This window comes from Podarcis bocagei, assembly GCF_964188305.1.
Source record: "Podarcis bocagei genome assembly, chromosome: 18".
Taxonomy (NCBI): Eukaryota; Metazoa; Chordata; class Lepidosauria; order Squamata; family Lacertidae; genus Podarcis; species Podarcis bocagei.
In genome coordinates, this window is record NC_138144.1 from 11,251,080 (window position 1) to 11,315,873 (window position 64,794).

General features: G+C 48.9%; 1 protein-coding gene and 1 long non-coding RNA gene across 2 annotated transcripts; one reads left to right on the plus strand and one right to left on the minus strand.

The window, feature by feature from the left end:
- Positions 1-11,577: 11,577 nt before the first annotated feature.
- Positions 11,578-13,926, minus strand: LOC308577765. The gene is made up of 3 exons (XR_014003665.1): positions 13,821-13,926; positions 12,323-12,482; positions 11,578-12,193 (listed from the first exon to the last, which is right to left on the minus strand). It is a non-coding gene; the product is annotated as an uncharacterized lncRNA (long non-coding RNA).
- A 263-nt stretch (positions 13,927-14,189) lies between these two features.
- Positions 14,190-60,384, plus strand: LOC308577400 (SURP and G-patch domain-containing protein 2-like). Its single transcript, XM_081177515.1, has 18 exons — positions 14,190-14,326; positions 16,344-16,470; positions 16,603-16,685; positions 17,554-18,124; positions 19,144-19,289; positions 20,604-20,735; positions 23,569-23,706; positions 25,314-25,523; positions 28,539-28,681; positions 40,682-40,803; positions 42,767-44,236; positions 45,648-45,765; positions 46,885-47,333; positions 54,988-55,099; positions 56,044-56,447; positions 56,556-56,617; positions 57,467-57,609; positions 60,179-60,384. The coding sequence occupies exons 2-18, from the start codon at positions 16,350-16,352 to the stop codon at positions 60,300-60,302; spliced, it is 4,548 nt and encodes a 1,515-aa protein (XP_081033641.1). The 5' UTR covers positions 14,190-14,326; positions 16,344-16,349; the 3' UTR covers positions 60,303-60,384.
- Positions 60,385-64,794: the final 4,410 nt, after the last annotated feature.

The following is a 64,794-nucleotide window of genomic DNA, read 5'->3' on the forward strand; positions in this document are numbered from 1 at the left end:
CCCAGTTCGTCGGACTAAGTCCGCGGGTCCTAGCGGAGAAAATAAGTTCAGCCGGACGCAGGAGCAAAATGCGGAGACCCAAAGTTTATTGCGCAACAGGTTCAAGATGGGATTGAACCCCGAGAATGGGGTGACACAGGCTTTTAAAAGTTCCCTCCATAACCCAGAATACAGTGCAGGAAACGTCATGAATACATTATGGGAAGGTCACATTTCACGAATTACATCATGAATATATTTCACACGTCATGAATAGATTAAGGAAGGGTGGGATTACATTCATTAACATTTCGGATGAGGGAGGGGAAAATATGCAGAGCAAGAAATATACATAGATAAACATTTATTGAGTACCGGTGGTGGCAAGACAATGGGTCAGAGATATGCATCGTCTGCCACCTAATATTGCCTAGAGGAAAGGTTTAGCGAAACGATCTGACAGGATTTGGAAGTTCCTGCGTAAGTGACCTGCCGCTTCGGGGATTATGGAAGTAGGGACAGCATCATGGAGTCCAAGGGGAACTGAGTTGAATGACACCGAGAGCGAAGAAATCGGAGTTACGGTTGATTTTATATCAATTTCTAATGATTTCTAACCCATTCTGTACTATAGAGAAAAGCAGAAACAGAATGGATACATTATAACAAGATTTTGACAAGCGGAAACAGAATGGATACATTGTAACAGGATTTTGACAGTTTTACGAGGTCCTTGGTTTCAGATCCATTGTTCTCGCAGTGGGGGGCCGTCAGCAGCTTGTCAGGAGTGAAATGAGGCGTGCAGGAGCTCCCTGAGCTAGCTTCTGCAGAGCGAATGCATGACTCTGATTGGCTAAAGCACGGCCATAGGAATAAGCAGAGATACAGCAACACACGGTCTACTCGTTATAAGTATGGAGCGCGAACAGGCATAGCAAGAGATAGGGATATATACATGAGCTTATTTCGCTCGTAGAAAGAGGGGGAAAAGGGGGTTCCACTGGGGTCTGGGAGAAGTGTGGTGCTTATGCAACGGTGAGGGGGCTGAGGGTGAGTGTGTGGTGGGCACCCTCGAGGTCATTGCCTCGGATGTTCCTAGAAAGAGGGGAGGAAAGGAGCCCCCCCTTCCATTCCGTATCAACAGCTTTGCTGCTAAATATATATTTTAACACAGTGTGCTCTGAGTTTCTGCTCAGTGACTGTTGTGAAAACGTAAGTGCTGAGCCACCCATCCCTCTCACACTTGGCCACCTAAGCACAGGCCTGGCACGCTCGGATTCAGAAAAGGTGAACGTGGGACTTCCGGGTTAGCGCCATCGGCCAATGGCGGAGTTCCTCCGATCAGAGGAACGGGCTCCGTGGAAACCGGGGTCTCCCATCGCGGCGAAGGCGGGGGCCCGTTAGAAATCCCAGGCGGAGGAAGCCTGGGACCGTGGGGTTCAGCAGAGCACCAAGAGCGCCTCCCCTACTCACGAGGAAACCCTTTTTGGGGGGCTCCAAAGTGAAGCGGGATGAGCAGCGCGGTGCATCGAACCAATCGCTATTTCCATGGAGGGAAGCCGCGCAGCCATTGCCGGAGAGCGCTGACTTTTTCCTGATGACATCTGGACTCTAAATTAAGTACCCGTGAGTAAAAACGGAGAATTGGATTAAGAATCTGCAAATTTTATGAATTAGGCACGAAGCGGGAAGGCGTAAACAGGAAGTCCGTCTCCCGTTTTTGTATACAGATTAAAGCAAAGACCCTGCAACCTAACAGCCGAAAAAGCCTTTTTAAAGTTGGAAATTTCCTGCACCCATAACTAACAAAACCCCCCTTGGAAGCAGGAGAAAAGGGGGGGGGATCTGACTGTTTAATCCTGCAGGAAGTGAGGGAAGGAACTTAAGTTTCTAACGTCCCAAACCTGGGGACAGGGTACCAGGACAGAATTTGCTTGAGATGTCCATCGATTGAAAGTGGAGCACTTTGACAGATAGAAAAAATAAAAGAAAGAGAAACAAACTAACTTCAATGCCATCTTCTGCATTTCTGCTTTTAAAGAAACAAAGTATTTGAAATTGAAAGGACTTTGAAAACTGAAAGTAACTTTCTTTGTTTGATATTTCTCTGAAAAATGGATACAAATAGAAATTGTGTCCCCTAGAGGGAGCTTGTTAATTTGCAGCCTCAGCTCACGTACGTGAGATTTGAACCGTGGGAACTGTTGTTTGACCTTGCTTTGGAACAGAAATGTCTTGGCAGGAAGGTTTGGCGTTTGCCCTTGACAGGGTTAATGTTACGCTGGAACAGCTGTCTGTGAAAATGAGTTTGCTGAATGAAAAACTAAACATTATGAGTGCTGTAGCCAGTGGACATGAGTTAACGGAACAAAGATAAAGAAGTTACACTGCGATCAACACAGGAATCTGGCTTGACAAGGCAAGTTCAAGGGCAGATGGAGAAGGAAGAGGCAGTAGTTATTCCCTGCATAACACAAATGGTAAGATTCAAAGATCTTCAGGAACAAAACCCATCGCTTTGGAAGATGGAATTTGGAGGGAGCTTGGAAGCTTTTGAAGTTAAGGAAGTCTTCTACTCTAGTGGGACTGTGAAAGAGGTGAACAACAATCTGGACAAATACTTTTTGAACTATAAAGAAGACTGGGAGTGGAACTGGGGAGAAGGGAACAATTTGAAGAAAAATGGAAATTACTACTGGATGGAACCCTATGGAGACCCACTCCCCCAGAAACTAACAATAGACAAGGAACTGCGTAAATACAAACAAGAACAAAAAAATTTGCAGAAGGGGCCTAGAAGAGACTTAAGAGCCTCGGACATTAGGACACCGGATTGATGGACTAAGTAATGGACAGAAAGGACGGATATGACCCAAAACCAGGAAGAAGGGACGTTGGATGAAAATTAGAATTTATGAAGGGAATTTTTTATGTTAAATTTGGATTTAGAGCAATATTATTGAAATTTGAGGGATTTTGTTGGAAAGGATCTAAATTGGCTTTAGTAGAAATGTTTTCAAGGAGAAATGTAAAAATGTGATGTGTTTTTGAAATCTTAAGATTTTTAACATAAGATATAGTGAAATGGAGTAAGGCAAACTGAATAATAGACTATCTTAAAAGAGGGGAAATATATGTTGATTAATTAATAAGACAGAGAGTGGATTAATAATTTAAACTAAAATTGTGAAATATGGGAAGAATTTGCTGAAACAACGATCTAAACTGGAATACAAAAAGGAGGGGGTGAGGAGGTTCAAGAACCAAGCAAATTATGAAAAATGTTGGTCAGAAATTAAAAAGGAACTAGAAACTTGGTCAAGATTGAAACTTTCCTTGTTGGGTCAAATTGCAGCTATAAAGATGAATGTATTGCCAAAGATGTTGTTTTTGTTTCAAACCCTACAGATTGTGGACAGAGTGGAATGTTTTGGAAAGTGGCAGAAAGATATTTCTAAGTTTGTCTGGCAGGGCAAAAAGCCCAGAATAAAATTTAAAATTCTAACTGATGCAAAGGAAAGAGGGGGATTTGCCCTGCCGGACTTAAGGTTATATTATGAAGCTGCAGCTTTCTGTTGGATGAAGGATTGGTTACTTTTAGAGAACACTGATGTCCTAGATCTGGAAGGGTTTAATAATGCTTTTGGATGGCATGCATATTTGTGGTACGACAAGGTAAAGGTTCATAAAGTGTTAAAAAACCATATTGTCAGGAAAGCAATATTTATTGTCTGGAAAAAATACAAAGACTTATTAGAAAATAAGACCCCAAGATGGTTATCACCAATGGAGGCTAAGGCCCGGAAAAGACTCAATATGGAGGCCGGTTGGCCGAAATATTGGGAAATAATAGAAAAAATCGGAGACAATTGGAGGTTGCAGAGCTTGGAGAAACTAAAGAATAAGGTGCGAGATTGGTTACATTACGCTCAAATTAAAGAGGTTTTTAATTTGGACAAAAAGATAGGATTCCAGGTGGAAAAATCGAAATTAGAGACAGAATTGTTAGAACCAAAGACTAAGGTACTTTCAAGAATGTATAACTTGCTGCTTAAATGGAATACTCAGGATGAGACAGTTAAATCAGCCATGATAAAATGGGCTCAGGATATTGGGTATAACATCATGTTTGAGGACTGGGAAAGGTTATGGACCACCGGAATGAAATTTACGGCATGTAATGCCTTGAAGGAAAATATTATGAAAATGATATATAGGTGGTACATGACCCCAGTCAAGCTTGCAAAAATATATCACCTGTCTGATAATAAATGTTGGAAATGTAAAGAGGCTGAAGGGACATTCTTTCACCTCTGGTGGACTTGTCCAAGAGTGAAGGCCTTCTGGGAAATGATCTACAATGAATTAAAAAAGGTATTTAAATATACCTTTACTAAGAAACCAGAAGCCTTCCTCTTGGGCATTGTCGGCCAGAAAGTGTTAAAGAAGGACAGAACTTTTTTTATGTATGCGACTACAGCAGCAAGAATACTTATTGCAAAACATTGGAAGACACAAGATTTGCCCACACTGGAAGAATGGCAGACGCAATTGATGGACTATATGGAACTGGCCGAAATGACTGGCAGAATCCGAGATTTGGGAGAACAATGGAAGAGGACTGGAAAAAGTTTAAGGACTATCTACAAAAACAGTACAAGCTGTATGAATGTTAAAAAATAGCACGATCCAGAAAAATATGGTTCCAGTAACTTGACTGTGAGACATAGAAAATTAAGTGATATGTAAGAAAAGGTCGAAACTTAAAGCAATATTATGTTGAATTTAAGTTACAACTAATTGACAAAAATCACTTTAAGTCTAGAAATATAACATTTGAGAAGTACAAAATAAGGAATAAAACAAGGTAATAATTTGCTGGTATTTTTATTACAGAGAATGCAGGGTAAGGGAGATGTGAGGAAGTCCAGTTAGTTATATAAAAAATGTTATGAACAGTTGTGTTTTTCTTTTTCTTCTTTTCTATATTGTTTGTTGGTGTAATTGTATTTGTTTTTCTGTTTGTTATTTCTTTGGTGAAGGGATTCTGTGTGTTTGATATGTGATTTTCTATTTTATGTTTGAAAACCTAATAAAATATTTATATAAAAAAAACAAGAACCAAGCAAATGAAAAACTGTAATTTGAGATTTGTATTTTACTTTATTTTTTATTTTTATTTTTTGGGTTAGGGTTTTTTCTCTATGTATTCTCAAAACCTTGAATAAATATTACTTTAAAAAAAAAACAACAGAAAAGGTGAATGTGGAACCAAGGCGGTGGAAATAAGACACCCCCCCCCGACTTGTGGCAGGTTTTTATGGTTCTCCAGACCCAGCTAAAGAAGGGCAAGGAGTTGGGTGTTCAGGGCAGAGCCCAGCTCACATGAAGGCCTGCCCCCCTTTTGGGCCGGGACTGTCCCTTGCAGAGAATTGGCAGCTGTCTCTCCAACTTCCCTTTGGGGGGCAGTGGGAAAGCAGGAGGGACCGATGGGAAATGGGCATCTAAAGGTCAGATAGTTCTTTATGTCCTATCACCCTCTGACAGGAGGGGGTTCCACAGGGTGGGGGCCACAGCTGAGAAGGCCCCCTGCATAGCTCCCTGTAGCTTCACTTAATCGCAGTGAGGGGAGATAACCAGAGGATGGACCACTCTGGGTTCTGCCCCAGTAAGCTGGCCAGTTTAAAATAGGTGTTGGCCAGGAAGATGCTGTCAAAAAACCAAGAAACAGGGATGATGGACTCCTCCAGAATTTCTTCTCAGGAAAGCAGCAACTGTCCCATATGGACAGTGCTGCATCCTGCGCCACATGGCACAGCATTTCCCAGGGGGAGGGGTGCTGCCTGCAAAAGCTCCTTTGTGAGCAGGAAACCTGCCAACCTGCCTCTCAGGTGCCGCAGCATTTTATGGATCCTGCCCCCAAGAGGTTGCCTGTGTGTCTCTCTCTGTTCGGGGCCACCCACCCACCCACCCGCCGCTGCTGCAGCCCCTCGAAAGCCACCAACCCTCTGCACCACCCATGAAAGCTTGGCAGGAGAGCAGATGTTTCACTGGTGGAGAAATGCTTTGAGCCACTGCTGCTAAAGAAGAAAAAGGAGGAGAAGGAGGAGTGTGGAAAGGGAATGGTCCCAATGCTAAAAGAAGCTTGGGGGGAGCAGAGCAGGAGGCCGAAGAGGCTCTATTTTAGGCAACTGGCAAAGCAGGAGGACTCTAAAGGGCTGTTCCCTTACCCACAGTTGGCAGAGGTGGATTTTCAAATTTATTTATTTTTAAATCCACTGCCTCCATAATTGTGGTTTTGCATCCCTTGAAAATGAGCTGAACACACCACCGCGGCAACTGGGCAATGGCTTGGGGAAAGACGGTGGGCAGCGAAAAGCTTATACTGTAGATGTGTGTGTTTGTTTACTTTTTTAAAAGAAGAACTTCATTTATAAAACAAGTGACAAAAAGAAAAAGAAAGATAAAAGAGAACGAGAATGAAAAAGACAAAAGTGCTCCCGTCCGAGGTGGACCTCTGAGGGTCTCCCCAGAGTCAGAATCCGCTGGAGCAAACCAGCTCCTCTGCTCTTCCGCCAGCACTGGGAAGTTTGTGCAGAAATTGCTCCTGGATTTGCTCTTCTCAGTGCACAGAGGAGTCTGCACTGCTCCAGTCTGTGCTTCTCCCTCATTCGGGGCAAATTCAAATTCTAACCCCACCACCATTGAGTGGCAGCAGAGAGGTGGATCTCTAACCCTGTGCTTCAGGAACATTCCTGGGATAGCTCAGCCATTAGAGGAGGCGGCTCTTGAACTCAGGGTTGTGGGTTCGAGCCCCATGCTGCGCAAAATCCTCCTGTGTCGCAGGGGGTTGGGCTAGATGACCCTCAGGGTCCTTTCCAATGATTCTGTGACAAGCCTGCTGGATCCAGTCCAGCCTCCTCTTCTGACAGTGAGTGGCCAGGTCCCTCTGGCAGGAAACCCACAAGCAGCATCCAAGTGCAAGCGCAATTCGCCCCACCTGCAGGATCCAGAAGCCTCAGACCACGGAGGCAGAGCAGAGCACAAGGAAGCTTTGGGTGTTTTATTGTTTTCCTATTTCACTGGAAGCTGCCCAGAGTGTCTGGAGCAATCCAGGCAGGTGGGTGGCAAATACATAATCATCTTATTAATGCATGACGAAGAACTTTCTTTTGCTTGTCCTGAATCTCAGAACATTCAGCTGCCTTTGGCTTTTGCTGGCTCCCTGCCCCTTGCTCAAAGAACGGTGGCAAACCCCGTTTGCTCTGTACTCTAAAATGACCATTGTAAAGTAAAAAAAAAAAAGTCTGTTTCAGACCCCTAAAGTAGTAGAGCTGCCAGGACATTGCCCTGTTCGCCTCTACCTCGCTCCATTCATATTTCAGACACTGTGATCGGTCAGTATATTGCAATGTTTCTCTGGGGATAGAGCACAATGTTGAAAGCCAGGCGTCACCCAGTCCCAGGGCCCATCTTCAAACACAGCCTGGAAAGTCGCCCTGAGCCTGTGGCCGGAAGTTCTTCCCAGCCCCAAAGAGCCTTACAAAGATGTCTGCCAACGTGGCATGAAGGCTGGCAACATTGATCCCGCCATGTGGGAATCCCTTGCTGAAGACCATGGTGCCTGGAGACAGGCAGTCAGGTGACCAGAGGAGGAATGGCCACTGGGAGGAGCGCAGAGAGAAGAAACGCCCTGGCACTTCTGCAGCAGCAAAACCGGAGGCCTTCCTCTGCCCCGGCTGCAACAAAACACGTCTCTCCCACATCAGTCTCTGCAACCACAGCAGACACTGCAACCGTTCAAGGGCTTGACCTCAACCCCCTCAGGAACTCCTACATTGTCTCTCGAGACAGACGGAGATGCTAAGTGAGAGACCACCCATGTTTCTCCCTCTGCCGCAAGAAATTGGCTCAGGGACACAGGACGTTGCAGTACCTGTGCATGTGCAGAGTGCTTGCGAAGAGAAGGGAGGGTTTTGGGGCTCCCTGGGCACGGCTTTTAGGCGCTGCTCAGTCAAAGAAATGCACATGGTGGAGAATTAAATATTTATTGTCACATGAAACACTTGCAGTCACTTCTCCAGCTCCAGATACCTACGCCACTGTGATAGGAATTTTATGGTCTTGGATATATGGTAATGTTCATAAGTGTACCAACCAAGCACATACATAGATCAGCACAGGAAGACCAACCTGGAACCATTTTGATTCCTAAACTGACCAAATGTTTTCTCTGCAAGGTCAAAATGGAAAAGCCTCCCCATTGTCTTTTCCTTCACAAATCCTGTCTTATGGGGGGGTTGAATAGGGTGTGAGCCTGTGACCTGGCCCAGGAACTAAATATTTATCACTATTTATCACTACAAAAGACTGGCCAGGCTCCGCAGGCAATCCAATCAAGTAACCTGCCAGACAAGAGATAAACAAGGAGATATTCAAATTTCTGTTTAGACTGCCTTTTTCTGTGATGTATGTATGATGTTTCTGGGGGTGGTCTTCATCTACAGGGTGGAATTTCAAAAGTCTTTATAAGGGTATGCACACTATTTTTCTGGATCCTCCTCCTTTCCTGCGTGTGAGGGGAGCACCCTGTTGCAACAGATCAATAAAGATCAGGCTTACTAGCTGCTTTGCTTCTCAATATTCTCTGCTTGGCCTGTTATTTTCTCCTACCAATAGGGAACCTATGTAAGGACTCTATATGGGCTCTTGGATACCCCATAAGGGAAAAGGGCATATTTTTATTTACAACAAAAGGAAGCTTACTCGGGAGTAAATTTACCTGGCACAGAAGTAAGAAGGAGAAGGAAAAAACCTCTGAAAGAGACAGAGTGAAACAAGGGGGGGGGGCATTTTCTAAGAAAAGAGGCCAGGAAGTCTTATAGAGACTCATATCAGGAGCCTTACAATAACTTCTGTCCAAATCAAAGTTAAAACTGGACTCAGATATTTTTCTTAGAAGGAACACCATACTTTCATAGGCATATGCTTAATGAAATACATACACTGCATTTTAGCTTGAGAGAGCAGTTGGCTCAACTAGGCTTTTGCAGCAGAAACATTAGGTTAACTTCGCAGCACATTCCGAAATAGACTGGAACACGGGTGTAGACTCACAAACTCAAAAGTTGCAACAAGTATTTATCTTGTAAGTTATCTGTTTGCATGCGTTTCCCACTGAACAGGAGTACCCCTCCTGAGGGCCAGGGACCCCACAGCAGCCCTCCCTCGCCTCTGCAAGTCTGGTTTTATTTTTCTTCATTCAGCTGCCGGACAACCCAGCAGCCTGGCCCGTTTGCCAGCTGATGTCACAAAGTGCTGCTTTGCAAGCAAGCCTTATAATGCCCTGCAAGGGGGATGCCTGTCAGATGACAGTGAGAGTTGGTCGAGAAAGATGGGTTCTCCAGGTAGGAGGCCTAGAGGAGATGAGTGGCAATATTATTATTGTGAGGTGATGCTATTACAATTCCAAAGGGAATGTCAAGCAGGGAGGGAGGGGGGAAGAGAGAGAGTGGAATTCTGGCGGAGACGGAAGCTGGAAGGAGGCTTGGAAACGGAGTTTGAAGGGGGGCAGGTGAGAGTCGGTTGAGAGCGGTGGGTTCTAGAAGGGGGCACGAGGGGGGGGGCTGAAACTGAGCTGGACACAACCGCCATCACTCTGAGCATGTGCAACTTGGCAGCAGGAGGATTCCCTTTATTCAGGTGAGCCATGTAACCTCTTCCTTTTTTATTTTCCTTTCTGTCTCCTAGGACATAAAAGGCTGCTGAGACGGCAAACCATGAAGGAGGCTGGTGTGCCAATGAAAGAAACATTGGAGATTGTGGTAAGTTAATTCCATGGGGAAAGGGAGTTTGAAGGGGGGCAGGTGAGAGTCGGTTGAGAGCTGTGGGTTCTAGAAGGGGGCCTGGGGGGGGGGCTGAAGCTGAGCTGGACTTAGAAGCAGCAGCACAGCCGCCATCACTCTGAGCATGTGGCCGTTCAATGCCGAAAGAAAGGGGTCTCTCCCAACTTGGCGGCAAGAGGATTCCATTAATTCAGGTGAGCCATGGAGCCAGGGCTTGGCTTTGGAGTACTCAGGAAAGGCGCCTAGCAGGCTTCAGCGTGCACGGGGCAGGAGCCTGGTGAAATTACTTCCGAATTATTTCTTTGCGCCATCGCTGCACATGCCCCTTCATGGTAAGGGTCCTGCCCCGAGGGGCTTACAATCTTTAATAGGACACAGGGAGGGAACAGGGAAAGGTTGAGGTCCAGGCTGGATCCTGAGTCTAGGTCTCTGAGTTTAGACTTTGGGATTCCCGGACATTTCCCACCTGTAACCTCTTCCTCTGTTTTTTATTTTCCTTTCTGTCTCCTAGGACAAAAAAGGCTCCTGAGACGCCAAACCATGAAGGAGGCTGGAGTGAATCAACCATTGGAGTTTGTGGTAATTCCATGGGGAATCCATTCCCCACATGTGCAGGGAGGTCATGGCGCTGACCTGAGTGAAACAGGGCTGGGTTGGGGGGTTGCAGTCCCGTCTCGCCCCAGCCCCTTGCTCCCCTCCTTCCAAGCCAGGGGTCAGGTGCCCAGGCAGGAGCAGCCTGGCAGCCTGTGGTGACGTGGGCATGGGCAGCCTGGCAGGGGTGCTTGTTCTGCCCCCAGAGAGTACAATGTCCTTCTTCCTTTGCAGGCCGTGGTTTGGGGAACCAGCAGCAGCCCAGCGGTGCAGGGAAACCCAGCAAAATCCGGAGGTATGTTGTGACCTTGTGTGGCAGGGGAAGTGTTTCCCAGTGATCCTGGGGGTGGAGGAGGAAGGCCTGATTTAGAGATCCCTGTAGTTTTATGGAGAGGGTTTCTCTGTGGTCCAGGCAGGGCCCTAGCTAGGGGGTGATGAGATGGGCCCCCGCCAGGGGCGCAGGTGAGGGGTGGGGCACAAAATTGCCTCAAAAAGATGTCCAGAAATATGTCTAAGCATATAGATGATAATAATAAATATTACAATCTATATATTTATCTGGAACTCCTCCAAGCAATCAGTCAATTGAATGAGTGGTTTATCTGGTCATTAAAAAAAAAAAGATATTTCTCTTAGGTTGCTTTTGGTTCAGTATTTATCTTGTAAGTTATCTGTTTGCATGCGTTTCCCGCTGAACAGGAGTACCCCTCCTGAGGGCCAGGGACCGCACAGAAGCCCTCCCTCGCCTATCATGGCATGGAAGTGCAAAAAAAAAGAAGAAACATCTTTGAAGGTCAGATAAGCAGGACCAGCACTCTCTGCCCAGCCCAGAAAGGAGGCGGGAGTCATCAATGTTTTTCTGACAGCCTGGAGGCTGCTGGAGATGCGAAGCAGGTAGGGTGCGGGGTGAGTTCAGATTCTGAGAGGTGCCCAGCAGGGCTCGTAGCACAATGGTAGTGGCCTTTCTGCTCTAGAACCAGGCCTTTGGCTAATTAAAGAATGCATGGCCTTTTAAACATGCTTGTGGATTGGGAGGTTGGCTTATGAGTTTGTTTTTGTTTTTAATGTGTATGCTGTTTTTATTTTGTCTTTTTATGCTGCAAGCCTCCCTGAGAGCTTCAGATGAAGGACGGCATACAGATTAAATTAATCGATAGACTGATTAATGATCATGGCAGTTTCCCAGAATCTGGAGGTGAATTGTCAGGCTAGAAATGGAAAGCGGGAAAAGGAGTCCCAAGACCCCCTCGTGCCTTGGCCTGCGTTCCCTCATCGCCTGTGTCCAAAGGGCCTTTAAAAAAGTGCCACCACCTGCGCCACCACTGGAACCCAGAACCAGGACCAGCAGGGCGCAAGCAGAGAGGAGGCTGCTCCGCACACAGCTGAGGCGGTGGATTCGCCAACACAGCAGCTGCATGCACCCAGAGGCACTTTGAGGATGAGGAAACACCACTTCTTCCCCGGCCACTACCCAGCACCAGCAGCCACCAGGTTTTCCAAAAAGCACCGCCACCAGTGCAACCAAGCACCAGCACCAGCAGAGGGGCGCAAGCAGAACCGAGGCCGCTGGGCAGGCGGAGACGGGGGAACTGAGTGAGGCATGAGGGGGTCGTGCAGGGCTCTGATGGTCACCCCGGGGGCATGTCCTTGCTGCCGCCACACAAGTAAGTCTCGTGGGGCTCTGATGGGGTACCAGGAGTCTCCTTGACGGGGGTGCGGCTCCGAGCAGATGACCCCCGCTGGGGATTCTTCTTCCCACCTTCCTTCGCTGATCTGACCTGTGAGAAAAGAAAACAATTCACCATCAGTGCTGGGAAGAGGGGAGAGACTTCCCAGAATCCCCTGCAACCTGGCCTGACCCTGCAAGGCCGTCCTTTGTCTTCCCTCCTCCTCTGTCCGCCACACACCTCCTTGAGGTATCCAGAGTCTCCCAAGGTGTCGCTCTTGTAGGTTTCATGGTCTAAGCTCAGGGACGGTCCGAGTCAGCGTCTCTCTGGGGGTCAAGGCGTTTCTTCCCATTTGGGCTCCTCCTGCACACATCCTTGGTGTTGCCGATATCCATTGAAACTTCAATAACAAAACATAAAAGCCACCAAATTAAAATTATTCTAAAAACAGGTAACAAATCCTAAAAGCAATCAGCGGCTCTCCACACAACTTCAGAATTGCCAGGGACAGGGCTTTCAACTCCCAAATACCTTGTTTAAACAGGGACACCTTTAAATTTCTCATAGAAGCTAATAGCGAGGGAGTCGGATGCACCTCACGAGTGAGGGCATCTCACAAACGGGAAGCCACTGCCTTGTCTTGGGTTACCACCAACTGGCCACCCTGGCAGCCTTGTGTTAACCTTGTAGATGCAGGGTCACATGGGCGGAGGACTTCTGCCCGCAAATGGGGCCTCTTTTACCCCGGCCACGCTAAACACGTCCACTCCCTCCCAAACTTTCTTCATCGGACTGTTCCCCACTTGTTCCAGTTTGTCCCTATCCTCCTTTAAAGTGTGGGACCCTCAACTGGGCACATTCCCACTGATGTTCAGGGAAATCACACCTGGCCTAACAGGCCTCTCATTCCAGGCACCGTCTTCGAAGGAAGCAGCACTTTCTCTGTTTTTTAAAAGGTGTTTTTTTACCAATATGGTAAGTTCTAGACAAAAACGAATGTGTGACTGATCGTGCATCACATCCTCTTTCTGGAGATTCCTGCTTTAGCTGGTCAGTCGAAGCCGGTCCCAGGATTGTGGCCACTGTTGTCTGCTGAATGCTTCCGGGAGCCGCAGATGAGAGCGGAGTGCAGGGTGGGGACCAAAGGTGGACACACAACCCCAGAAGGAGCACAACATGTCTCTCCCCCCCCCCCCTGAGACTGTCGCTCCCCTAAAAAACCACAGGTGACTGGCACCTACAGACATGACTAGAGCAACACCAAGTATATTCTATCATCTCCCCTCAAAAAGGAAAAAGCCCTCCCTGCCTGCCTCCTCCCAGCACAGTCGTACCTTGGGCTGAATATTTTTGGGTTGCTCTCCGCAGTGACCCAGAAGTAACGGAGCACGTCCAATTCTGGGTTTCGCCACTTGCGCATGCGCAGACGCTCAAAACGAAGCGCCGAATCGCAACACACGCAGACGCACAGACCCGGGTTGCGTTGGCTTCTGGATGCGAACGGGGCTCCGGAACAGATCCCGTTTGTATCCAGAGGTGCTCCTCTACAAGGTTTCAACAGTTTAATCCAAATAAACCATGTCCCACCCTTGAGCAACGCCGTCAGGGCAATTCTAAAACACGGTTTCCAAAATCAGTTTTAGAAAGTAGAAGTACTTAACCTATGAAAGCAAGACCTGCGACAGCAAGAAAAAGCCTAGGGCTGGGAAACTCTTCTTTTCGAGGGTTGCCAACTTACCAGCCTCTTCCTCGCACTTTCAATCGGGGCGCTCTCCATCTGGCGCATGCGCACAAGGCCCACTTTCGGCTCCCGGCCTTCCTGCGCTTTCTTCGCGGCAAAAGGCGTCGCCAAGGCCGGGGGCGCTTTCCGCGCAGGCGCAGTAAGGTGCGCAGTAAACGGGAGGAGGCCTCCCGCCTGGGTCGAGGGGGACGAGCGGCCTCTGCGGCGGATTAGGGGCTAAGGAGGCCATTCCTGACGGAAGGCTGAGCGAGCTCGACGCCGCCCGGAGTTACGGTTGCCTCACGGCCAGCGCAGGCGCAGTACACTAGCGCCTCGAGGCGCACGCGCAGCGCCGTTAAGCTAGCCGTTAAGGGGCGGGCCGGTCGCGCTCTGCGCACGCGCTGCCTGTGCTTTCGCGGACGGCAGCCGCCTGGAGACAAACTTAGGGCGCGCCGCCGCGCTAACGACCCTCGCTGCCGATGCGGCGTCTTTGACGGGACGGCGAGCGCCGAGGGACACACCAGGTGAAGTGATGCAATAATAGAATCGGGGGGGGGGGGTTGCGCTCTGCCCATGCTCAGAGTCCCGGTGTCCCCCCCGCCAGTCAGGGGCGGAGGCCGTTGGCGGTGGGTGTCAGGAGGTAGGGTGGGCTCGCCGGCACTCTGTGTGTGCTCAGAGGCACAGCTGCCTCTCAGGCCGCGTCTTCGGGGCTGGAGGAGGAGGGGGTCGTGAGGGCTGGAGACTGCTTTTCATACCGCGTTCTGATATTCAGGTTGCGTTTTGGGGGGTCGTAACTAGATAACGAGAATAGATAACAATATTTGAGTCCTTGGAGGCATCTCAGCTCCAGGGCTTTGGGGAAGCAGCTGGTTATCTCACCACCTTTGAGCCCAGATTTCAGTCCAGCTTCTAAGACTGGGTGCCTGCTGCCAGTCACGGTAGACTGACGTTTATAATAAAATAAAATAAAAATAAAATTTTTATTATTATTTTTGGCGTGCTCTGGTCCATAGGGTCACGAAGAGTCAAACACGACTAAATGACTAAACAACAACAACAAACAAAAATAATAATAAGCTAAAAGGAGGCATTCTGATCAATCCTTCTGTATGTTATTTCACCCCCCCCCACTCCCCTGCACCAGTGCTGAGCCCTGACCTTGACTTTTTAAAAATAATTTATTTAATCATTTTTGTATTTTTTATACTGCTGTTCATTGCAAATCTTCCAGAGACCAACAAATCTTTAAAAATAAAATTAATGCAAAATAAAACAAATATCATAAAACAATGAACAAAAGTCAACATGGCCTAGCAGGCTACTTTTTAAAATGCCATTCAAAAGCTATGGGAGCACATACAGTACGATAAAACCTTCTATTAGCAGCAAGGGGGAAACAGATCAGCTTTTTAAAACGTCTGAAAAACCTCAGGCTGCAGATCTTCTGAAAAGGAAATTCATAGGGGATATTCAGGCAGGATGCAGCATTTGGAAAGGGAGCAATCTGTGGAGCTGATGATCCTTCCCGCTTTCTGCATGAAAGAATGTCTTGTTCATGCACAATCAGAAACTGATTACTCAGCAGAAAAGCCCCCCCTGCGTTCCATTGGACACTCTTCCAAGCAGTGGTAGACACTCAGACATATGAGCTAACCACCAAATGGCACCTTAAACCGAGGTTACAGTCGCCAGAAAGACCAGGTTTGAAATCTGCACTTGGCCATGAAGCTCACGGAATTACCTTGGGCCAGTCTTTCAGCCTAACCTACCTGGTAGGGCTGATGTGATGATAAAAAGAGAAGGGGCGGGGAGACGTTTGTGTGCCACAATGAGCTCTTTGGGTTAAAAATTGGGATATAAATCTATTTTTAAAAAACCAGAATGTCTAGTTGCCATTTTGGGGCAAGACGGCTCTAAAGTCTTACTTTATGCATTGACTGTGATTGATTCTCAGTTAAACATCTGGCTAGTTCAGAAGACAGCCTTGAGCGAGGTTAAGAGCTTTGATAACCTACAGAAGAAAAGTCCCCTGATCCAGGGACAGTCCACATATCTATTGGCGTGTTCAGACCTCGTTAAACTCTTTAGCGACTGCAGCCTTGGACCCATTTGGCATCTAGCTTATATATCTGAGTTTCTAGCACTGACAGGGGCACAAGTGACCGCCTTGTTCTGCAGGAGACCATTGGTCAGTCTAGCTCAGTATTGTATATGCTGACCAGCGGTGGCTCTCCAGAGTTTCAGCCAATATCTCTCACTGAAGCTGAGCTTGTCTGCAGGCAAATTGGGTGCTCTAACCCCTCAGCTACACTCCTTCCCTTTCTTTGGGGATCCTATACAGTATCTTTCTTTTTTAAAAAGAACACACACCACCATATGTAAACCGTTCTCTTGCGGACTCTCCTTCCTTGGAGGTTTGGAAGCAGAGGTTGGGCGGCCGTCCGTCTGTCATGGATGCTTGAGGAGAGATTCCTGCATTGCAGGGGGTTGGACTAGATGTCGCTCGGGGTCCCTTCCAACTGTCAAACTCTTGCCCCGCAGGTCGGAATGGCGGCCAAGCGGATCACCCAGGAGACCTTTGACGATGTTGTGCAGGAGAACATCAGCGACCTTGGCATGGATCCGGAAGAGGCCGTGATCGAAGCCGTCCAGCAGTTTGAGTCTCAAGGTGTGGTTTTTGCGAAGAGATGTTTTTAACTGACTGGGTAGACCTGAGATGGCACAGCCTTCTCTGCTGTTCTAAGAATCCCTACTGAGGACCCCTACTCATTGCCCCCACCGCTCCGTGTCTTTTTTCCAGGTGTTGACTTAAGCAACATAGTGAAGACAGCCCCCAATTCCGCCTCTGTGGGTGGGCAAGAGCCACAGCATGCTGTTTTGCAGGTGAGAAGGGTGCCTGGGGCCGCCCATGAAAGGAGGAAAGCCCCAGGGGTCGCTTAGGGAAGGGGCCGTGGCACCACAAGGACCTCAGGCTGAATCCCGGGCATCCTGAAGTTGGGCTGGGAATATTCCCTCTACAGTGGTATCTCTAGTGGCGGACTTAATCCGTTTTGGGGTGCCATTTGCACCCCAAAAAGTCCGCAACTAGAGTGCCTCTTCTGCGCATGGATGGGTGGCGAACCCGGAAGTAAACACTTCTGGGTTTGCTACATTCGTAAGCTGAAAGTCCGTAAGAAGAGCGGAACGCAACACGAGGTATGACTGTATTCCTATTTAAACCAGGGCTTTAATCAAAACCATGAGCGCTAGAATCTTGGTTTATTTCTTAGGAAAGGAGCACAGCTCAGTGGGTGGGCAGCACTTGTTCTGGAATACTGAGCTCAGTGGTCCAACTCAGTGTTAAGCAGACCCATAGGGCCCTAAGCATCAGAAGGTCAAATATATGAGCTGGGCGTCAAACGGCTCCTTAAACCAGGGTTACGGTCGGCAGAATGGAATGCCTACCTGCCATTTGGGGGCCAGATGGCTCGAAGGTCATATTTTTTAATAGGGCTTTCCTGAAATTCATTCTGATTGTGCCGATAAAATGGAGTTCTACAGGATGGGGTGTCCCAAACCCAAGGACCCCCAGGCAGGCACCTCCAGGTGGTGGAGACGCCAGGCACCCCCCTGGCACCCAGGCATCTTCACCTAGCCAGGTGCAAAATGGCATCGCAATGTTAATCACCAGCCCTGTCCTTGTATCAGCCATTGTGATCTACTGGTGTGCCGCAGATATTGCCCAGCCCTACTCGCTCCTTTCCTTCCGCAGACGCTGGACTCCTTGCAGAAGGCCGTTGCTGATGGCGACTCGGGCGCGGTGGACGAGCTGCTGGTGAGCTTTGCGGAGCAGTGCCGGCAGGAGATGGCCGTCCGCTACTTGGCGGGGCAGAAGGGCGCTTATCCTGCCGTGCTGGCCGCCTGCCGCCTGGCTTGTGAGGAAGGCTGCTCCCTCCTCAAAGCCCTCTGCGCCCTCTCCGCCCTCCTGGACAGCCAGCCCGACTTCCTCGATGCCCCCGGGCAGGAGCTGCTTCTGCGAGTCTTGCGGGAGCGGCAGGACGATGGCGACCTGACCTTGGCCACGATCCGCTGCGTTCGGCAGGCGTCCCTCAAGCACGAGCAGAACCGGCAGGACCTGGTGAAAGGCGGTGTCCTCTCCCTGCTGGTGGGGGCCATTGTCCGCCATGGGGACCGGGCCGATGTGGTCCGGGAGGCCTGCGCGGGGCTGCGCTTCATGACCTTCGACGACGATATCCGGGTGCCCTTTGGCCACGCCCACGAGCACGCCAAGATGGTCGTGACGGAGCACGGCGGACTGAGGGTCCTCATCGAAGCCGCCAAAGGTAGAAGCATTGTCCCTTCCTCCCCAGCCAGGGAATGCAAGGAGAGCCCTTCTGGATCAGGCCAGAGGGAGGGGGGGAATTCGATTCCAGCGTTACCGGAGGCAAGACCTCCCTCTCTGTCTTTCCAACGCCAATCAAAGACAACCAAGAAGTGGTTTGGGCTGTTGTCGGTTTTTGCCAAATCCTTTTTATTGATTTTCCAAATTCAATGCAATTTCCCCCAAAATAGGTTTCCCACACTCCACACAAGGTTTCCTCTTGTTGCTGCTTTGTTTCCTGGGTTGTTTCCAATGCTCATTCCATTAAACTTATTCTGAACCATCGGCTCTCTGCTTGCCAATTCCTGCTCGTACGATATTTTAACATTTGCAATATTGAGGATTGACTTCACGACAGAAGTACTGTTCTTGGGAGACGGGGTGGGCAAGTGTGGGGGACTCCCTGGTCCTGAATGGGGCAGCTGTGTTGGTGTTGACCCTGAAAGCCCTAAACTGCCTCGGCCCAGTATACCTGAAGGAGCGTCTCCACCCCCATTGTTCTGCCCAGACACTGAGATCTAGCACTGAGATCTTCTGCCGGTTCCCTCACTGTGAGAAGCCAAGTTACAGGGAACAAGGCAGAGGGCCTTCTAGGTAGTGGCACCCGCCCAGTGGAACGCCCTCCCATCATCAGATGTCAAGGAAAACTATCAGACGTTTAGATGACATCTGAAGGCAGCCCTGTTTAGGGAAGTTTTTAATGACTGCTGTTTATTGTATTTTTAATCTTTGTTGGAAGCCGCCCACAGTGGCTGGGGAAACCCTGCCAGATGGGCGGGGTATGAATAATAAATTCTTATTCTTATCTACAAGTGAGGTTACTCCACAAATCATTAAATCCACAATGAATCAGTAATTGCCGTTTTTCAAATTCCTTTTCTTTCCTTCTGCATGTATGAAGCCCAAAAGCTCACTTTTACTTTTCACAACCAGGTACGATTCACAAACCATTTCGCTTTCTCTTCCTCCTCCTCCTCTCAGCCTTCCCCGACGACTGCAGCGTCCTGAGGGAGATCTGTGCCACTCTGGGGCGCCTCTCTGTCCGGAACGAGTTCTGCCAGGAGATTGTGGACCTGGGCGGTTTAAACTTCATGGTAGCGCTGCTGGCCGACTGCATTGACCACCAGGTACTACGAATGTAGGTAGCTGCCACGTCAGAGCACTGTGTCTGTCCAACCCAGTAGTGCCTACTCTGACTGGCAGTGGCACTCCAGGCAGGGCTGGCCTGATCCGTGAATATGCAATGGATCGAAATAAATCAAGATTTCAGTCCTCATTATTCCGAAGGAAGGACTGATGGACTAAAAATCTAGGCAGCATCTTCATATTGCACTGCGCCAGCAATCCATCTTGCTCAGTATTACCGACACTGTCTGGCAGCCGTTCCCCAGGAGTTCCAGGGGACATTCCAGAAATGCCAGGGATTACACTCATTTTTTTTTAGTTTTTGTTGATCTGTGTTTTGTTTGAAAGGAAGTCTGAGACCAAACTCCTCCTGGAAAAGTTGATTTCAGAAAAATGATTCCAACGGGATCAGGGACTTTTGAGAGTTTTCTCACCAATGCTCCAAAACTCCCCCCCTTTTTTTTGGGGGGGGGTAAAAACAGCTAAAAGCAAAGGGACTTTCAGATATATAAAAGCCAAAAGCATTAGGGAGGCTGTCCTAACCGCAGCACAGACTTGACCATTTTCATTTCCATGGGCTTGCGTTGGGTAATATTAATACAGTGGTGCCCCGCAAGACGAATGCCTCACAAGACGGAAAACTTGCTAGACGAAGAGAATCACAGAACAGATTCTTTTTGTCTTGCGAGGCACCACTGTAATGAAAAGAACAATCTCAAATCCAAACTCTTCTTCTTCTCTTCTTCTTTGCATGGGGGAGTTTTTGTTTGTTGTTATAGTATTTCTTGTGTTCTTATATTGCAAACGGCCCTGTGATCTTCAGATGGAGGGCGGTATAGAAATCTTCATCATCATCTTGGAAAGGAGTCGAAATAATAATAATAATAATAAATGCCCATTAGCACCTTAGAGACCAACTAAGTTTCTTCTGGGTAGAAGCTTTTGTGCGCATGCACACTTCTTCAGATCCACCTGAGTTGGTCTCTAAGGTGTTGCTGGACATTTTTTTATTCCGACTGCATCAGACCACCTGCCTGACTCTAGACTCCTGGGAAGCAGATGCTCTGCCTTGGAGCTACAGCCGTTCCAGTATTTGTTTTTCCAGTATCTTAGTCTTTGCTTCTCCACCCCAGATCCAAACTTTAGCTGACTTGGTGGGCTGGCCGTCTGTCCTGGATGCTGGAGCCGGGATTCCTGCCTTGCAGGGGGTGGGACTAGAGGACCCCCAGGGTCCCTTCCAACTCTGCGACCGTGAGGCTTTCTTTCCAAACCTGTCCTCACGCCTTGGGTCTTTGCCCTTCCGCTGCGGATTGTAGGACCTGGTGAAGCAGGTGATGAGCGCCATCCAGGCGATCGCGGGCAACGACGACGTGAAGGACGCCATCGTCAATGCCGGAGGGACAGACCTCATCGTGCTGGCCATGACCCGGCACCTCGGCAGCCCTTTGGTGAGTGGGTGTCGGTAGAGGAAGCTTCCATTTATTGGCTGGTCTGTTGCATTTATCCCGCCTCTTCCTCCAAGCAGCTTAAAGCGGCGTTCGGTCGTTCACCTCTACAGGTGTAACCCTCACAACAACGGTGTGACGGGGTTAGACTGAGAGGCCCCAAGCAGCCCATCACCTTGTCATGGGGAGTGGGCTTGCACGTTCCTAGGACCCTTGTGAGCGCAGCCGTCGGGAGTCTCGTACTCCCAGCAGGGTCACCCAAGGCGGTAAGGTCAAAGGGGAGGAGCTAGACAAAGCATGATCCCAGAAGTCCTCAAGGGCAGAACAGGCAGAAGATGACAAGCGGTGTGTGACAATGGCTGTGAAGGCGGAGGAAGAGTCTACCGGTCATCGTGATCCTCATGCCATTGGAATAGAGCCTTACTGTGAAGACCATGCGTTGGTCAGTGTGCCCTGATCTATGCGCATAAAACAAATTCACACACAGGCGTCTTCCAAAAACCCCTCCCAAACCCAAACCCCAAAAGTCCCATGGGGATCGGCAAATGGTATCGGGGGCAGGACCGTGACATCTGGAAGCCCCTAGTCAAGAACCGGCACAAGGGCGGTGGATACAGATTCAGTCGCTCTGAGTCAAGGAACGAGGCAGTTGAGTAGCTTGGCAGCTGTATCCGTGACTGAGCAGCCCTATTTAGGATCCACTCTGCTCACCCCAAAAAGGGGGAGGGGCTAAAAAAGGTGCCCTAAACATAGTCTGCCTGCCTTTTCCCCTGACTGGATTACTGCGCCGAGGTCACCACCCAGCGGTCGTAAAAGACAATTGAAGCTATGATGTTTTAACTTCAATACTGCATCGCTTCAAGGAACTCAAAGAGCAGGTGAGGGACAACTGAAGGAAGAAAAGGGAGGCTACACTTTCTTCTGGAAAGGTCTGCCTGAACAAGAACGTTGAATACACGGAGTTGGCTTTGCTATCAAAAACGATCTTGTGAAGCTCTTGTCAGAAGTCCCTAATGGCATTAATGAGCGACTTTCAACACTTCAACTAAAACTCACCCCAAACCATCATGTCAGGGAACTGCCATCAGTGCCGGAGGGGGAGAGCAAAAGCCAGAGGGATTCCAGAGAGCATCCCGGGAGTGGGAGAGGCACCCCATCTTCTGGGGAAGAGAATCAGCGTAGCACCAGTGGAGAAGGGGGGCAGATGGGGGAAGCGGCGAGGCGGTCCCATGACTCCTTGCCGGGGACCAGCGGGGAGAGTAGGGGTCCTCCGCTGCCCACGCCCTCCTTGCGCAGAAGGCTTTCGCGCAGAGAGAGTAGGAGGAGACTAGGCGTCAAAGAGCTTCTTTGCTGGAAGAAGTTTAAGAAACGCCCACGGACGGATTCTGCCAGCGATTGAGTCAGCCACGGGAGAGTGGCTGTCCGGACAGGAAAGGTTCACTTAGGCAACCCAGCCAGGTGTTGGCACAGGCTTACGCACGAGCAACCCCTAGAACCATTACACATCAGGCTCCTATTCTAAGCGCTTATGCACCAACACTGATTGCTGATGAAGAAATTAAATAAAAATGTTACTCTCAGCTGGATATCCTCCTGGGTAATTTTAATGCAAGAGTTGGGCAAGATTTTGATCTGTGGCCTGGGACTATAGGGAAAGAAGGAATTGGCAACAGCAACCAGAACAGAATCTGACTTTTGATGATATGTGCAGCGCACAACCTTGGTATTACCAACACGCTCTCGACAAAAAAATAAATTTAAAAAATCTTGGAGGCACCCTTGGTCAAACCACTGGCACCGCTTAGACTATGTAACCGTCCGAGCGGAAGATTGCCGTGATTTGCTACTTACCAGAGCTATGGTGAGTGCTGATGACTGCTGGACAGATCACCAGAATCGGCCTCCACAGTAACTTACGGACTCACATTTAAAACTGTGTTTGTGGAAGACAATCTTACTCGGCTATGAGTGATCACTGAAGAAGAAGAAGAGTCACTCAGTGAGCTTCTCTTGGGTCCTATACTGACCCTCTAACCTAGAGGTCTTCAACATTTTTGAGTCCATGACTCCCTTGACCAACTACATTCTTTTTGCGGCACCGCTGTGGGGCTCACCCCTTTCCTGGTGAACCAGCAGCCCCTCATCCCTTTTTGAGCACTTTCCCTTGTTGTGCGTTCACTCAGCCTCCCCACTCCCTCTTCTTGGGAGTCCTCTAGGCAGCCACTGCTGACACCCCTGGTCTCTGAGCTGCCCCCCGCTGCCCCAAAGAGAGATGCCTCCCAGAGGCCCCTTTCCCCTGGGAAGCCTATAGCCGGGCTGCTGCACCAAACAGCTGTGCAAGCCTTTGGGAGGCAGAGGGGCAAGAGGGCATCAGAGGAGGGAGGGAAGGAAAGAGGGACAGAGGCCAGTGCTGCCCGCTGCACCCCGATCATCATTCAAGGCACCCCAGGGTGCCATGGCACACTGGTTGAAAACCCCTGCTTTAAGCACTACACCACATTGGCTCTCTTTGGTTGCTCCCAGTTCCTTTGCTGTTCTTGAACCCCCTCCCTCATCTTTTCCCCCCGTCCCCTGGATCAGCCCCCTCCAGAAGAAAGATGCATGCTCTGCCCTGTTCCAAGGGATCATAGAATTGTAGAGTTGGAAGGGGCGGCATGCATATTTAATAAAAAAATAAATGTTACACTATATTAAAAGCAGTTGAAAAGAACTTAAACTTGCAGAAATACTATTACTGTACGATAAAATGCAAGAGTGGCGTCAAGCTTGCTGTATAATAAAAATGCAAGTGTGTCGTCAGTCGGTTGAACATGGCTGCCTGCGTTTCCGCCCTCAGGTGTGTGAGCAGAGTTGTGCGGCCTTGTGCATGCTGGCGCTGCGGAAGCCCGAGAACTGCCGGGTCATCATGGAAGGGGGCGGGGCCTTGGCAGCGCTGCAGGCCATGAAGATGCACCCCAAGGAAGCTGGCGTGCAGGTAACAATTTTGCGCTGTAAGAGGCAGGAGTCGCTCTTTCACCCACCCTCTGCCCTGGCGTAACCACAATTACAGTGGTACCTCGCAAGACGAATGCCTCGCAAGACAAAAAACTCGCTAGACGAAAGGTTTTTTCGGCCGCGATTTGCCTTGCAAGACGAATTTCCCTATGGGCTTGCTTCGCAAGACGAAAACGTCTTGCGACTTTGTTAAGCCGTTTAAACCGTGCTTCGCAAGACGGAAAATTCGCTAGACGGCAAAAATTGCGGAACGAATTAATTTCGTCTTGCGGGGCACCACTGTACCTCTGAAGGTATCAAGCCTGCTTTCTCACAAGGGTATAAGATGGGCTGCATCTGGTGTTGGAACTACTGTTTCTGGGGGCCGGGGGCCGGCAGGTGTGGGGGACTCCCTGGTCCTGAATGGGGTAACTGCCCCCGAAGGACCAGGTGCGCAGCCTGGGAGTCATTTTGGACTCACCACTGTCCATGGAGGCGCAGGTCAATCCTGCGTCCAGGGCAGCTGTTTATCAGCTCCATCTGAGACCCTCCCTGCCCACAGACTGTCTCGTCAGAGTGGCACATGCTCAAGTTATCTACTGCTTGGACTACTGCAATGCACTCTTATGTGGGGCTACCTTAAAAGGTGACCCGGAAACTACAACTAAACCAGAATGTGGCTGGTGACTTGGAGTGACCACTGAGATCATATTACACCGGTCATGAAAGACCTACATTGGCTCCCAGTACCTTTCTGAGCATGATTCAAAGTGTTGATGCTGACCTTGAAAGCCCTAAACAGCCTCAGCACAGGGAACCAGGCAAAGGACCTTCTCAGTGGTGGCACCCTCCCTGTGGTACACCCCCCATCAGACGTCAAGGAGATAAACAACTATCTGACTTAGGCAGCCCTGTATTGGGAAGCTTTTTACGTTTGACGTTCTATTGTGTTTTTATGTGTGTTGGAAGCCACCCAAAGCGACTGGGGAAAGCCAGCCAGAGAGGCGGGCATAAATAATAAAATTGTTACTATTAGTAGTATTAGTCCTACTCAGAAGGCCCACTGAAATTAACAAACATCTTAACACCATACTGGAAAACCACACAATGAATCCCTAGAGTGCAATATTATATACCATTTTTTACACACTGTTGATTTTATTGGTATTGCGAACATTATAATTTCGTAAATAAGTTACATTTACATGAAGTGAAAACCAAGGTGTATCAGTGTTGTTTAAGGTGCCATATATTTTGGAGAGCTGTTTCTCTCCTCGCCCCTTACATTTGGGCATCTCTTAAGGTACCATAGGCAACGTCTGCATGATGGTTTCTGAGATCAAGGAGCAGTTTCTGCCTGCTTAGGGGTACAAGTTTTGACTCAAGGTGGCGAGCAGAACCTTTCAAAATGGTGCTGATTTTATTCAAACATTGCATAGTGGTCCTTGAGATCAAGGCGCAGGTTTCGGCCTATATTCGGATGCGACATTTTGAATCGAAACGGCACTGATATTTTTGTTGTTGCTTCTAAGAGGTCCCAGGCAACGCTGGGCGCTTTCTTCTGCTAACGAAGTGAATCGTTTGCCATTTTTCTCTTTCTCCGTCCAGAAACAAGCCTGCATGCTGATCCGCAACCTCGTCTCCCACACTCGGGATTTCTCCCAGCTCATTCTGGAAATGGGCGCTGAGGACTTGATCACTGAGGCCCGGGCCGCCCACCGGACGTGCGAGGACGTGGCCAAGGCCGCCTTGAGGGACCTGGGCTGCCAGGTGGAGCTGAGGGAGCTCTGGACGGGCCAGAAGGGCAGCCTGGCGCGTTGACACCCAGAGACGCCGGGAAACGGGGGGTTGGAAGCGGTGGGGATGAGCAGAGAGCAAGATGGACCTGCAGACGGGAATAAACGCAGCCCAAGAAAGAAGGAGGGTGTTGGCCTTGGGGGCCATTAGCTGCACAGTCCCCGAAAATTCACCACTGCGCCGCCATTTACTTTTCTGCGCCAAGTCTTCAGTGCGTTTTTTGTTGTTATCTTAAATATCTGCCGCTTCAAGAACTTGACTGGCCGACCCTAGAGAATGGAGTGGTGCCTGCGGAGAAAGCTTCCCTTTCTATAAAAGCGGCCAAGAGCAAAAAGCAGCAACAATGGGGGGGGGCGGAGGCTCGCAGGCCGCTTGTTCCATTTACAGCTGTATTTTGGCCCTACCCTGGCTCTCCATATGGCCTGGCAGGCTTCTCCACCTTCAATTAGGCAACCACTGCTCCCTGCTGTCCTCCATTCTTCTTCCAGATGTGCCATCCTCTGGCCCTTGGCCGTTCTTTTTCCTCTTGTGTCATCATGCTGCCGGTTTAAAGCAGCCATGTGCCTGTCTCATTATTGTTCTCTACGGTTCTCCTCTTTGGTCTCATGATAGTTACAAGGAAGGAGATTCCAACTAAACATTAGGAGTAACTTTCTGTTGTTGGCAAGATCCGTTCGACAGTGGAATGGTCTCCTTCGGGAGGTTGCAGACTCTCCTTCCTTGGAGGTTTGGAAGCAGAGCTTGGATTGCCATCAGCTGAGATTCCGGCATTGCAGAAAGTTGGACTAGAGGACCGGGGAATCTCTTCCAACTCAACTATTCTCATTCTAATTGGATAAAAGTTGGCTCTCCCACATCCTCCGTTTCTTCCTTTTTTTAAAGTCAAGTTACAGCCCTTATGAGTGTTAAGAGATGCTTGGGAGAATCTCTCAGGAGCTGGAGCAGATTGCTGGCCTTTGGGGCTTTGGTTTCTAAGAACATGTTTCCAAGAACAGACCCTCCACGTATCCCCTTTTTCCAGGGACAGTCCCAGATTTACAAAAGCCGTCCCAGTTTCTGATTGATCCCAGAATGTCCTTCTTTTCCTTAGGACAGGGGTCAGCAAACTTTTCCAGCAGGGGGCCGGTCCAGTGTCCCTCAGACCTTGGGGGGGCGGACTATATTGGGGGGGAGAACGAATTCCTATGCCCCACAAATAATCCAGAGATGCATTTTAAATAAAAGGGCACATTCTACTCATGTAAAAACACGCTTATTCCCGGACCATCCGCGGGCCGGATTTCGAAGGCGATTGGGCCAGATCCGGGCCCTGGGCCTTAGTTTGCCTACCCATGCCTTAGGATGGATGTCCTTATTTTCATGAGAGAAATGTTGGAGGGTATGATGTAAGCAGGGAGCAGCGTGAAGGAACGAGCATAAAAGATGCAAGTTGAAGGCTTCAGTTTTTCTTTCTGAAGAAGCTTGTTTGGCAGAGACAGGAGCTCTCTAGGTGTCACGGGACTCCAGCTTCCCTCAGCCCAGCCGGCATTGCAGACAGTCGGGAGTGATGGGAGACGGAATCCAGCAACACCCAGACTCTGCAGGTTTTCCTTCCCTGGTCCTAAGAGGAGACATTCCCTGCTGGCTGCACGAGGAAGGGAAATGCCTCTAATCAGAAGAGGGATGCTCTTCCAAGAGCAGGGAATGCCTCTTAGAGCTGCGAGGGGGAACCTCCGGAGCCCCATCGAAAGTTCCTCCAGCCAGTGGTCTGAGATGATGGCGAGGGGTGTGGGCGTGTGTGGCATCCGCCTGTCTCGAGGGACAGTGGAGTGCGCCTCCAGGGGTGAATTGCTGTGTTGGCAGCACGGAAGTGACCTCCCCAGGGCAAGGGCCTGGGCAGCGTGTCTGGGGGTCCTGGGCTGCCCAGAGGACAAGACCCCCCTCTTAGCCTCGCTGATGGGGGATCCAAAGGAAACCAGAGCAAGACGTTGGGCACCAGCCGGGCTGCAGGAGTTGCCAGAAGGAGGCGGACAAGGCACCACCCAACCGCCTTAGGGACTCCACTCTGGATTTGCGTAGGGCTCACTTCTTGGCCTTTTCTCTCTCAGAGATGTCCCACAAGGCAGAGTTTTCTTCAAGACAGGCTCCCTTCCCAGGAGCCTGGCTTCGCATGCAGGGGAAGCCCCTGACTCACTGAGGGTTTGAGACCCATCTGCTCCCCTCACCCGATTTAGCCAGCCAATCGAAGCTGCTCCCAGGATTGTGGCCGCTGTTGCCTGCTGATGGCATCTGGGAGCCACAGGTGAGAGTTGGGTGCAGGTGGAGACCAAAGGTGCACAAACGACCCCAGAAAGAGCACATGACCCCCCACAGAGGTACCACCCCTCCCCTACCACCCCATCATTATCTGAAGGGTTGCAGACACCCCACCCATTGGGCTATGTAAAGCTGTCGTGTGAGCGTGCGTGCGCGCGCGCACACACACACACACACACACACAAACTAAGATCCTTGTTTTGTCTAGCTCTGTCCTTGCTGTCAAAAGCTGCCTTGGGTTTTGGCTACGGCTCTTTCCTCCGTCTTCCCTGGAGATTGAACTGGTGGCCTTCTGTGTACATAGCAAATGTTCCACTACTGAGCTAGGTCTCGCTTACGGAGAGCCAAAAGTTGCTTCCCAGAAGCTTCCAGGTTCATCCCAACTGGCTGCGAGGTGACACTCCCCCCGAAAGGGTTGTTCACTCAACAGTAGCACTGTGTACGCAACGGCCTAAGTAGATCCCTGATGGATCAGGACAAGGAACCATTGGCCCAGCATCCTGGCCTCGCAGTGGGAAGCCTTACAAATCAGCAAGGTGCTGTAGACCACCTCCTTCTGGGATGTATGTCCTTGGGGGGGGGGTCTTGGGCTACAGGGTGGGCAATTTCAAAAGCCTACATAAGGGCTTGCACACCAATGTTCTGGGTTCTCCTTCCTCCCTGTGTGGGGAGTGTGAGGACCTTGTTGCAACAGTTGTGGGGTTGATATGCCCCCCTCCCCTTCTGCCAATTGCCCCTCAGGCCGCTGCCACCTACCCATCGGAAATCCAGCAAATCTGTGCCCTGTGGCCTGGGGGCCGCCTCCTTGCCCTCGCCTTCTCCCTCCAGGGGGCTGCCCGGGTCCTCCTTGGGCTCTTCTTCCTTGCCAGCCGCTTGGTCACAAGGTTCTTGGCCCTCAGATGCCGACTGCTGGCAGAGACAGGACCCCCGAGGGGGTGGGCGGGGTGGGGGGCAGTGAAGAAAAAGAGAGCAGCCCAGAATGAGACAGGCAGGAACCCGGAAGCCAGACTCTCCTGCCCGCATTGAGTAGCTGGCCAGGGAAGCCCTCAAGCCCTGGCGCCATGGGGGGCTGGTCCATCAGGACGAGTGGGGCAGCAGGCACAGCCTGCCCTCAGCAGCCCCCTGCCTGCCTGCCTGCCCCCTTGCTCGCGACCGGTCCAGAAGGTGGCCCTCCTCTCTCTGCCACGTACCTCTTTGATGTCTTCAGAGCCCCCCAGGGTTTCAACGCTCAGGGGCCTCCTCCTGCACACATCCTCGGAATCCCCAATATCTGTTTCGGGGAACTGGGGAGGAAGAGGGAGAAGGGTGAGGGGAGGGAAGGCGTGGCATCTGCCGCCACACAAGCAGGGCTCTGCCCCAAGGAAGCTACAGTAGGAGGCTGAGAAGAGGGAGGGTGTCAGCATGAGGAAGAGGCAAAAGCCTTTCCAGGAATGTAATCCTGGGGCTCTGGCTTGTATCTGACACCAGCCATGCTCAGAGTAGACCCATTGAAATGAATGAGAAGGAATAACTCCGGCCCATGACTCTGAATGGGTCTACGCTGGGTGGAAGCTAGTGGGATTGAAGCCACACGGAACAAGGGGGTTTCAAGAAAGAATGCTTGTAGCAGAGGGAGAAAGAGAATTATTATTATACATTTAGTGATTTGTGTTGTTACCGGAATTTTTGAGAAGGCGGGGGGGGGGGGTTCTTTAACAGTGTGCCATAAGCAGCTCTTTCCAAAATACAAAAACCAGTAACATGAACATTAAAATGCAAAATAAATACACAATAAAAAATTAGAACCTAAGGCACCCATAACTGAAACACCAGAATAAAATAAGGACTCAAAACACCCTTAGCAATTTCCCGTTAGCAATGGAGATTGGTCCCCTCACCAGTTTCCCAGCCATTGAGCTTGAGACTTAGCTGATGGTCACGCTGTCTTTCTCGTTTTCTAATATGTGGTGATTTTTTAAAAAAATTAACCCCCAGCTTTTCTGATTCTGTCCCAGCCAAGCCAAGCCGCCCACAGGCTGCTGACCCAAGGCTGGGTGGGGGGGTGGCCCTCAACCGCAAAGTGTGGTTGGGGTTTTGAGCTGACATCACAAACGGGTTGCATATCTGTCCTTGGGTCCGTCCATCTCCTCTGAGGGTGGACCTGTTTCCCCTTAGAGTGACAGCTTACCGCATTCCCCCAGAGAAAATGGAGGAAAAAAGCGAAGACCAATAGACACATAGAATTAAGACAAAGTTCTTTTATTATGTATAGGTACAAATTTAGGAAGAAACTGCCACCCTTTAAATCAGGCGCCGGGTACCTTTGGTCCTCCTGGGCTGCTGAACTATAACTCCCGTCCATTAGCCAGGGATGATTGGAGTTCTTGTTCAGCAACGTGTGGAGGCACAAAGAATTAAACAGATTAAGGATTCAATGTGAATAAAGCCCATCTCACTTTAGTTGAGAAGCCAGTTTCCAGGTGAGCTGTGTACCTGCTTCAGCTTTCCTGCATCAAGTCCTGCCTGATAAGAACATTAGAATAATCATAGAATTGTAGAGCGGCAAGAGACTCCTGTGGGTCCTCTAGTCCAGCCTCCTGCAGTGCAGTAATTGCAGTTAAAAGAAATACCAGCCTCCCCGCCAACAGTTCTCAGATGAAAATAGGGACATTCTATTCTACATCAGGAAGATTTTCCTGCATTTGATCTCCCACATCAAGTGTCCCAGTCAAGGGAAGACCACACCTGGAATACTCTGTCCAGTTCTGGGCACCACAATTTGAGAAGGATGTTGACCAGTTGGAAGGTGTGCAGAAGAGGAGACCAAGATGATCAAGGGACTGGAAACCAAGCCTGTTGTGTATTGAGTCAAAGGATTTTATATCTGTATTAGTATTGTCTGTATTTGCATTAGGGTAAAGTAACTGCCTTTTGGTTCCAGAGGGTACAGCTACTATTGGTTCATTTAAGCTGCTGTATTTGGATCCTCTGTCTTATTGGTTTCCTCCAAAAGGCAGGACTGTGATTGCCTGATATTGTTCCCTCCAAAATGTATCGTTTCTTGCTAGTTCCCTGTCCCTATAAATGTAGCTTTCCTCTCCCCAGTCTTCAGTCTTGTTGCTTTAATAAAGAAGTGTTACTAGAGAACTGTCTCCAGCATGTTATATCAAGAGAGCTGAAATCACAAACCCCACGTCACAACAAAGCCTGATGAGGAATGGTTGAAGGAGCTGGGTATGTTTAGCCTGGAAAGAGGAGATATGAAAGCCATCTTCCAATATCTCAAAGGCTGTCACATGGAAGATGGAACAAGCTTGTTTTCTATGGCCATTTATGTATTGTTTTATTTGGACTGGTTATGTTGTGAGGACGCCTGATTATTGTCTTCCAAAGGAACTACTCTATTCCCAACTCAAGAATGGTCATCGTAATGCCAGTGGACAACAAAAGAGGTTTAAAGATGCTTTGAAGGTAAAAAATGCAGTATAAGCATGGAAAATTGGGAAACACTGGCCTGCGAGTGCTCCAGTTGGAGAACAGCCTCAACCAAAGGTGTCACAGACTATGAAGCAGAAACTCAGGACGCAAGGGAGAAACGTGCTAAGAGAAAGGCTTGCTTGGCAAATCTGTCTCCATGATCAACTCCTCTCCAGAAACCAATGTCCCCACTGTGGAAGGACGTGTGGATCCAGAATTGGCCTCCACAGTCACTTATGGACACACTGTTAAGACCGTATTCATGGAAGACAATCTTACTTGGTTACAAGTGGTCGCCAAAGGAAGAATTTTATTTTATTTTTAATAAGTGTTGGTTAGAGTTACACCCCTCTTCACAGATGCAATATTCAAAGCTGCATTACTCCAGCTTTCAGCCTTCCTCTAGCTCACTGAGAGACTCAAGGGCAGTGAGGAGCCTTCCTGGAGGCTGGAGCTGAAATTCCCGCCTTGCAGGGGGCTGGATGACCCCTGGGGGTTCCTTCCAACTTTACAATGCTAGGATTCATGTCTAAGTTTTGCCCGTTTGGAAAGCAGCTTTTCCTCGTTTCTGTTGGAAAGGAAGCAATCACTACTACTACTACTTATTATTATTATTATTAATTAAATTTGCATACCGCCCTTCATCCGTAGAGCTCAGGGCGGATTACAACATGAAATTACAACAATGGGATTTACTAATGATTCTTTCATTTGGAGCAGAAAGAAAAAGAAGCGCTTCCGTCTGCAAAAGCAACTGAGCCCCAAGAGAGAAAATTTGACAAGCACGTTGTGCGCATGCGCCTCACGACAGAGCCCTCGCGGGGGAAGGGGGGCCGAGGGCACTTCACCGCGCCTGCGCATAACTAGGGCTGGTGGGCGGGGAAACGCCTGCAGGAGGCGGGGTTTGTGGGGTTTTTTGTGTGTGTGTGTGTGTGTGTTGCGCGTGCGCACAAGAGGGAGGGAAAAAGGGCTGGAGGCGCGAGATCTTTTAAAAAGGGCGGGGCTTGGATAGAAAGCCGCTGCGCGTGCGCGCAGTAGAATCTCCACGCGCGTGCGCGGTGGAATCTCTGCGCGTGCGTAGTGGCAGCCCCCTCTTCCCTGCCTGGTTTCGGGGCTGCGTGTTGCTGAGGAGATTCTGTATTAATTTTAAATAAGGGGGGACCTCCGCCCCTCCCTTTTCTTATTCAGCCTTCGGTAAGTGGAAGCTCTGAGGGGGGAAAGAAAGAAAGAAAAGGGGGAGGGGGGGAGGAAGGCCGGAGGTTGCCAACTGACCTGGAGGCAGCCTGCTCTTCTGCCTTGGAGCAGCCAGTTTCCTGCCCCAGGGAAGCGGCGAGCGCGGCTCTCACTTTTCCCAGGGCCCTGCGAGCTGATGCCGGAGCCTAAAGGGAGAGCCTGGTAAGTTGGCAACCTCCGTCAAAAGACCCCGCGGTTCCTGCCCTCTGGGCGCCTTCCACGTTGGCCCACTTGGATAACCTTTCCTGCTGCCACCACCACTGTTCACTGGCTTTGGTGCTGGGCAAAGGGCTCTCTCCCCATTATTTGAGGATATTTTAAATTATTACGGTAGCAAAAGTCTCCTGGCAGATATCGAATGAGTCTTGTAAAATAATGCAACGGTGGAGAAAATCAGAATTAAGGAGGAGAAAAAAAACAATTCTAGGAAACTGTAAAAAAAAAAAATTAAATCGCAAAATAGTACAACGGGTATACAGTAGTTGGAAGGTTCTTTTTATTTCAAACAAACTCATTTTCTATTTCTTTTTCTTTTCTCTTCTTTCCTCCCTCTTTTCTATGTTTGTAATTTCTTGGATCATTTGTACAGTAATGTGTAATGTTTGTATTGTATGTACTTTATGTTATTTGTGCAATAAATGAATTTTTAAAATATATGTATTATGGTATCGATAGCCCCCCCCCCCAAGGAGCTCAAGGTGGTGTATGTGGCGCTCCCCTTCCCCTCAATCCCCCACAACAACCCTGTGAGGTAGGCTAGGCTGAGAGGCGGCAGCTGGACCCCAACATCCCCCTTTGCAGCTATTTTGCAAAGCTTTTGCACATAAAATCGTGGGAGTGCTAGGTTTTATGGGATCAGTTTCAACTTGTCACCCTGCCCCCGAGAATGCAAACAAGCAGCTTGGATTGGCAAAACCTATCTTCTCTTTTTTAAAAAAAATAAAATATTTATTAAAGGTTTTAAACAATACAACACATTTCACCTTCACAACCAATAAAAAAGAAAAACACCATCACAATCAATAAAAAAAAACCAAGAAAGACAAGAAAAAACATACAAAGCAGGCGAAAAAGCAAAAAGAAGAAAAAAGAAAAAAAGAGACATAAAAAAGCATAGAAAAAAAAGGTTCACTTTCTTAGATGTTATTTCCATAACCCTCTTTCTTGACTCCCTCACATCTCCCTTTTCTGTGTTCCCATTTACAAAATCTTATTCAGCAATGTTTCACCTTTTTTTCAAATCTTATTTTATATTATACATTTCAACTATTATGTCTCCAATTTTCCCCTTTTATTATCTATTGTTTAAGCTTGACATAATATTGTTCAAATTTTACCTTTGTTCTTATAAACCAATTTTGCATACTCCTTTCACATATATCACTGATGCCACGTTATCTTTATATCCGGCATCATTCTAACATTCATACAGTTTACAATACTTTTGCAAATAATCCTTAAATTTCTTCCAGTCCTCTTCCACTGTCTCTTCTCCCAGGTCTCGAATTCTGCCAGTCATTTCTGCCAATTCCATGTAGTCTTATCAGTTGCGTCTGCCATTCTTCCAAAGTGGGCAAATCTTCTGTCTTCCAGTACTTTGCGATAAGTATTCTTGCTGCTGTTGTCGCATACATAAAGAAAGTTCTGTCCTTCTTTGGCACCATTTGGCCGACGATGCCCAAAAGGAAGGCCTCTGGTTTCTTAAGGAAGGTATATTTAAATACCTTTTTTAGTTCATTATAGATCATTTCCCAGAAGGCCTTAACTCTTGGGCACGTCCACCAAAGGTGAAAGAATGTTCCTTCAGTCTCTTTACATTTCCAACACTTATTGTCTGGCAAATGGTATATTTTTGCAAGCTTGACTGGGGTCATGTACCACCTGTATATCATTTTCATAATATTTTCTTTCAAGGCATTACATGCCGTAAATTTCACACCGGTGGTCCATAACCGTTCCCAGACAGCAAATATAATATTGTAGCCAATGTCTTGCGCCCATTTTATCATAGCTGATTTAACCGTTTCATCCTGAGTGTTCCATTTTAACAGCAAGTTATACATTCTTGAAAGTACCTTAATTTTAGGTTCTAACAGTTCTGTTTCTAATTTCGATTTTTCCACTTGGAAGCCTGTTTTTTTGTCCTTGTTAAAGACCTCCCTGATCTGACCATAATGTAACCAATCTCGCACTTTGTCCTTCAATTTCTCAAAACTCTGCAATTTCCATGTGTCTCCATCTTTTTCTACTATCTCCCAATATTTTGGCCAGTTGGCCTCCATATTGAGTCTTTTCTGAGCCTTAGCTTCCATTGGTGACAACCACCTTGGAGTCTTACTTTCAAGTAAATCTTTGTATCTTATCCAGACATTCAACACTGCCTTCCTGACAATATGATTCTTAAAAGCTTTATGAGCTTTAACCTTGTCGTACCACAAATATGCATGCCACCCAAACACATTGTTGAACCCTTCCAGATCCAAAATATCAGTGTTCTCTAGAAGTAGCCGATCTTTCAACCAGCAGAAAGCTGCTGATTCATAATCCAGTTTCATGTCTGGCAGGGCAAACCCCCCTCTTTCTTTAGCATCAGTTAATATTTTAAATTTTATTCTGGGCTTTTTGCCCTGCCAGACAGACCTAGAGATATCCCTCTGCCACTTCTTGAAACATTCCATCTTGTCCAGAATCTGCAAGGTCTGAAACAAAAACAACATTTTTGGCAATACATTCATCTTTATAGCAGCAATTCGACCCAACAAGGAAAGCTTCAATTTTGACCAAATTTCTAAATCCTTTTTGATTTCTGACCAACATTTTTCATAGTTATCTTTAAATAGATTCAGGTTTTTAGCCGTCATATTGATCCCTAGATATTTCACCTTTTTAACCACATTTAACTCTGTCTCCTTCTGAAACCTTTCTTTTTCCAAAATTGTCAAGTTTTTTTTCCAAAACTTTAGTTTTCTGCTTGTTTAGTTTAAATCCTGCCACCCGACCAAATTCTTGAATCATTTCTAACACCCTTTTCGTACTAGATTCTGGCTCCTGTAATGTCAAAACCAAATCATCTGCAAAAGCCTTAAGTTTATACTGTTTGGCTCCGACCTGGATTCCTTCAACCAACCAGTCCCCTCTGATCATGTTCAAGAGCACCTCCAGGACCAAAATAAATAGCAGTGGGGAAATAGGGCAGCCCTGTCGTGTTCCTTTCTCAATTTTAAACTCTTCTGTCACCACATTATTGACTATCAATTTTGCCTTTTGTTCTGAATAAATTGCGTCTATGCCATTTTCAAACCCCCGTCCCACTCCCATCCCTTTAAGATTTTTCTTCATAAAATTCCATGAGATATTGTCAAAGGCCTTCTCCGCATCAATAAAGATCAACACTGCTTTTGTATTAGTATTCGTTTGCAAAAGTTCCAAAATGTCAATAATGTTCCTTGTATTATCAGACAAATGTCTACCTGGGAGAAAGCCTGCCTGATCTTTATGAATCACTTCATTTAACACTCTTTTTAATCTATTTGCTAAAATATCTGCAAAAATTTTGTAATCCACATTTAAAAGGGAGATGGGACGGTAGTTCTTAAGTTGTGTCTTTTCAGTTTCAGATTTAGGTATAAGTGTGATGAAAGCTTCTTTCCACGATTCCGGTGCCTTCTTCCCCTCCATAATCTCATTGCAAACCTTGAATCAGATAGTCTTTCAAAATCTTATAATACTTGGAGGTAAGCCCATCCGGTCCTGGAGATTTGCCCAATTGCATATTCTGAATGGCACCTTCAATCTCTTGTTCTGTTATTTTATAGTTCAGTATTGTCTTATTTTCTTGAGATAGTTTTGGTAATCCGTTGTTTCCTAGAAATTGGTCTATCTCAGTCTCTTTTTGCGGCCCTTGGGTATAAAGTTGTTTGAAGTATCTCTGGAAACATTTTCTGATCTCCACAGGGTTCTGAATATTTCTCCCTTCAATCTCTAAGTTGGTAACCGTATTCAATTTTTGTCTCTTTTTCAACTGCCATGCTAGCAGTTTTCCGCATTTATTAGCCGATTCAAAAGTCCTTTGTTTCATTTGTTTGATTTTCCATTCAACTTCCTGGTTAATCAATTTTGTATATTGTGCTTGATAAAGTTTAATTTCTCTCAGAATCTCCTGTGACTTTGGTTTCGATCTTAATTTTTTCTCTCCTTCTTTTATTTTCTCCAAGATCTTATCTTTTTTCTCATTCTGAGCTCTTTTCTTTATCACATTCTGTTGCATCAGAAACCCCCTCATGACCGCTTTGCTTGCGTCCCAGATTACCCTTTTTTCCACTGTAGTTTTCAGATTTATTTCAAAATAGTCACTCAAGGTCTTTTGGGCCTTCTTAACTATCTCCTGATCTCTTAGTAAGGTGTCATTTATCTTCCATCTAAAGGAACCAGTTGAAGTTAGTTTCATTTCCATCTTTACTGCGTTATGGTCGGAGCAGGTTTTTGGGCAGATTTCCACCTTTCTAGTCTTAGGTGCCAGTCCTCTAGTTATCCATATTTGGTCGATTCTTGTCCATGTCACTTTAGCTTCAGAGAAGAATGTCCCCTCTCTTCCCAAGGGGTTCTTTATCCTCCAGATGTCAACCAAATCCATAATGTCAGTTAATTCAAAGAAAGTTTTGGGCAGTCTGCCCTCTTTTGTCATACTTTGACTTTGCGCTTTGTCCATATTCGTAGATACCACCCCTATGGAGCCTAATCACGTGTTTCCTGTAGGCAAATAATATCTAATTGTTCCTTTTTTAATAAATGGAAGATCTTCCTCCTTTTTTCTGGAGAGTTAAAGCCATGAATATTCCAACTTAGTAGCTGCAGTGACATCTTGGACAATTCTATTTTCCCTTTGGTAGTGGTGGTATCTCTCTCTCCTGCTCTTCAGGCCCCAAGGGTGTGGGTGTGAATCTTAGTAGCCCGGATCCTGAGGCTCCTGGTTCTTCTACAGTCCCTTTCTGAAGGTCTTCTCCGTGGTCACTCAAAAACTTTTCCTTGTCTTCAGCTGTTTTGATTTTCACTTTCTTCCCTCTAAAAGTGAAAGATATTCCCTGGGGGAACTCCCACCTAAAAACAATTCTGTTACTTCTCAGCAATTTCACCAAATCTCCATAGCAAGATCTAAGTTCCAATAAGTGTTTCGGGATATCTTTGTAGATTTCCACTCTCAAATCCTGAATTTCAAGGGTCTTCTGAAAGTGTGCACTCAGTATCTTATCTCTTTCTTCCTTCGTTCTCAGAGAGATCAGGCAATCTCTAAACTTGCCCTTCCTCCCTCCTTTTCCAAGTCTGAATGCACTTACAATTTTAAAGTCTTTATCTTTTTCCAAAGGCCAAAATTCTGTAAACTCCTTTGTCAAGTATTCAGCTAGATCCCCTTTTTCAAGTTCTGGAACTGACCTCAATCTCAAGTTATTTTCCTTACTTCTTAGTTCTATCATAGACAGATATGCCTGGTGTTCGCCAATCTGCTTGCACATAGGTTTAACTTCCTCTTGCACAGCCTCTGCTTTCTGCTTAGCCTCCTCAGCTAATTTACGATTTTCTGTGGTGGCTTCCAATAATTTACCAATTGATTGTGCATTTAAAGCAACTTGTTGAGTCAAATTGTTAACACTAGCTGTGTTTTGGTCGATTTTAGATGATTGTTCAGCCACTTGTTTACTCAGGCCCTCCAATTTTTCAAAGATTTTATCTAATACTGAAGGAGAATCCCCTCCTGTAGCCATTCCTTCCGGCCTAGCTTGCTCTAATTCTTCTTCTTGTGTCACAGAGACAATAGGGACAGATGATCTGCGCAGCTGTGAGATTATAGTAGTTTGTTGTGATTTAGCTTTGGCTGATCTTGTTCTCCCAGTTCCACTCATCCCACTTCTGTCTAGGTGTCAAGGTCAGTCAGTATGCAATTCCCATGGGAATCCACAACCACAGTCAAAAAAAAAAAGAAAAAAAGCAGAGAAGAAAAAAAACACCCCAGTAGTTATAATCCAAAGTTCCTCTAGAGGGAGTTTAGATGTTTCTTAAGGGAGAAAACAAAGCTATTGTTCATGTAGAATTTTTCCAAGTTACTCCAATTCCCTTAAGTATTATAACAATGTTCAACAGCCTCAAAGTCCTTCAGATCCTTTAACTTTTACAGAGTTATTCTTTAAAGTACTTACAATGTCTCTAAAAAGTGCAGATTCAATGTAGCAATGAAACAGTTCAGATAGCAATCCAATGTAGCAAATCCAATGTAGCAAAGTCCACAGTCTGACAGTTCTAATAGTCTGGCAGCCCGACTGCCGGGGTTTCTTGGTATATTTGTAAATCCACTGAGGAAGAGGTAAAAAAGCATCCACAAATAGGAGGATAAAATCCACTAATATCAAAACAAAATCAACTCAATTGATGCACGGGTTAGTTCCTTTTAAAAATCACAGCTTCAAGGCATTAGAGAGTTTAAAGTCTTTGCTTTGGATCTTTAAACAAAGCCGGAAGACGGACTTCCTGGTTGCGTCTCCCGCTTCAGTGCCAAATTATCAGTCAATTTAGTCCCAAATTCAGAAAAACTTCACCTACTCACGGGAAGTTGTTTTAAGCCGAATAGTCCCAGGAAAAGAGGTCAGCGCTCACCGACAGCAGCTTTGCGGCTTCACTCCACAGAAAGAGTGATCGACTCACAGCACCGCGCCAGCCCTTTCACGCTCCGGAGCCCCTTACGAGGTCCCTTCGACGTTTCGGGGGGTGCTGATGGTGCCCGCCGAGTCCCACGGCCACAGGCTATCGCTGCCTGTGGGTTTCCAACCTGGGTCTCCGCTTCGCCGTAGCGGACGACCCGTTTCTGCGGAGCTTCCCCTTCACAGCTGGAAGGAGACCGCCATTGCCGTTCGCGCCGCCTCCGGAAGACGGCAAAACCTGTCTTCTCGACCCTTGCAGGGGTTCTGCTCCTTCCTGCTGGGCAGTGTCCAGAAAGTAGTGGTGGGAGATGAGTGTTCGGGACCACTCAGGACTCCATGCTCTCCCCCATGCTTTTTAACATCTACAGTGGTACCTCTGGATGCAAACATGATCCGTTCCGGAGCCCCGTTTGCATCCTGAAGCAAACGCAACCCGCACCCGCGCTTCTGCACGGGTCGCTATTTGCTGCTTCTGCGCATGTGCATGATGTCATTTTGAGCATCTGCGCGAGCGGTGAAACCCAGAAGTAACACGTTCCATTACTTCTGGGTCGCCGCGGAGCGCAATCCAAAAATACTCATCCCAAAGCTACTTCAACCCGAGGTATGACTGTACATGAAATGGCTGGGAGAGTTCACCAGGGGGTTGGGGTTGGGTGTTCACCAGTATGCGGATGATACCCAGCTCTACCTCTCAACATGGATGGTGGATGCTTTTCAGCAGAAACAAGGACAAGAGAAGAGAAGAGTAGGCCACCCCTTTAACCCCACCCCAGAGGCTCCTTTCTAAACTTGTTGGCCCAGTCTTGCAAAACTTAAAAATGAAAACTCCGCTGTCCTCCAACCTGCTGCCCTGGAGTCTCTCAGCGAGCTGAAAGTTACTGTCTCCTTTCATTGGAAGAAAGTTGGAAGCGGGAGTAATGCAGCTTTGAATATTGCATCTGGTGACAGAGGTGTAAGTCGGTTAGTCTTCAACATGCGTTGGGGACCCACTTGTTAAAATAAAATAAAAAATTACATATAACACAGATGGGTGGGGTATAAATAATAAAAATTATTACTATTAGTGTTATTTGGCAATGCTGCTGCTGTGGCCCACCATAGATTAGGCTTTGGCCTGGTAGCAGTTGAGTCACCTGGCGTAAGTCACCTGATGCGTTTGAGAGCAGGTAGAGCATAAGAAAAGCCCTGCTGCATCCACCCCCCCCCTTGTCCTTATGCTGGCCACCTAGATGCCGCTGGGAAGCCCAGAAACGAGTGCGAGGTCCATAGTTCTCTCCCTTGCTGTGCATAGAGAAAAGGTTTTTCTCCTTCTCTCCTAACAGTAGAACTCTTGGGCATCCAGTGAAGCTGAACATTGGAAGATTCAGGGCATGTAGTAGAAGAGACTTACTTGCTTTATTTTACTTGCTCCCTGATTTAAGAATCATGCTAAAGGACCGCTTGGCAATATGGATGCCAACTGTTCCCCCCTCCTCCCTAGCTCTTCCTCCTTTCTCATTCCAGAGCCCAGATGGCTGCTCGGCGGATGGCGCGGGAGTCTTTTGATTCCCTCATGCAAGTCAAGGCGAAACGGCATTGTCTGGACAGGAGTGACCCCATCGACGAGGCCCTCCACCAGCTGAGAGGTATGGTTGGTCCAATGCCCCTGAGCTATTTGTTGCTGCTGCTCGTCAGCCTTTGACCCTGGTCCTGCTTCCGGCCTCAGAGACTCAAGTCGTTTTAGGTGAGCGTTATGACCCCAGTAAATTTAATCGGAGCCAGAAAATAATCCCACACGCCTCGCACTCTTCTGTTTCTGAGACCCTCCCCTAAAGCAGGGAAGGGGACACTCAGGCCTCGGAGGGCAGATGCCGCCCTCCAGATTCTCCCCAGGCCACTCTCCTTGCCAGCCCTGCTTTGCACACGAGTGCTTTTGTGTAGCTGGGATGTGTCCTTGAGCATTGACCATGCCTTTTGCTTGCCAGGATGGAGGGTAGATTGATAGACGCGTGAGTGCAAGTGTGTGCAGCAGCTAGCCTACCCTACTGTCAAAAGGTTGGATTCACCTTCTTTGCTGCACCCCTTCAGCCTCGACCCTTGCGCAGAAGGTCTCCCCAAAATGGGATACGTCCATTGAGCCAGAAAAGGTTCCCTTGGCTTGGCATTAAAGGGTTTGTGGTTAGTGGCCAGCCCCCAAGTGGAGTGTGCTGCTAACCTCATTAAAGTCCCAATGATCCTAGAACTGTAGAGTTGGGAGGGACCCTGAGGATCATCTAGTCCAACCCGCTGCAGTGCCTCATGACAGCCTCTTTCCATATTAGCTGACCCTGATACAGTGGTACCTCAGGTTACATACACTTCAGGTTACAGACTCCACTAACTCAGAAATATTACCTCGGGTTAAGAACTTTGCTTCAGGATGAGAACAGAAATCGTGCAGCGGCAGCAGGAAGCCCCATTAGCTAAAGTGGTGCTTCAGGTTAAGAACAGTTTCAGGTTAAGAACGGACCTCCGGAACGAATTAAGTACTTAACCCGAGGTACCACTGTATTGAGATTATGTTCTGTGGCCCTTCTTCATGTGCCTCCTCTACAAGAGGTCTGGAGGGTGGCAACACAAGAACCAGGCCTGTTCTAGTCACATTCTTTTTAGAGGGTAGGTTAGGGGGTGCTGGGGATGAGTTTATGGAACCAAGGGAGTGGTGGCCCCTAAAAGATTGGAACCGCTGTGCTAGTGGGTCCCAACCCATCAGTTAAGGCCAGTGATCTAAAGGTCTTCCGTCATCATCATCATCATCATCATCATCATTATTATTGGTTCAAGGAAGCAAGTTCTCCTGCTTTCCCTTTTCCCCCTCCTCCTCCCATCCTTCAACTGATACCCTTTCCAGATCCCTTTTGGTGACCTTTAGACTTTCAGTTTTCTGCAAATTTGCAAATAAATACCCTCTTGCCTTCATAGAGTTTGAAGGGACCACAAGGGTTGTCTATTCCAGTGTTTCCCAACCTTGGGCCTCCAGCTGTTTTTGGACTACAACTCCCATCATCCCTAGCTAGCAAGACCAGTGGTCAGGGATGATGGGAATTGTAGTTCAAAAACAGCTGGAGGCCCAAGGTTGGGAAACACTGGTCTATTCCAACACCTTGCAATTCAGGAATCTTTTGCCCAACATGGGGTTTGAACCCACAACCCTGAGATTAAGAGCGTGCAAAACATGGGTTTTCTACCTCTGGGTTTTGGCTCCTGTTTGGAAATCCTGCTTCCTTGAGAAAGGCTGTGATTCAGTAGTGGAGCATTTGCCTTGCACACAAAACCTCCCAGTTTTTATATCAAACTATTATTTGTGTAGAAGGCAATAAAATGTTTATCAAAGTTATCCAGAAGATTTTATAATGTGAGGAGAGGCCTCTATTTTAATCTTTCAACGATGTATGTAATAATGCCATTCTGTTACAAAAGAGTCTTTGCACCAATTTTGTTTTACTTAGTTTTTACACAGCTACCATCATGTTGCACCAATTAGTTGAAGAAGACCCCGTTGAGTTCTCCCGGTGTCCTTGGTTTTGTGCCATGAGAAATAGCTTTCTTTTTTCTCCCCCCCCCCCACAGTTCATTCACGCCCAGCGCAGCGAACCCGGTACGAGGATGAGGACGGGGATTTCCATGAGGAGAGAAAGTACCTGCACAGCGACTGGAGGGGAGAAGCCGCCAACGAAGACTATTCGGTGCCTCCCTATCAGTCAGAGGAGGAGGATTACTACACACCCACATGCTCACGGAACCAAGATTACGCCCAGGCCCCTTCCCGGGACTACGGCCATTTGTCTTCTGCGGAAAGGGCGCTCCCCGGCCCACCCACCAGGGAGCAGGGTTACGGTCGCCTGGCCTCTCGGCAAAGGGACTATGGCCGTGTCTCCTCCCGAGAGACCTCCAGTTCAGCAGAGCTGTTGAGTGGCTTCCATTCTCCAGGGCTATTGGAAGAGGAGTTTGGGACTGTGCGGAGTCAGGATTACAACCTGGAGTATGGCCTGGAGGCGGAGAGAGAGTTTGCTCCCTCTTTACACGCGGGGAGGGACCTGACGGCAAAGCGCATCCGGGCACCACAGGGCCTGGTCAAAAGCAAGACAGCTGCGGTCCTCCCCGTGAAGAAATGGGTCCAGGCTTTGTCCTCAGGCGACCTGCTGGGGGAGCCTGCTGCCCCCTCCAAGAGGAGGGCCTTCCCCGCTCAGCACCTTCAGCTCGGCCAGCGGCCGTCCCTGCCCCTGAGCGGCACCCTGCAGCACGACGACCCGGAAACCGTGAGGCATGCCCAGCACAAGGAGCCGCAGCTGGACCTCAGTGGCCCGCTGGATGTTTTCACCACCTTTGGGGTGGAGATCATCAAGTGGGCCGGCTTCCACAAGATCAAGAAAGACCCGGAGTACACGGAAATGTTCCGCATCCTCTTCAAGCTGGAGACAGAGACGTGCGCCAAGATGCTGGCCTCCTTCAAGTGCTCGCTGAAGATGGAGCACCAGGACTTCTGCTATTCTGCCGTGCGGACTCTGCAGCACCCGGCGCTGCGGACGCCCAAAGTGGACGGCCAGTTCTTGAACCTGCTGCTGGAAAAGAAGCTGGTGGCCACCAAGAATGGCTTCTTCCAGCTCATCAGACCTTTTGACCGGCACATGATGCACCTCCAGGCCTGCCTCCTGAAGAGCGCCGTCCCACTCCTGATGGCCTGCAATGCCTATGAGCTGAGCTTGAAATCCAGCAGCTTCAGCGACCCGGGGCAGATGGCGGCCGCCTTCGAGACCACTGCCTCCCTCTGCCGGAAGGCCCTGGTGCTCGTCGGCCAGACCTTCGCCATGGCCTCCTTCTTCCGGCAGGAGAAGATCCTGGAGGCCATCGGGCTGAAGGGGGTGGCCCCTAGGCCCATCTTGTTCCCCAATTTTGACACCTCGGCCTTGTTTGGGAAGGAGTACATTGAACACCTGCAGGGCTGGCTGGAGAAGAGCGGGTCCCAGATGCAGCTGAAGAGGCCAAGGGTGGAGACCCCCAGCCCACAGGGCGCTCCGGAAACCAAGCCGAAGATTAAGAGTAAGCGGGTGCTACTTCCCACTGACTCTGCCTGTTGTCAGGGGCGGCTGGGTCCTTTTTCTTTGGGGGAAGAATTATTTCCACCTATAGACTTTCTAGTGTTCACGTTGTTTCAGTTTGTGAGTCTTTGTCCTCTTCTCCCACCTTGCTCCTGTTGTCCCTGTGAGCATTTAATTTTATATCTAAGGGTTAATAATGGTGATGATGTTACGATTCATGTGCTTCCCATCGGACTGGGTTACGCCAGCCACTCTGGGCAGCTCCCACCAAAATACAAAAAACACAATAAAACATCAACCATTAAAAACTTCCCTGTACAAGGCTGCCTTCAGGTGTCTTCTAAAAGTCAGATCGGTCTTTATTTCCTTGACATCTGATGGGAGGGCATACCATAGGGTGGGTGCCACCACCGAGAAGGCCCTCTGCCTGTTTCCCTGCAACTTCCCTTCTCGCAGGGAGGAAACCGCCAAAAGGCTGCTCTCGGAGCCGGACATCAGTGTCTGGGCTGAATGATGGGGGTCCAGAGAATCCTTCAGGTATACTGGGTCAAGGTTGTTTAGGGCTTTAAGGTCAGCACCAACATTTTGAATTGTCAGGGTTATAGTTTGGGTCTGGGGCTTGTTGGCATGATGTGAGGCTTGCTCTGCCTTGCCTTCCCATTCCCCAAAATTAAATATACCCAAAGGAAAAACCCACACCCAAAATCGCCAATAATGTTAATGATTGTGCATTTTTTTAAGTCCTTTTTCTCGGGCAGCTGCAGAAAAATGAGGATTGATGTCTTATTGGCAGGATCTGTAATATGGGAGGGCTGCAACCTATGCGGAGTTACTTTCTAGGGGTTCATGTGCAAAGGCAAAATCATACAAAGTCAGTGAGACCCCGGGAACTGACCCCACATAGCTCTCTCTACCTTACTTTTGCGTACAGCCTGCGCTTGGGAATAATTTCCTCATTTGCCCCGTGGACTCCTCAACACTGCAACAGAGAACCAGGCTCTGGGAAGGTGGTGTGAGGCCTCTGGAAGGCTGTTGGAGGCTTTCACGGCTATCTGACATCTCGCAGCCCCCCCCCCCGCCTCCCAGAGGTCTCGTGTGACCTTCCTGGAGCCCAGTAAGCTTGAAAGCTTTTTCTGCAGCAGGAAAACCTGGTGCAGAAATAGTTTTTTATGCCCTCTGGTTTGCTGGGCTCTGGAAAGGTCTCGTGAGATTTTAGACGGCCTCTCCCAACTGCCTACCTCCCTCCCCAGCTCTCCATTTATTTATTATCCCCCGCCTACTCCCATACAAAGCTGCAAATGCATAAGTAAATCACGCGTGAGTTGTGGCCCTACTGTAAGTTTGTGATTGTGAGGTTCCCACGAGGAAGCTTTTCATTTTATCCTAACCCCCACCCCTGTTTCTTGTCCTAGTTCCGCAACGCGCTGACCAGAAGGTCACAGAGACAATCGAGAAGCTGGTGGAGGGCATCGTTTCCGGCACTCTGAAAGGGAAAGAGAGAGCTCAGTTGAAGGACAACCCAGAGTACTGGTAAATATCTTCTGGTAGTGTCTTTTTTATGGCTGACCTGATCAAGCGTTGCTTCCTCTGGTTAGCCCCACTGGCACTACAGTTATTTCCAGACCCTGGGATCGCTGGAGGACTGGTGGCCCTCCTGGCAAATGGCCTGGTGGGCGCTGGATCACCAGTTCTTCCTCGCCCCCAGAATCCAGGCAACTGAGTGTCCCTTCGGGGTCGCCATCTGTAATAAATGAAAATCTGCCCTTATTCCCTTATGGCCCTTATGGGTCTGCAACCTTTAAGGCAAAAAGAGCCACTTGGACCCGTTTCCGAAGGAAAAAAACTGGGAGCCGCAAACATGCGCGCCGCTGCCCTCCGATCTGACAGCGGGCGGGAAGGTGACGTCGGGACGGTGCGTGACTAACGCACGCGCTGCCCCCATGCGACGTCACAGCCAGTACAGTGCCCGCCACAGTGGGGAGTGTCGGGGCGCACAATGCGCCTCCTGCCCTCGCTAGTATCCGCCCCGGAGCCGCGGCAAAGGTGTAAAAGAGCCACATGCGGTTCCGGAGCCGCGGGTTGCTGACCCCTGCCCTATGGGGAACACAAGAGCCCTTATAGAATCCTTTGTAGGTTCTCCATCGGTCGGAGAAAAGAAGAGGCCAACCAGAGAATATTGAGAAGCAAAGCAGCTAGTAAGCCTGATCTTTATTTAACTGTTGCAACAGGGTGCTCCCCTCACACGCAGGAAAGGAGGAGGACATCTTCTGGTAGTTTTGTGGTTTTTTCCGCTCCCTTGACTCTCAGAGCCTTCTAGGAACAGGGCTTCTCGGGCCAGCCTAACTTACCTTTTTAATACCCACTATTTATTTGCATAACTCAAATCGTTTCACAAAGCAGCGCCTACACTTTGGAACTCCCTGCCTATTGATATCAGTCAGGTGCCTTCACTGTATCATTTTCGGTGCCTGCTGAAAACATTCTCGTTCAGAAAACCCTGCCCAGATGTTTAGAAAGTTGATGTGAATTTTAACTGGTTTTGGTCTATTCTTTTTAACTTTTTGTACATTTTAAGTTATTGTTGTAAATTGTTTCTCGTGATAATTCTACTATTTTGATTAGCTGCTCCTTCCCCCCCGGTCAAAACAGGTTTCTGAAGGAAGAGGACAGCCTAGAGCACAAATATTACAAGCTCAAGCTGTCCGAGATGCATCGGCTGAGGTCTGCAGCCAAGGAAAAGCCCAAGCAGGAGAAGACCCCTGAGCTACAGGATTTGGCTGTCATGCAGGCCTTGCTGCGCGCCCGCAAGGTCCTCCGCATCAAGAAGCGGCTCTTCGGGAAGAGGAGGCCCAGGATCCTTCAGCGGCGGGTGGCGAGAGCCCAGAGGGTGAAGCGAGCCACCGTGGGGACCCAGACGCTCCCGGCCCCCCAGACAATGCTCCAGCAGCAGGGCCTGCCGCAGAGCCCCAAAGCCCACCCAGCAGAGACCGCCTTGGAAAAGGCGGGAGTCTGCGACTCAGCCACCGACCCAGAAGATGTGCCCGGGGAAGGTTTGAGTGCTGGAAGCTCGCTTGGGCTAGCATGCCAGTTCCCTGACGGTAGGTGAATTTCAGGGGGGACAAGGCAGGCAGGATGTGGTATGTTCTAGGGCTGGGCGATATATCAGTACTGTATATCACCCAAAACTGGATTGAAATCCATATTGTGGTATCAGTTCCATAATTTTTGACCTGGCAATATATTGTGACTCACGATATCTGTGAGACCTGCAAGTATAGGGCGGTATACAAATTTTAATAATAATAATAATAATAATAGGGATGCAGGTGGCGCTGTGGGTTAAACCACAGAGCCTAGGACTTGCCGATCAGAAGGTTGGCGGTTCGAATCCCCGCAACGGGGTCAGCTCCCGTTGCTCGGCCCCTGCTCCTGCCAACCTAGCAGTTTGAAAGCACGTCAAAGTGCAAGTAGATAAATAGGTACCGCTGCAGCGGGAAGGTAAACGGCATTTCCGTGCGCTGCTCTGGTTTCGCCAGAAGCGGCTTAATTCTGCTGGCCACATGACCCAGAAGCTGTACTTGGCCAATAAAGCGAGATGAGCGCCGCAACCCCAGAGTCGTCCGCGACTGGACCTAATGGTCAGGGGTCCCTTTACCTTTACCTTTACCTAATAATAATAATAATAGCCTTTAGAAGACTTCCGAAGGCAGCCCTGTATAGGGAAGCTTTTTAATGTGCAATGTTTTCTTATGTTTATATATAGGAAGCTGCCCAGAGTGGCTGGGGCAACCCAGACATATGGACGGAATAGAAATAATAAACTTATTGTTATTTATTATGAGGACTTGGCGATATATCATCCAAAACCAGTTTGAAGTCCATATCACGATATCGGTTTCATAATTTTTGACCTGGCAACATACCACAAATTGTGGTTTGTGTGTGCTTGTGTGCTGTATGCAAAAATCACAGTTTGGGGGGAAACACTGAAGCCAGTCAGTGTGTCTCTCAATTCCTGCAGCCCCTGTTAACTCTGGTGGCTCAGCGCTCCCCTACAAGGAATCACAAGAGCAGGAAAAACCACGAAGCCAGCCAATGCCTCTTGTCAGGGAACTGCCATCGGAGCATCAGGTGGTGGAGGGGCTCAGGGAGGAAGAAAGAGACTCAACAGCTGAAGCAGGCACCAGCAGGGGGAGGAGTGATTCTCTGAGGGAATGTGAGCAGGAGGGAGGGCTCAGGGACGCTTCCAGCGAAAACAGTGGGGAGGTATCTGAGTCTCACATAGGGAGACCTACACCTCGCCGGAAACTGTCACGCCGTGAGTCCAGGAGACGCGTTTCCGTTAAGGAGCTCCTTTGCTGGAAACGCTTCCGCAGACAGCCACTGTCGGACTCTACTAGTGACTAGAGCAGACATGTCTGAGGAGCTCCGTCACACACTGAGGTTTGTGGGGTCGCACAAACTCTGAGGGAGCACGATTTTACGCACAAGCAGCTAATCAATCCCTAACAGCAGTCCGACAGTCTTTGTACGCTGCCTGTGCAAGAGAAAGCATCATGAGCGAACCAACCGGAACCGGAGGAGCTGGGGTTGGGGCTGGTCCAAGCTTGGAAGATAGATACCGAGCGTTGGAGGTCCAACTGGCGCTGCAGACGGCGAGGCTGGAGGAGAGAAGGGCTCAGGATGCAGACAAGAAGGGGAGAGCCACTCAGTTCCCCAGAAAGGTACCAGGATTGGTGCAGAAGTTTGGGGGGGACCCCAAGGATTACCATGCCTTTAGGACAGAGATGCAATATGCACTTAATGTGCAGTTTGATGAATTCCCTGATGAGGAATCACGAGTTGCTTTCGTGATTGGGCATCTTGAGAGGGGGGCGAGAGACTGGGTTCGACCCCTGATGGCAACGCACAATGACGTACTAAAGGACACGATGAAGTTCTTTCGTGCAATGGATATCATGTTTTCCAGCGATATTGAGGAAGGGGTGGTGCGCAGACAGCTAATGGCTTGCAAGCAGGGAAGCCGATCTGTCCGTGAGTACTGGACTGAGTTTACCATGCTGGTTCACAGACTGGGTTGGGATTTATCGGCGGCACCCATTCAGATGCTATTTGAAGAAGGTCTTTCGTCGGCTGTGAAAGACGAGCTGTCACGGAGCCCCAGGGCGGGGTCTATGGATCAGCTGACCAAATCTGCGCTGACCATAGGAGCGCGTCAGGAGGCAAGAGCCTTGGAGAGGCGGGAAGGGAGAGGGGAACGTTGGAAGGAGTTCCGCATTCCAGACATTCCTGAGCCAGCTTTCCCGCCGGCAGAGCCGATGGAAATCGGGACAGCGCGCGCGCGCGCATTTTCAAAACCCAGCGAGGGGGCTAAGAAGGAGGGAAAGGGCGCCCGGAAATGCTATCTCTGCCAACAGCCAGGCCACTTTGCCAGAGTCTGCCCCCAGAGGAAGGAATGGCAAGGGATGGTGGGAGCTGTTGAGGGGGAAGAGCAGGGGGAGACGGAGCAGGTAAAAGCCAACGCCTGGTTGCCACAATCGGGGCACTGCAGCCAGGCCAAAGAGCAGTGAAAGTGCCCGTGCCAGAAGCTCCTCGACCTGCTCTAGTGATTGAAGTGTTGCTAGAGCTGCAAAATGGACACCCCCTAAAAATAAAGGCGCTATTGGACTCAGGCAGCTCCTGCAATTTTATGAGCAAGGAGTTTGCTGCTGAACACCAGATACAGACTATCCCTTTAAGCAACCCCCTGCAGGTGACCACGATCGATGGCAGGGAGTTGTTGGGAGGAGGAGTCAGCTTGCAGACGGTCCCAATGATCATGAGGGTGGCAAGGCACACAGAACTGATAGCGTTTAATGTGGCCACCTTGGGAGGCGCTCCCATTATTTTGGGAATGAGCTGGCTAGCTCTACATGATCCGCTGGTTGGCTGGCATCAAAGAGTGGTGTCCTTTGGTTCAGCACATTGCTTAGAACACTGCAAAGGGGAAAAGGGTTCAGCAGGGGCCCAAGCCACCCTAGCAGGGACTGAAGTAATGGAGAAGGTGAAGGTACCACCACAGTATGCAGATCTCAGCGACGTGTTCAGCGAGAAGGAAGCTGACCAACTACCCCCGCATAGGCCCTTTGATTGCCAGATCAATTTACTCCCTGGAGCACAGCTTCCTGTGGGCAAGTTGTATGCCATGTCAGACAGGGAAATGCAGGAGTTGCGAGAGTTTATTGACAAGAACCTGAAGAGAGGTTTCATCAGAGAGTCCAAAGCAGCGGGGGGTAGCCCAGTGTTTTTTGTGGACAAAAAAAACGCGGACAAGCCGAGACTTGTATGTGACTTTAGGAGGTTGAACGCAGTGACTGAACCAGTGGTGTTCCCTATGCCCAGGATTGATGATATTTTGACCAGGGTGCGGAAGGGAAAGATTTTTACAAAGCTGGATCTAAGGGGGGCGTACAACCTGATACGCATAAGGAAAGGAGATGAATGGAAAACCACCATGTTTACCCCTTTGGGGGCATTTGAATATCTCGTTATGCCATTTGGATTACAAGCAGGCTCCGCGTGCTTTCAATCTTTTATGAACCATGTACTGGGCCCTTTGCTCTACAAGAATTGCGTTGCTTTCCTAGATGATGTGTTGGTGTATTCGGAGAATGAGGAGCAACATGTGAGAGACGTCAGAGAAGTGTTGAGGAGACTGCAAGCCAACAGGCTGTGGGTGAAACTGGAGAAGTGTCAGTTTCATACCAAGGAGGTGGAATTCCTGGGGTACCGCCTGTCAGACAAGGGATTGGCCATGGATCCCGGCAAGGTGCAGGCGGTGCTGGACTGGAAAACACCAAAAACCAAGAAGGATGTGCAGAGGTTCCTAGGGTTTGGAAACTTTTATCGTAAGTTCATCCGCAACTTCGCCCATCTGACGGCGCCCATTACTGACTGTCTCAGCAGTAAAAAGAAGTTTGTATGGACGGCGGAGGCGGAGCGAGCGTTTGAGGAGCTGAAAAGGGCCTTCGCCTCTGAAGAACAACTTCTGCATGTGGATTTACAAAGGAAGCTAAGGGTCGAAACAGACGCATCTGACAGAGCCATAGGGGCGGTGCTTCTTCTGCAGCCGGGAAAGGAGGAGTCAGAGTGGCGACCGTGTGCCTTCTTTTCGCGAAAGCTGAACAAATCCGAGAGGAACTACACGGTGTACGACCGAGAACTTCTTGCGATTCATGAGGCGTTCCGGAGATGGAGGCATCTGCTAATTGGTGCACAACATAAGGTGCAAGTGTGCACGGACCATAAAAATCTAGAGTATTGGAGAACTGCGCGAGTGCTCAACCAAAGGCAGTTGAGATGGGCCCAGGAGTTCTCCAAATTTAACTTTGAGATTTGTTACGTGCCAGGCCCAGAGAATGTTAGGGCGGACGCTCTCTCACGCAAACCTGAATATTTGGAGGGGGAGGGAGCACCTGAAGAAACCCATATCATCCCAGAGGATCGCTGGGTGTGTGGGGCGACTTTGGTGGGACAAAGGGAATTGGTAGAGGGTACGGTGCTTGATGCATACGCCCAGGGCAAACTCAGGGGTCTCAGGAGGGAGGAAGACAAACCCGGTGGTTTTGAGGAGAGAAATGGGGCATTGTATTACAAGGGAGCGTTATATATACCCGAAGGGGAATTGAGGGAGAAGGTACTCAAGCAGTTGCACGATAGTCCCACAGCAGGGCATTTTGGGCAACACAAGACCATGTGGCTGGTTACTAGGGAATTTTGGTGGCCCAAGGTCAGGGAAGACGTGCGGGAGTATGTGAGAGGGTGTGAACAATGCCAAAGAGCCAAGGGGGAGAGGCGGGCGCCGGCTGGTTTATTAGAACCACTGCCCACACCTGAAAGACCGTGGGAAGCAGTGGCAATAGATTTCATGACTGATCTGCCAAGGTCTAGAGGGAAAACAGCCATCATGGTGGTGGTAGACCTGTTAACTAAAATGGCCCACTTTATAGCCTGCTCACATGCGGTCACAGCAGAAGAAACAGCCAAATTGTTTGTAGAGAATGTGTTTCGGCTGCATGGCGCCCCCTTGAGGGTGGTTTCAGACCGGGGAAAACAATTTACTTCCAGGTTCTGGAGGAAGCTCATGAGCTTACTGCATGTAGAGGTTAATTTCTCAACGGCCCGTCATCCAGAAACCAACGGGCAGGCGGAAAGAGCAAATGGGGTTCTCCAGCAATATTTGAGGTGTTACGTTAATGACAGAGAGAATGATTGGGTGGAGAAGCTGGCGTTGGCAGAATTTGCCTACAACAATGCAGAGAACGTGTCCACGGGGATGAGCCCCTTTTTGGCTAATCACGGGTGCCATCCCAGAGCCTTCCCAGGGGGGGAAGGGGAGAACTGGAGCGTTCCAGCTGCAGAACAGTTCGTTGAAGAAATGGAAGCGATTCATCGCCAGCTCCAACTCAACTTAAACAGGGCTAAGGAGGAATATAAGAGGCAGGCAGACAAAAACAGAAGAGAAGGTGAAAGCATTAGGGTGGGGGACCAGGTGTGGCTGTCAACCCAAGGGTTGCCATTCAAAGGAGGTTGTAAGAAGTTAAGACCCAAAAGGCTGGGTCCGTTTGAAGTCATGCAGCAGGTCAACCCAGTGGCTTTCAGACTCCGGTTACCGAACCACATGAAGCTGCACCCAGTTTTTCACAGGTCGTTGCTGTCACCGTATAGAGGAGACAGTGAAGGGAGGGTCACTAGGGGACCAGCAATGGAGGGGAAGGAACACAGCTACCATGTAGCGGAGATCCTTGATTCCAGGTGGAAGGGAGATCAAGTAGAGTATTTGGTAATGTGGGAAGGGGAACCGGAGTCGGAAAACACCTGGGTTAGGGCAGAGGATGTCAATGACGAAGTTTTAATAGAGACTTTTCATCAGAGGTTCCCACGTAAACCTCAGCCTGTAGCGAGGTTCCGAAGGGAATACTTTGCCACCACCGATGAGGAAGAGGAGTTGGAGGGGTTCCCAGATTCTGAAGAGGAAGAGGATTCAGCGAGCCAGGACGACGATCGATGGAGGGAGTTGTTCGAGACGTCTGAAGATGAGGAAGATTCTTTTCGGGGTTTTAGCCCTTCACCTCCCAGAGGGGAGGTAATGGGAGGGGGTGAGGGGGGCCCTGGAGGGGAGGTGGATGTCAGGGAACTGCCATCGGAGCATCAGGTGGTGGAGGGGCTCAGGGAGGAAGAAAGAGACTCAACAGCTGAAGCAGGCACCAGCAGGGGGAGGAGTGATTCTCTGAGGGAATGTGAGCAGGAGGGAGGGCTCAGGGACGCTTCCAGCGAAAACAGTGGGGAGGTATCTGAGTCTCACATAGGGAGACCTACACCTCGCCGGAAACTGTCACGCCGTGAGTCCAGGAGACGCGTTTCCGTTAAGGAGCTCCTTTGCTGGAAACGCTTCCGCAGACAGCCACTGTCGGACTCTACTAGTGACTAGAGCAGACATGTCTGAGGAGCTCCGTCACACACTGAGGTTTGTGGGGTCGCACAAACTCTGAGGGAGCACGATTTTACGCACAAGCAGCTAATCAATCCCTAACACCTCTACTGTACGACGTTGCACCCTTTTTTCAGACTTCATGATTCATCATTATATCATGATGTTTAGCTGGTGATATATTGTGATGTTGAAAACAAACCAGATATCCCCCAGTCTTAGCCTGGTCTCGCTTTGCATTGCCTGCCAGTGCCTCTGCGGGGTCCTGGACTGAGAGGTTCTTTCCCCTCCTTTGTAGCTGGAGGTGGGACCTGTGACCCTTGAGCTGCTGAGCTGCCTTCCGCTGAGTCAATCCTTTGGCCCACTGAACAGCTGCCTTGAGACAATGGTGTTTTCTTCCCTCTGCTCCTTCAGTGGGAGTGGGCATTTTGTGCCCAGGGGCTTTTGAATCCAAAGGAGGTGCTCCTTTCCTGAGCTGGCCTTTGCTCCCACAATTCTCTCTGGGATCTTCGCTGTGGGTAGCTTATGGGGACACTTAGGAGGCTGACCTCTCTGGCAGGCTCTTCTTAACATTATTACACAGGAATATAGGAAGCTGTCTTATCACGAGTTAGACCATGTTGCAGAAAAGACCTGTTCTCGTATTGCCACTGTCCGGACCTCTCAGAGGATGAGGGCAGGGTCTGTGTTGGAGAGGCAGTCCTTGAGCCATTTAAGGTTTAGAGGTCAAAAAACAGCCCAGAAACTCATTGGCAGGCCAGGATCGATGCAGTATGCTCAAACCACCTTGCCCTGGTGAGAAGCCTGGCTGTAAAATTCTGCACCAACTGAGATTTCCGAACTGTCTAGAGTCAGCCCCACATATAATGTGCTGCAGTAATCTAACCTGGAGGTTACTAGAGCATAGATGAAGTTAAGGGCATAGCTGGGCCACCACCTGAACCTGATGGAAGGTGCTTTGTGCCCCTGAGGCCACCTGAGCCTAGTTAGCAGAGCACATGCCAATTTTGTGTTATTTTCTGCAGCCGAGATACATTCCAGACACCATGATATATCTACATGTTGCGGTATTTGGCTGCTGATATATCACAGTGTTGAAAACCAGATATCATCCAGCTCTAGTCTCCAGTTGTTTTTGAACTACAACTCCCATCATCCCTATTTAGCGTCCTGTATCCCTGTGTTTTGTGGCTGTATCCCACCAGTGTTCCAGCAATATAAGCCCTGTTTAAAATGGAGCGGGAATAATTTTGTTATCTCCCCCCCCACTCCCTGTTTTCCAGTGGATCCCAAAACGATGGTGACAGCAGAGAGGCTGGCCAAGTTTGTGGCGGAGGTGGGACCTGAGATTGAGCAGTTCAGCATCGACAACAGCACAGATAACCCAGATCTGTGGTGAGCTACCCTCTCCCTCCCCGGGCAAATCATGTGGCATGCTCCTGGAGCATCTCGAGCCTCATTGCATGAGCCAGGCATTGCAGTAACAACACTCAACATCTGTAAAGTGGTGGCATGTTACTATTACTATATTTATTATTAGCGTAATATAACATCAAACATTAAAAACGTTCCCTAAACAGGGCTGCCTTCAGATGTCTTCTAAAAGTCAGATAGTTGTTCATTTCCTTGACATCTGATGGGAGGGCGTTCCACAGGGTGGGCGCCACTACTAAGAAGGCCCTCTGCCTGGTTCGCTGTAACCTCACTTCTCGCAGGGAGGGAACCAGCAGAAGACCCTCAGTGGCTGGCCTGAACAATGGGGAGGTGCTGCTTCGGGTATACAGGGCCGAGGCTGTTTAGGGCTTTAAAGGTTAGCACCAGGCCTTTGAATTGTGCTTGGAAACGTACTGGGAGCCAGTGTAGATCCTTTAGAACCGGAGTTATATGGTCCCAGTCACCAGTCTAGCTGCCACATTCTGGGTTAGTTGTTGTTTCCAAGTCACCTTCAAAGGCAGCCCCACGTAGAGCACATGGCAGTAGTCCAAGTGGGAGATAACCAGAGCATGGACCACTCTGGCGAGACATGGACAGACCCTCAGGCTGCACACCTGGTCCTTTAGGGGCACAGTGACTCCATTCTAGTCTCAGTCAGTGCAGCAGATGGGTTATAGTTTTGTTGCAAACCGCTGTGATATATTTCTTTGATACTGTGGTATCTAAATGTTTTTAGAAATAAATCAGTGAACAAGCCTGGTTGTGAAGCTCAGAGCTTGTGAAGCTCAGAGCTGCAGCTTGTCCCCAGATACTTGTCTGGGCCACCTCAGGGTCCTCTTAGGGGAAGCGACGCAGAAATGTCACACAGCCACAGTGCAGTGAAGTCCTCCTGTGCTCTCACTCAGGTTCCTGCATGACCGTGAGAGCTCAGCCTTCAGGTTTTACCGGATGAAAGTCTACGAGCTGTGCCCCTCCATGAACTTCAGCGCCGTTCCAGGGCCTGCCAGCGAGAGCCCCGCACCCTCGGAGGGCGACTTGGAGAACAAGGAGGAGGAGGAGGAGGAAGAAGAGGAGGAGGAGGAAGCTCCCCAGTCTGGAATGGAAGAGGGGGAAGCTCAAGCAGGGTCTGCCAGCGTGGGAGCCTCGAGTACAGCTGGCGAAGGGCAGCCTGAGGGCACCACCTCAGAAGCCTCTGCCCAGGGTCCTCTGCGGGGCAGGGGCTTTGGGCGCAAGAGGGCCAGCAGCAGGTCCTTGAAGGTGGGCCTGATCCCAGCCTCCAAGAGGGTCTGTCTCATCGATGAACCGACAGGTGAGTGAGGCAGCTGGGCGGGTTAAGCCAGGCAGGGAATTCTTTGTCAAATTTTGTTTGTGTCTGGATTGACCTTTGACCTCTGGATTTGCTTTTTTTGCATTACAGTCCATGACCCCGTCCGGATTGCATATGACCGACCCTGCGGCTATCAGTCCCACAAAAATAAGGTGAGAAGGGGGCAAAATAATAAATACGTGCATTTATTCTTTAAGAGATTTAATGCACTGTGCTTTCCAGGCAGAGGCCTCCCAGTGCAGCTTTCAAAGCCAGCTTGAAACCTCCATAAAATGTAAGTGTCAGCTACTGTTCACCAGCTAGGTACTGGCAATAACCTCAGCCCAGCAGTTCCCAAACTTTCTCAGGCCCCCTTGGTTCCCTGAACTGATCCCCAATGTCCCCAACCCTATAAAAAGCATTGTTCAGAGGAGTGGTTCGCACAAATTTCTGAAGAAGACAATAAAATTTTAAAAAGATCAGTTAATTGCCCATTTATTCAAAGTGCATTTATTTATTTATTTCTCTTCATAAAAGTTACCCACAGCTTGACTATAGAAGCAACCCCAAAGCGTTGCGTTGTGGTTTTTTTTAGGGTAAGTTTTTAATTATAAAAAAAAGCCGATGAAAAAGCAAAGTTGTCACTAAAAAAATCTTGCAGCATAATTAAAAACACACAAAAAGTTAAAACAATAGACCAGGGCTTCCCAAACTTGGGTCTCCAACTGTTTTTGGACTACAGTTCCCATCATCTCTTACCATGGGTCCTGCTAGCTAGGGATGATGGGAGTTGTAGTCCAACAACAGCTGGAGACCCAAGTTTGGGAAACACTGCAATAGACTGAAACAAATTATTATTATATTATTAATATAATATTGTATAATGTTATTAGATTATGCAAATTATTATTATTATTATTATTGACAACAACAATAATCCTGCTGCAGCATTCTGCTGCCTTAATGCAATAGCCGAGCCAGGTGTTTATGATAATGATGCTGATGATCAGTTTTGTTCTCAGTGGCAAAAATCAAAGGATTTGGAGTTTTCCCACAAGCGGCTGAACCAGAAGAACATTGGCTTCCAGATGCTGCAGAAAATGGGCTGGAAGGAAGGCCTTGGGCTCGGTGCCCACGGAAAGGGCATCAAGGACCCCGTCAAAGTGTACGTAGCACGTGAGCGAGTGGCACACTCCTTTTTTATAAAAACAAAAACAAACAGGTTTTGGAATGGATTGATATCTCACCACAGTTATTCCCTGTTGCAGAGGTCGCCAGCTCAGCGGCTGCAGTCAGCTAAACTGACTTGCTCCTCCTGTATACCTGAAGGAGCATCTTTGTTCTGCCCACAAAGGCTTCCAGTGGTGCCCCTGGGCAGGCGCCCCCAGCTCTGAGCTGTCATTTAGAAACAGAAAACAAAAAACCCCCAAAGACTTTAGCCCTCCCAGAAAGAAACTTGCAGGTACCTTCTAAGTGATTTCTGGGAAGTGAGTTCTGGTGTGGCTACCTGGCTTATTTTTCACGGTGCTGAGGAATGCTCCCCATTTCTGTCAGGCGTTGACAGCATCACAGTGTGTGTCAAATAGATACTCTGTGATCTTCACAGTATGTACCAGCACAACACAGGTGACGTGCCACAGAAAGCATGAGGCTGGGCCTCCGACTTCTCTTTCGGGTTGGAATCATCTACCTTTGTGCCTTCAGTATTTCATCTTTAAGAAACTCTCCTCCAAGGGTTTGTCTCCTGCAGTGGTTGATGATCTTCTCTAGGGGCCGACACTCACCCTGCATCACTGTTCCAGGACAGTCTGCTCTCTTTAGCTAGAAATTCCTAATCTGGCCTTGATGTGTAGATAGGTGGGCCTCAAGTTCTGTCTTCTCTTCCAGCAAGGCAACCAGTTTTCACTTGCTGCTCTTGTAGTTTTGCACATTCTCAGGCAGAAAGACAAACATGGCAGCTTCCTGGCCGTCCTGCATATACCATAAGACAGCGCTCTGGTCCTTTCATGCCAATGCCCCCAAGTCCTTGTCACAAGCTCCCAGAGGCTGCAGTCAGCTAAACTGACTTGCTCCTGTATACCTGCAGGAGCGTCTCCACCTCCATTGTCTAGCTTGGACACTCGGCTCTAAGAGCCTTGTGGCAGTTCCCTCATTGTGAGAAATGGAGGTACAGGGAACCAGGCAGAGGGCCTACTTGGCAGTGGCACCCGCCCTGTGGAACACCCTCCCATCAGATGTCAGAGAGAAAAATTGGTACTTTTAGAAGACATCTGAAGCCAGCATTGTTCAGGGAAGTTTTTAATGGTTGATGTTTTATTGTGTTTTTAATTTTTTGTTGAGACTCCAGAGCGGCTGGGGGAACCCAGTCAGGTGAGTGGCATATAAATAATAAAATAATAATTATAAACAGAACTGCTGCTGGCTGCAATAGGGAAGGAGGGAGCTCCAAAGTGTAGGAGCTGCCGTGTGGAATGGCCGAGTTCTTACACATGCTTAAGAGGCAACATGGTCCTTCCTCATGGGGGGAGTTGACCTCATGGCCTCTGTAGAGGCAAAGATGAGCCCAGCCTCTGAGAACAGCCCATCCCTGTCTTAGACACATTGCCAGCCTTCGTGCTTTTGGCAGAGGAGCATCCTACACGGCTCACCCATAAGATCCCAACCACCCCTTGTTTAAAGTGGGTCTTGGCTGGCTTGTCCAACGTCTTCTGCCATTCAAAGCAGACAGCGCCTACTGTGCTGGACCAGCAATTTGAGATGGCATCCAAGTTTCATGTGTTCGACAGGAGCATCTGTAGTGAGAGCAGCTGTTTTGCAAGTGCTGGGAAGCTGTGTTCGCCTTCTGCCAGAGGAGGGGTGGGGAGGACGCCCCCTGCCCAACACCCTCAAAGACCCACTGCTGAATGAAGCAAACGGCTCATTTACGAGCCGTGACCCCAGGGTCTCCCACCCAAAGAAAGGCCTTCTTCATGCAGCTCCCTCCTGCAGGAGGCAGGGATGGCCACCAACTTGTATGAGTTTCGGGAGGCAGCATTTGGGACTTTGGAGCTCAGAGAAAAGGTGCATCATAAAATTATGCACAGCATGGGGAAAGCGGGACACTGTAGAACTCATGGATGTCCAGTGAAGCTGGACATTGAGAGATTCAGGACAGATGTAAGGAAGCCCTTCTTTGCGCAGTCTGTGGTTAAGCTGTGGAACTCGCTGCCACAGGAGGGCCTCCAACCTGGATGGCTTTAAAAGAGGATGAGACAAATGGCTGCTAGCCAGGATGGCTCTGCTCCGCCTGCTCTGCTCCGAGGCAGCAGTGCTTCTGAATGCCAGTTGCTGGAAACCACAGGCGGGGAGAGCAGCTCCTTGCGTTCGAATCCTGCTTGTGGATTTCCCATTGGGGGCATCTGGTTGGGCTCACAGGATGCTGGACGCTTCTGATGTTCTTACAGATCCCAACACGCCTTTCTATTTCTTTTCTTTTTGCAAGGGGAGTACAACTGTGTAAATGTTGAGGGTGCAGCTTTGTTTGCCTGTTTCCTAGCACTGCCCAAAATTGACTCCTATGCTTTTGGGGTTGGCACGAGCCAAAGGAACTGGGCGTGGGGAAGGACTGACCTGGAGCTCTGTCACCTCTTTGGAAACACAGTGGCCAAGACATCGCCCGTTGGCCCTGCGCTTTGGTCAAGGAAGCCGGTGGCTGGGCATGTGCTCACTTTCTCTTTGCTTTGCCTCCCTTTTAGGGGCTCCACCTCAGCGGGGGAGGGCTTGGGTGTGGCGGGGGACGAGAACAAGGAGGACACCTTTGCCACCTTCCGCCAGAGGATGATCCAGATGTACTATCTGAAAAGAGCCTGTAATAAATAGGTAGGTTGTATGCAGCAAGCCAGCTTTGTCCCTCACCCCCTTTTGAATTAATTGCAAGATTAAAATAACTGTTTCTCTCTTCTTCTGTTTTCAAGCTTTTTCTTCTTCTTCTTTGACCAGGGAGATATTTTCTCTGTGTGCACAAAGCTTATCTGGGTTTGTTTTTAACCGTTTTTTCATGTTTGTTTCCATTATGAATGACCAGAATGAGCTTTGAACCAAAGAAGCGAAGATCATTGTGCTGGAGAGAGGTCTGGAGAGAGGACAGGCCATCTTCTGAGAACCCCCCACCGCTTTTAAATTTGGAGCAATTAGAAGAGCAAATTGCTCTTAAGAATCCGTAACCTCCTAAACAAATCAAAACAAACCAAACATTGCCATTCTTTGGATGCAGGAACGGCTGGGTCTGATTTTTGATCAAATCTCTTAACAAGAACCTAGGATGTCAGGCTTCCCCCCCACTTACGAAGGCCGACTTGCGTACAACCACGTGTGCATGCAGTGCCAGGAAATAATAAATCAATTGGCTGCTTCTACCTGCGGCTCAGATCCCCCCTCTGAGTGCTGTGGGGCACATGTCCACACACACACACACACACACACACACACACACGCACCAGCCTGGCCCCGGCTGCAGCAACAATCTCAAGGTGTGAGTGGGCAGAGGGAGGGGACATGGGCACATGGGATCAGCGCCTGGGCACTTCACTGCTGGGTCTGAAAGCACCTCTCAGGGACACCCTAGAGCAGGGGTCTGCAACCTTTAAGACGAAAAGAGCCACTTGGACCGAAGAAATAAAACTGGGAGCCGCAAAACCATTGCGACATTTAAAACAGTGGGGAGTGTCGGGGCACACAATGCGCCTCCTCACCTCGCTAGTATCGGCCCCGGAGCCGCGGCAAAGGTGTAAAAGAGCCACATGCGGCTCCGGAGCCGCGGTTAGCTGACCCCTGCCCTAGAGGATGGGCTACCCAGTGCCCCACTAGCCGTGCGGCCCTGAGCCAGTAGGTGAGGCACAAATCCATCTCCCAACAAGGCAGGGTCAGTGCTCAGAGGAGAAAAGGAGTGGCGGGGGGAGAGTGTGACTAGCTGAGCTGATTGGGGGGCTGTGGGTCAAAGCGGTAAGGGGAGGGGAGGAGGAAATCAAAGGAAGTGAACAGCTGTGGCCTGGAAGTCTCTCAGGACTGCTGCCCGGGAGGGATGGGACGGAAGGCTCAGGGCAGCAACCCCGTCGACGCATGTGAGTCTGTCTCTTCCCCGTGCGCCCTCCCTATTAAAGCAGCATGCCCCCCACTTTATGCAACTTCACTTCTGCATGTGGGGCCCCCGGAGCATAACCCCTGCGTAGGTGGGGGTGTGTGCCTGTATCCATTCCAGACAGGACAAAAAATGGACTGTCCTCTATGTGGACAATATGATCATCCTGCCTTTCGCAAGATTCAGAAATTCCACCTTTACACAATGTGATGTATTTTTCTTTTCAACTGCTTTGGGTCGCAAGATTCAGAAATTCCACCTTTACACAATGTGATGTATTTTTCTTTTCAACTGCTTTGGGTCGCAAGATTCAGAAATTCCACCATTACACAATGTGATGTATTTTTCTTTTCAACTGCTTTGGGTCTGCACGACAAGCAGCAGTTATTGAATAACCATTACTTGTTCGATTTATTGAACCATCGCTTTGTTTGCTTTAAATAAAATACAAACAGTATGTAGAAACCGATACCATGTAGGGCAGATAAGAATCTCACTTTTGTTTCTGTGTTATCAGCGATCAGTGCCACTGCCAGGCATGCAGGATTTCACTTGGCCTGCATTTCAGTCTTCTTCAACAGTCTTGGTTACCTTTTCCTTCTGCAAAGGAACCTTAGTGCTGTTTTCTTGCAGGAAGGTCTCTGGAGAGCTTTTTTTTTTTCAGGGGGTACAAGGTTGTCTGAAATTTGGGTTCACTCCATTGCTGAATAGGACCCCTCTAGAATGTGCAAGAACTCTACTTACGAACCGGCTGTCTTGACAGCATCCCGATTTGAATTTGACAGTGTTTTCTGAATGATGAGTGTCCACACACTCTCTTTAATCCATTTTCCCTCTGGAGTCCTCCAGTAACAATTTGCCACCAAGCCTCTCCCGGCTTTTCTGCAAAAGGCTACTTCATCTTGGTGACCGGACACAAACCAGTTGTTAACTCTGAAACATTCTGTCCGTTGTGGACCTTGGTTTCTCACAGCCACCCATTTGTGGTGGGGGTCTTGTGATGTGCAGGATCGTTCGCACCTCCTTCCCCCTTCATAGCCAAAGTGGACTTTTCAGTGGGAAACCACACTCCGCTGTGGTTTGCGGCATTCCTTCCTGCTCAGAACAAGCTTTTCTGCCCCAGGAAACTCCAAATCAAAGAGTGTGGCGTTGAAGTCAGCCTGAGCTCCATGTCGCCATCAGGCGCATGCAATGGGGAACTTCTTCCATTCTGCCATTCTGAGAAATGCAAGAGTCGTTCATGGGAATAGGTGGGGCTCCCATCGTTGTTTGAGCCAAGAAGTTTGCTGCTGATAGCAAGATGTTGAAGAACCCCACGAGACCCCCTTCCTTCGGCCTGCAGGATCCAGTTCTGTCAAGCTGAAGCTGCCACAGGGGTCTGGCCACCCTCCTGTTAAAACCACTCTCTTACTTAATTTCTAGGGGTGTTTTGGTTTCTCTTTCATAATTGAGCATTGCATTTTTATTTTTTTAAAATTGGCTCTCAGCTCAACCTGGCCTTTTGGCCCCCTGTGAGTCAGATTGCTGATTCTCCTGGCCCATAAATGAGTTGTTGCAGTTTAAATAGCTCCTTTCCTTTGATGTGAAGCTTCTGTGTTCAGCCACAGTTTTGTTTTCACCCCACCTCATATTTACAGCCAACTCTCGTGTCTTCTTTCGAGTTGCTAGAACCTTTTCTCCTCCTGACTTCAGGAGCTTGCAGTGAGTGAGATGACTGCATAACCCAAACCTTTTCTCTTGCATTTTGTGGGAGGGCTGGGTTCCTCTCCTCCAGCTGATTCTGTTGCCTTTGTGGCTTGAACCCAATTCCTGGGGTGTCAACTTACGAATGTTCATATCCAGGCTGTGTGTTTAAACCCAATTTTGTTGGGGTGGTCCTCCTGATTCTGGACTCTCTCCATAGCTGCAGGAGTACATAGCAAACTTTGATTTTTTAAAATTTTATTTAAAGATGGAACACTGTTTTTCTTGGGATGGGGCCAAAGAGGACTTTTACTCTTCTCCAACCCTTCAAGATAATCATGATCACAGCCAGTCTTCCTTTATGCTAAGATTTGTTTTGGGGCAGCATTGAACTGAGCAACACTGGTGTTATTTAAATTCCCATTGCTGCTTTCACCCAAGGATCTTTTGGGGTTATTTTAAAACCAAGATCCACCCCTTTCCTGTGTGTGATATCTTCTAACGATCTGCTTTAGCCAATTTGGTTCACTAGTTTTTTTTCTTATTCTAGTTTTCCAGGCTCTCTCACGAAGACCTCAAGCATCCACGAACACTTTCCTGCTGCAGTCGCTAGGGCATGTGTATTCCTTATCCTGTGTCTCTCCCCCAACCCTCCGTCTGGGGATGGTGGTGTTTTTCCAGTGGCTCTTGGTCAGGACTTCCCCCCTTCTCCCTTTCCTGTGCCATCTGAACAGTACTGACCCGTAGTGGAAAGAGAAGTTTGTTAGCCGATTCATCGTTTCTTTTTTAAATGTTTAACGGCATGTAATCCTTTTGCTTTATTTTATTTTTTAACAAAAAAGACTGCAATAAACACGAACCTGATTATTAGCCTCATTTCAGTTCCTGGCTGTTACTTCTAGCTGCTGTACATACATAGGTGTCAGGGACTGGCTGGATGAGGAAGAAGAAGAAGAGTTTGGATTTGATATCCCGCCTTTCACTCCCTTTAAGGAGTCTCAAAGCGGCTCACATTCTCCTTTCCCTTCCTCCCCGACAACAAACACTCTGGGAGGTGAGTGGGGCTGAGAGACTTCAAAGAAGTGTGACTGGCCCAAGGTCACCCAGCAGCTGCATGTGGAGGAGCGGAGACGCAAACCCGGTTCCCCAGATTAAGAGTGGCTTCCAGGAAAATGGCAGGAGAGTACAGTTTGGACCCAGGTTCATGGTGGTGGGAAACAGGACAGGCCCCAGAGGAGGAGAAGAGCTGGGAAATACTTGATGCTGTAAGTCAGGAGGGGGGGAACAGGAGGGAACACACAGAAACCCCAGCCATGAGCAAGGACAGGAGTCAGGAATAACAATAACAATAATAAAATTTATTATTTATACCCTGCCCATCTGGCTGGGTTTCCCCAGCCACTCTGGGTGGCTTCCAACAAAAGATTAAAAATACATTAAAACACCAGTCATTAAAAACCTCCCTAAACAGGGCTGACTTCAGATGTCTTCTGAACGTTAGATAGTTGTCTATTGCTTTACCATCTGATAGGAGGGCGTTGTTCCACAGGG

Coding starts and splice junctions, on each gene's coding strand:
- LOC308577400 (XM_081177515.1), top strand. CDS start 16,350: ATGGCGGCCAAGCGGATCACCCAGGAGACCTTTGACGATGTTGTGCAG. Junction 44,237..45,647: donor AACCAAGCCGAAGATTAAGA/GTAAGCGGGTGC, acceptor TTCTTGTCCTAG/TTCCGCAACGCGCTGACCAG. Junction 56,448..56,555: donor TCTCATCGATGAACCGACAG/GTGAGTGAGGCA, acceptor TTTGCATTACAG/TCCATGACCCCGTCCGGATT.